The sequence below is a fragment of the Lissotriton helveticus genome, chromosome 7 (genome assembly GCF_964261635.1).
Source record: "Lissotriton helveticus chromosome 7, aLisHel1.1, whole genome shotgun sequence".
NCBI lineage: Eukaryota > Metazoa > Chordata > Amphibia > Caudata > Salamandridae > Lissotriton > Lissotriton helveticus.
This window is the reverse complement of record NC_136068.1, coordinates 1,897,783,746-1,897,855,834: the sequence shown is the minus strand read 5'-3', so window position 1 is coordinate 1,897,855,834 and position 72,089 is coordinate 1,897,783,746. Positions and strand designations below refer to the sequence as shown.

The 72,089-nt window shown below is 44.1% G+C and overlaps 1 pseudogene; it reads right to left on the bottom strand.

The window, feature by feature from the left end:
- Nucleotides 1-19,669: 19,669 nt before the first annotated feature.
- LOC144769887 (uncharacterized) lies at nt 19,670-53,120 on the bottom strand (annotated as a pseudogene).
- Between the last annotated feature and the right edge of the window lie 18,969 nt (nt 53,121-72,089).

The following is a 72,089-nucleotide window of genomic DNA, read 5'->3' as shown; positions in this document are numbered from 1 at the left end:
AAGAAAAAAAATCGCTTTCTGAGACTTGCTGATTGAGTGGAAATAGAGAGCCCGGGTTTTTTTTCCCCCGGGTCCTATGATTATGCCTTTTTGGATACTCCTTGGACTACTATATGCTCACAAGCCATCGATATGGTCCATCAGGTCTGTAAAGACCGAGTTGGAGTAAAACCTAACCTCACCCCTTGACATTCTCCCGACCTATAGTACCTTTGCTTGAGTCAACATAAGAATGCTAAAGACTCCTGAGCTCAATCAGTATGGTTACGAATGGGCGGTTGGATTTATCAAGAGGGTTAGAGGCGAATATATCTTAGTTTGACTCCTGTCTTAACATAAATTGAGAAGATCTGGTTCATCAAAAGGCGGCTATGCGTTGAAATGGGTGAATGCCTCAGTAAATGTACTTGAAGGAATTCAATTGCCTTTGTGTAGATATGCGGTGTACGGAGTTTTGAACACAGCGCTTCTGGAGCTTGATGAGCACAGGTTTCCCCTTAACAAGAGGAGCGCAAACAACAGTCTATATTTGGACGATTTTAGCGCTACTCACATTTGTGACAGCGCCAGAGATATATGATCACTGAGTTATACTCAAGGACTATAAGATTTGAAAGCATTTTTATTCACCCTGAAAATAGAGCGGGTTCTCTACACAAAGGCAATTAAATTGTCCAGGCCTCCCCTGCCAGAGTTTTGTCCAGCAGCAGGAGGTCAGACCTGTGTCTGTGGCATCCATTTTGTGATGCCAGGGCTGTTTTAAACTATTACTGTTTAGACCAGTGTGTACATGGCTTGCCCTCTAGAAGGGTGGAATTCTACCCCCGCCTCCAGGACTGGCGGGGGGTAGGATTCCAAAGTGTTTGACACCAAACACTACATGTTTCCATGCAGCCATTCCAAAGTCAGCATTTACCGCAAGGTTATAATGCACTTAAGAGTGTATGGTCTGGCTGCATCACAGAACAACCTCAGAGAATAGGCACCAGAAGCTGCAGCGGGTTCCTGCTCATGCATGGGCACCCTCTCACACAAAACCAATCACTCTGCCTTCAGGATTGATAATTTCAAAAAGGGGGTGGTGATGGACAGAGTATCTGAGTTAATCAGAACACTCCTACCCAGTCAACAGATCAGGGCTTGATCCATCACCGTGTAAGAATTGGCTTGGTAGTTTGGTTTGCCCTGTTCCCATCATGCACTGGGACAGGAACAGACTAATTTGCATATAGCCAGGTTCTGAACTGGGATGGTGCAGTGAGCTAAAAAATGGTGTTGGATCTAGCCCTGATCTCTTGACTGGGTGAGAGTATTCTGCTTAATTCAGAAACTCTGTCCATCACCACCCCTTGTTGTTAAATATTTTGTCCACCCTAAGCGTGGAAGGGTATACTCAGTTGTGAGTCCCTTGCTCATTGCACCATCAGGATTCAAGCAAGCCGGGCCGACGACGGCTGAAATGCCAGAAACCGGTCCCCGGAAGCTTGTTTCCTTCCCAGTGTAAGAATTGGCTTGGTAGTTTGGTTTGCCCTGTTCCCATCATGCACTGGGACAGGAACAGACTAATTTGCATATAGCCAGGTTCTGAACTGGGATGGTGCAGTGAGCTAAAAAACAGTGTTGGATCTAGCCCTGATCTCTTGACTGGGTGAGAGTATTCTGCTTAATTCAGAAACTCTGTCCATCACCACCCCTTGTTGTTAAATATTTTGTCCACCCTAAGCGTGGAAGGGTATACTCAGATGTGAGTCCCTTGCTCATTGCACCATCAGGATTCAAGCAAGCCGGGCCGACGACGGCTGAAATGCCAGAAACCGGTCCCCGGAAGCTTGTTTCCTTCCCAGTGTAAGAATTGGCTTGGTAGTTTGGTTTGCCCTGTTCCCATCATGCACTGGGACAGGAACAGACTAATTTGCATATAGCCAGGTTCTGAACTGGGATGGTGCAGTGAGCTAAAAAACGGTGTTGGATCTAGCCCTGATCTCTTGACTAGGTGAGAGTATTCTGCTTAATTCAGAAACTCTGTCCATCACCACCCCTTGTTGTTAAATATTTTGTCCACCCTAAGCGTGGAAGGGTATACTCAGATGTGAGTCCCTTGCTCATTGCACCATCAGGATTCAAGCAAGCTGGGCCGACGACGGCTGAAATGCCAGAAACCGGTCCCCGGAAGCTTGTTTCTTCCCAGTGTAAGAATTGGCTTGGTAGTTTGGTTTGCCCTGTTCCCATCATGCACTGGGACAGGAACAGACTAATTTGCATATAGCCAGGTTCTGAACTGGGATGGTGCAGTGAGCTAAAAAACGGTGTTGGATCTAGCCCTGATCTCTTGACTGGGTGAGAGTATTCTGCTTAATTCAGAAACTCTGTCCATCACCACCCCTTGTTGTTAAATATTTTGTCCACCCTAAGCGTGGAAGGGTATACTCAGATGTGAGTCCCTTGCTCATTGCACCATCAGGATTCAAGCAAGCCGGGCCGACGACGGCTGAAATGCCAGAAACCGGTCCTCGGAAGCTTGTTTCCTTCCCAGTGTAAGAATTGGCTTGGTAGTTTGGTTTGCCCTGTTCCCATCATGCACTGGGACAGGAACAGACTAATTTGCATATAGCCAGGTTCTGAACTGGGATGGTGCAGTGAGCTAAAAAACGGTGTTGGATCTAGCCCTGATCTCTTGACTGGGTGAGAGTATTCTGCTTAATTCAGAAACTCTGTCCATCACCACCCCTTGTTGTTAAATATTTTGTCCACCCTAAGCGTGGAAGGGTATACTCAGATGTGAGTCCCTTGCTCATTGCACCATCAGGATTCAAGCAAGCCGGGCCGACGACGGCTTAAATGCCAGAAACCAGTCCCCGGAACCTTGTTTCCTTCCCAGTGTAAGAATTGGCTTGGTAGTTTGGTTTGCCCTGTTCCCATCATGCACTGGGACAGGAACAGACTAATTTGCATATAGCCAGGTTCTGAACTGGGATGGTGGAGTGAGCTAAAAAACGGTGTTGGATCTAGCCCTGATCTCTTGACTGGGTGAGAGTATTCTGCTTAATTCAGAAACTCTGTCCATCACCACCCCTTGTTGTTAAATATTTTGTCCACCCTGAGCGTGGAAGGGTATACTCAGATGTGAGTCCCTTGCTCATTGCACCATCAGGATTCAAGCAAGCCGGGCCGACGACGGCTGAAATGCCAGAAACCGGTCCCCGGAAGCTTATTTCCTTCCCAGTGTAAGAATTGGCTTGGTAGTTTGGTTTGCCCTGTTCCCATCATGCACTGGGACAGGAACAGACTAATTTGCATATAGCCAGGTTCTGAACTGGGATGGTGCAGTGAGCTAAAAAACGGTGTTGGATCTAGCCCTGATCTCTTGACTGGGTGAGAGTATTCTGCCTAATTCAGAAACTCTGTCCATCACCACCCCTTGTTGTTAAATATTCAGGATTGATAAGGCCTGCCATAGGAGTGACTTATAGGTTTATATGTGTCAGTGATTAAAGGTAGATATAGGGAACCTACATCTTAGCCAGGCTGCAGTAGCAGACCTGTGGTGCCATTTTGGAAGGCTTCCCAGGGGTGGCATACTATATGCTTCAGCCCCTGGTAAGGCTCTGGGGTACCTATGCCCTTAGTACCTAAGGTACCATATACTAGGGGCTCACAAGGGTAACCCATTAACCAATCTGAGGTGTATCTAAAGCACATGCAATCAATTTAGAGAAGAAGCAGCTAGGCTGGGGCTGGGGTCATGGATAGCAGTGCCCCAAGTGGAAAAACAGTGAAACACCAGCAAAAAGTGGGGGTAACCATAGTAAGCAGATCCTACTCTCCTACAAGGGCCAGTCAAGTTCTCAGTAAAATAATCCTTGCTCAACTCTTGGTAGCTTGGCTGTAAGCAGACAGGCTTAACACAGGTGTGTAAAACATTTAAAAACACCAATACTATAAATAAGTAAGACACAACACACAATAAAAATCCAACACAAATTTATAAAAATGCGAAATATTTTTATCTTAAAAATTACCCCAAAATGACAAAAATCCAATGTAGGGAACTTGAGATTTTGTAAAGATTAAATGTAAAACTAGTGCTTAGAGGCACATTGCTCTCAAAGGACTGAAAAAAGGCAGAGCTGGACCGGCTCAAGAGTTCAGGCCACCTGTGATGTAACGCTTTTATTCTTACTTCCAAAAGTGTTTCTTGATACAGGAATGTTGTCCACAGCACCAGCTAAGGGTTCAGAAGATCTGGTTTGCCTCTTGAGGTCAGGGACTACCACTCCCACAATGCACCTGTCAATTCAATTAAAATGTAGGTATAACTTGTCAGCTGGAGTTGTCTTTGTTGATGTTGCTGGTAGCCCTTTCAGCACTTTTCTATCTGTTACTGATCAGGAAGTCCACTCCTTATCCTTTAAGACAGCAAGCTTCCTTTTTAGCCGCATAAATGCATCAGGTTGAGTCCTTATGAGTCCAGCAGGGCAGTCTTTCTATCGAAGATTTTTCTTTTGTGTCTTTGAGGGTCCACAACAGCAGCCAAGTATCCAGAAGCTCTGATTTGCCTCTTGGAGGTTTTGGACTACAATTGCCGCAATGCACCTGGTCAAATCCTTTATAGTCCAGAGGAAGCTGGTCAGCTATGTGTGTCTTGCTGGAGATGATGGATGCAGGTGACTTACTAAAGCTCGTTTGTACCTGCTGCTTTCAGGAAGTCCACTCCTTTATCCTTTTGAAGCCCGTCACAGTCCTCTTTTGTGAAGCCCAAAGTGTGCAACAGGTTCAGTCCTTATGAGTGCAACCCTCTTGTGGTGGAGACCGGCAGTTGAGCATGGCAATCCTTTTTTTCTTGATCTTTCCAGGCAGGGACATGAGCTGCTGGGAAGCTCTCCCATATATATCCACATTTCTAGGCTGGTGAGAAGGGGGGTACCCCTGACCAATGGGATGCAGGGTGCCACCCTTAATGATGACCACGTCCCTTGAAGTGAGGCATTTTCATGTTCCAGAATTCACTGTTCACAATAATCAAAAATGGAGAAACGCTCTCCTGGAGGTTCTGGTTTGGCAACGCCAACCCACAGATGAGGCTAACTTTCCCTAACATTCTCCTTCCAGCCTCTCTGCAAATTCAATTAGAGGAACTCCCCTCTGGTTCAGGATGCAGGAAGGGAGGCGGGCCTTCTTCCTGTCCTTACTGTTTTTCTTCCTTTGAAGACCAGTTTGGCTACCCGGCACATTTCCGGCCTTTTGCTCTGCAGCTGCAGCACTCCTCCCACCATATTTGTCTTTGTTTCCTTGCAGGTCACTTCACACCTCATTAAGACAGCCTGGCTCAACCTGTCAGAGGATGGCCAATCAGTAGAGGCTGTTCCAGAGTTGTATTGTATTGTATTGTAATTGCATTTATATAGCACTAACTACCCCTGACGAGGCGTCGATTGGTTTTTTTCAGTGAGTAGCACGCTACTCCGGGACCCATAGAGGATTAGTGTTGAATTAGTATAGTGAAACATGCAAGTACATTTTAAGTGGTGGATAGGTTAGTCAGTTATTTGGATTTGGAAAGATAGCAGAAGGATAGAGGAGGACAAAGGTTTGTATTTATATAGCGCTTGTTGACGCATGCTATTCAGGAAGCCTACAAAGGATTAGTGGTGAATTAATATGGTGAAATATGAAGTAATTTCAGTGGTGGATATTAGTCAGTTACTTGGAGTGAGTAGGATAGCGGAGGGATAAAAGGGGAAGAAAGATTTGCATTCATATAGCACTTGTTACCCCTGATGGGTGTTGAATCGCTTTTCTGGCGAGTAGCACGCCACTCCGGAACCCATAAATGATCACTGTTGAAAATGAGTATAGTAAACAAAATATATATATATATATGAAGTAATTTGAGTAGTGGATATGTTATTCAGTTTTTGGGTACTATATTAGTATAGTTTAATATGGAATTGGTGAAGTGAACATGTTAGTCTGTTAATTTCGAGTGAAAAGGATAGTGGAGGGATAAAAGAGTGAAATATATATATATATATATATATTTTTTTTAGGTCTTAGCAATAGGAGGAGGCTTTTGGATGAGTAAAAAGGAGTTTTGGAGGGGAGGACACAGAGGAAAGAGTTTGGAAAGGTTTGTTTTAGGGGATCGGTATAGTAAAAGAGGTGTCAGATGATGCAAGGAGGGGTAGAGTAGGAGAGTCTAGAAAGGGTTATTTTGGCAATCATAGTAGTGGTATGGGGTTTGGGATAAATGAGAGAGTGGATGTAGAGGATATATTGATAGATGTATAGGATGAGAGAAAGGGTAGTGCATTGGAAGGAGTAGTAGAAGAAGTTTGAGATGAGTCAAAAGGTTGGGCTAGAAGATATATTGAGCGAAGTATAGGCTGAGAAATAGGGCAGTGCATTGGAAATGCTAAATCCATGTTGCTGGGGGGGAAGCAGGGGGGCTGGTGTCACTGGCTTGTGAACACAAAATCCCACAATTCAACACACTAAATGCAGGCCATCATGGGCAGGGAAAACCACCAATTTGAAACACAACACAGGTGATAAAATAAGCAATAACAGGCAGGCTAAAACTACAATTTTTAACTGTAACAACCACAGGCATAGACAGTAAACACAGAAAGTGAACATCGTTTTTTAAACAACTTTTTGTCTTGGGAAGAGACAGCACTAGTCTGTCTCCTTACCACTTCCTGGACTCTGCTCACTGCATTCTGGGGCACAGGTAGGCTGCAACTCACAAGATGGAGGAGAATGATTTGGGGTGCACCCAGCAAGGCCTTAAGGGGCCTGGGCAGGTGTGAGAGGAGGGCTCAGACTTGCCTGGTAGCTGAATAGCCAATGGTCTGCTGACATGGAGGTGGGGGGTGGGCAGCTGCTTCTCCTGTTCAGATTCTCCCAGGAGACAGACAGGCTCAATCCACACTTTGGACTTCAGCAGGTAAGGGCCCCCCTAACTTGAAATCTAACAATACTGTTTGAATAATACTTTACTCCCCCTGCAGGCCAAAAAAACAAGTTCACAGGCCCTAGTAAAGCACAGTTTAAACATCTCACAGAAGCACTCTCTGATGTAGAAAATCCATGTTGCTGTGGGGGGAGGGCAGGGGGGCTGGTTTCACTGGCTTGTGAACACAAAATGGTGGCTGTAAGAGCACTGTTTTAACATACAGGTCTTAGCACAGAGCAAAGGAGAAATGTGGAGGGAAAACAGAATTGTCACCAAGGAATAAGAGGGACAAACTACAGAGGTTGGACTGCAAATCCCACAATTCAACACACTACATGGAGGCAATCATGGGCAGAGAAAAACACAAATTTAAAAGACAACACAGGTGATAAAATATGCATTTACAGGCAGGCTAAAACTACAATGTTTAACTGTAACAGCCACATGCATAGACAGTAAACACAGAAAGTTAAAATTGTTTTTTAAACAACTTTTTGTCTTGGGAAGAGACATCACTAGTCTGTCTCCTTACCACTTCCTGGACTTTGCTCACTGTAATATACTATCAATACAATATTGGCAAGTTGTTGGATTTTTTTTAACTATTATTGTGACACTTTGAATTATTATTTTAGCTCACTCCTGTCAATAGTCGGACTTTATTAATGTTAAATAAAGCCTTCCCATGTTAGCCTATGGAGATAATGCACTACAATGATGGAAAAACGAAATTGGCAGTTCTTTCCTCACAAGGGGATTTAAAACATCTTTTATAATGCCCCTTCTTATTTTAACATGACACCCTGCATTTGGAGCAACTAGGGTCAACCATAGTCGTGACTTATATGTAAAAATAAGGTCATTTAAGACTTTGGAGGTACCTATAATTCCAAAGTGAAATTTGGACATAGTTTTTTTTTTAAAGCAGCTTGCAAGGCAGGGCTGGCTTCTAAGATGACAGCAGGAACTGCAGTAGTGCACACTTAAGTTAATTAAATCAACTGGGCCCCTACAACCTATATGATCTGCCATATACTAAGGAGTTGCAGGTAGGTTGTTAGTACCAATTGTGGTTACACCTAATTACCATGTACATTTTAAATAGAGCACTGGCCCTGGGCCTACTTAACAGAGCTCAGAGCACATTTGGAGTCAGAAAACACCAATATCAGCCAAAAATGTGGCCAAACAGTGGGGGGACACTGCAAACAGCTCTGCTGCTTTCTCACAAGATGCATACACGTACCTGCCAGACATAAATAAAGTAAAGCCCACATTGCAGGGCCATGCACACACACCTAATAAGTGCCAGGATACATACGCAGGGGATAGTGCGCTTTACAAATGCACACAACATACACACTACCCAACATGCTCTATGCAAATGAATCCTGTTGGAGAAGTCAGTGTTTGGCTCCTTTGTTCACGAGCTATTATTTTGCCACCTAATCGATGGGGGCATGACTGCAAAGTCTGATTTTTATTAAAAAACAACATATCACTCAAGGACACCAGCAATTACTATTAGCAAACTATCTGGTCCAGTATATAAAGCTGATAATTAAACTTCTTAAATGAGAAAATCATGTACCTTGTAGTTTGAAACCAAAAACACATCTGCCAGTTATGTTACATTTGGGCACCTTGGAACAAATACCATATCTGAAGGGCCAGAAGGATTCCTTCCTAGAAGCTGGGAGCAATTAAATGAAAGTCTATATCAACATCGTTGTGTGCACAGTATGTTTGTGATTACCTCATTAGTGGATTCCTGTATGACTTGATTTCTTGTATTATTGATGTAAAATCGAATCATTATGTAACAATGCTCTTCATTTGCCTCTGACCCAGGTATATGTCATTGTGGGATTCATAGTTTGAAAGAGCAGCCTGGATTGTTCTACTGTCAAGAGCCCTCAATGACCTTCAACAGAGGACAATACATCATTAGCTGCTTAAATGCAACTCTTGCAATAAGTTGATGTATGTATAACAAAACTTCTACCGGTACTTTGGTGACCTTTACCAAGTTCCTCCCATCTCCTGTCCTAAGGCAAAGATGCCAAACCGTAGCATGTGTTTGCCTCCTTTAAGACCATACTCGACATTTCAGCTCTCATGGTTTCCTGGTTCTATAGTAGTGTTACAGTGTGGACATAGCTGACCCTCTGTTAAACTCTTGTTTTCTATTGCTATGGACTGTGGCCAGATGTTTATTGAGCTGTTTTTTGTGGATACTATGGTACATATTAGCAAGGGCAGTATCGCCACATTATCAGCACTTTTTCTGCTAAATCGGCGATATTTGCGACAGCTTCCAGGCAATAGCGACCGGTTTGGGCCCGCTGTGCCTGTCAGCGATATTTATCGCTAATGGCATGCACAGTGGGCGTACCCAAACTGGTAGCGACTGAAATCAATTGCTAACACAACTATCGCCTATTAGCAACGCAGGTGAAGCGATAAAAAAGTTGCGCTAAGCGCAATTATCGCTAGTAATTAACACCTGCTTGAAATCTGACTTACCTGTATTCCCCAATGGGAGGTGGATTATCAGGCTAAGTCCACCATGGCGTTAATGCATGGCTATCACTAGATTTCCAGCGATATTCAGGCATTTCGCCACCATCGCTGGATATTTTATCACAGTGGAAATAAACGTTGTTAATAGCATGCTTTCTCCACTAAAATATCCAGCGATAGGCAGCGATAAAAATAAGTGCGTTTTGCGATAAATATTGCAACGTCTTGCTAATATGCCCCGATGTTTTGAAACATATTTGACCTAAAAATGGAGTGATACTGCTGTATTGGAATGTTATGGGCATTAGGTCACAGTAGGTCAATGTAGATCTGGGTTTTCACGATATCCATAATCATATGTTTACTAACCACAGACCGAGATTGAACTTGTTTACTAGGTTATCATGAAAATCTGGCTTGGAGCAGCTAACCCAGAGAGTCTAAGGGACACCCCTGCTCTAGGTGATATCTTCCTAGATCTTAACAATGGCAGAAATCTGCTCAAATTAACTGTGAAAAATAGGAGCTTTACATGTATGCCTTCAATTAGATTGCCTATTTCCTCTGATTTACCACAAGTGGGCCTAATCCTTTTGTTGTTTGCCTTAGGATTTAGCCACAGCAGTGTGTTTGTGTTTCTGTCTGCTGAGAGTTCTTTTCGGGAATACAACTAGAAGTGTTGAGAGAATTCTGCTCCATCACAATGTATTTTGCTTTCTATGTTGAAGACACAATACTTTGCTTATTGGTTCACTTGGTTAACATCGTCTGTGAGAGAATATTGCACTCTCTACGTTTTTTTTGTTGTTTTTATTTTCAATGAATAGTATCAAACAGTGTGCACAAACATTGAAATTCATTATCACCCACACAATTCTTCTTTTTTTTATCCCACCTACCCGCCCGAGACCCACCCACCACCGGGGGAATTGGCCTTACTCTGTTGACCTTGGTATTTTCAATAAACTAATTTCCTCTTTATACATTATTCATTTCTCTCTATCCATCTAGCCAAAGGTGCCCAGATTTTTAAGCCTTTCATTCTTGAGCGTTCTCCCCTCCTTGCATAGATAGCTTTTTCCAGATTGTAATTTGACAAAAGACAGGAAAGCCACTGCTGAAACTCAGGGGGATTGGGAACCAACCATGCCTATGCAATACATAGGTGGAGGATAGCCATACCAACAGTGCCAGCTGGTGACATTTGAAAGTGGTGGGACGTAAAAGTACAAAGTGTCCTGTGGGGAGAGAGTGAAAAAACAGTGGGCAAATGGTGCATTTTCAAGCAAATTTGAGAGAGAAAGAAAATTAATAAAGCAATTGTGAACATGTAGATATAACATCAATAAAGACTTTTCATATGATAACGATGTAGGAAGCTCTAGGTACATGCAGTGTGCTGTCAAAGTTGTCAAAAAGAGTTGCATTGGGATATGGTTTGCATCAACACCTAAACATATAAAAATGGCATACAACATGTCACATAAACTGCCTTTACTCACAAAATATTCCCCATAATGATCCTTTTCAATGCCACATCATTTAGTCAACCATGCCACAGAAATTCCTCATATATTTCCAGTACCTTAGTTACAAAGATGGCGAGTAGTTCTTGGGTCACAGAAAGTTGACGTTGATATAACATTCTACAGATATAGGAAATACAACCTGAGAATACGTAAGCGCAGTGTCAGTGAGTTAATGCCTGCATTATTTGTTTGTCCAGGCAGTTTGGATGCAGGTCTTTGACAATTCATAGTTCACTGTGCTTGATTGTGAGTGTGACTTATGAACTACACAGTAACAAAAGGACCTCTGTAACAACAGCAGAACTCACTGAGCATTGCGAATAAAATACTTTTCTGTGATCTGCACAGTACACAGTCTTTGCAGCAGGCACATTAACCCTCTGCACTTCCTTAGATGAGCCAATGCTGTCACCAGACAACACTCTAATCTTTAGTCTCACCATCAGTTGCATTAATCACCAGATCTATCTTGCCACTTTTGTTGTTTCCTGAAAACTGTTGGATACAAGGAGCTCTGCTTTTACAACGCAGGTTTTACAACAAAAACCATTACAACGCATTGCGCTGGGGGGCGCTCTAGGATAGGGAATAGATTTAATTTACTATCCAACACCTTCCCTAGTGTCCACGGGGACTGGAGTTGGAATAGTAAATTAAACTATTCACTATCCAGCACCCCAAAGCGCTATGCGTTGTAAGGGTTTGCGTTGTAAAAACTGCGATGTAAAGGCATGCGTGGTAAAAGCATGCGTTGTAACGTCATACATCCCTGCGGTGCTTTTAAAACAGCGGTACTGCTACAAAACCCTTCCGGCCCTCCAGGAAACGCCTGATGCATACTACAGCCAGCCCACCCTTGATGCATGGGGTAATGCAGCGAGCATTATAATTAAAGTTATATTTTCAAAACATGCTCTATCTCTTAGGCTGGCCTGGTTCCAATCATGCAAAACAGAGTAAGGCATATCTGACAATCACAGATTTATTGACCATTCTGCGCTGCCCTGTCCTATTACTTTGACTGGATTCTACATGGCTTGTGCGGGTGATTCGGGGTTTTTAAGGTGTGCCACTGTTTTAGAGCATGGATAGGTTTTCATACAACGCATTTTTCCATAAACAAAATCTCACGTCGTCCTTGTGAACACTGGCAGGCCATGCTGTTCACTTTTAGTGCATTGTGTGGTTATATTAAATTCACATTCCTGGTTCAATACACTGGGGCAGATTTACAAGCCCCTTGCGCCACTTTTGCGTCACTTTTAACATGGGAAAAGTGACGCAAAAGTGGTGCTAGGGGCTTGTAACTCTGCCCCACTGTTTTTAAAGCCAGTAAGCCACCCTCTCACTTGGTAAATATCGCAGGGCACCTCACGTACCGAACGGCAACAGCACGGATACAACTTTGCATGCGTTACATTGGCACAATTATAATCAGACCGACAATTGTGGCAGAGTTGTGATGTCTAGTAGCAGTGGATTTTCGATTTTGTGTGTTGTTTACTCAGGCCCGAGGCCGCGATTTTTGTGCTCTCTATGCAACTGAAAACCCCCATTGCTTCTTAACAGGCTGCAAAAAAGGGCTTTCTGCACTTTATTTGCTTTTGTGAGACCGAGTTGTCCAGAAAGGAGTCCCCATGTATGCACACACAACCTCCTGTGAACCTAAAAAAAGACAGACTCAGTGGGTGAACGTACTTGGGGGCATATTAGCAAGGGCAGGCGATTTAATTATCGCCGCTTTAGCGTCCGTTTTTGGGCAAAAAGCAGCGATAATTATATCGCAATATCATCAAGGACACGCTAGCGCGTGTTTCCTTGATGTAGAGCCCGTTTTTGCACAGCCTCGCCTCGCATCGCTAATGAGATGCAAAGAAGGCGTGGCTGTGAAAACAACACATGTTAATATTGTGAAGGCAGCAATAAAATAAATCACGCTACCTCAGCCTTAACTCAGGAATTTAACATCTTTTAAATTCCTGACAAAGGCAAACTTTTAATAGGAGATGGATTATGCTGATACGACCACAGGGTCGTATCAGCAATGTTATTGCTGTTTTCAATGGAACATCGCTGGAAAACGAGCGATGTTCCATTGAAAACACCGCTATCGCTGAAATATTATCGCCATAGCAATATGCTTTGTAAATATAGCGTTATCATGGCGATAATATCCCACGATAGCCAGCGATAATATTTCTATTGCTATGTACGGCCAGCAATATTTATCGCTGGCCGTTGATAATATGCCCCTTGATATCTTATTCTTCTCACGCCTCAGGAGTTAAGTCGATTGGATTCAGAGTCTCAAGACGAGTGACGAGTTGAGAGTATACACGTGCTCCCTCCACTGTGACTGTGAGACTTAGTGGAGGAGGAAGGGCCGACGTGATTAGCCCAGCAACGGCAAAATGACCCAATCACTGCATGGCTTAACAATGAGCCATTACAGTGATTGGGCATCGCATTGCTAAGTTGCACGCTGGGCAGGCCCTGCCACCCCACGGTGCCAACTCGATGCCTTCTCTGCTTCTGCAGACTAGACTGGCAACCGCCACCACGCTGCAGCATTGCAGCCAATCCCGGTGTTGCTCTCTTACAGAAAGAGGCTCTCTCTGTAAGAGAGCTCTGCCAGGATTGGGGTGAGCAGGTAAACTTCCTGCTCATTTTCCAACCACTGGGGTCTGTGGTTTGCGTCAAACCCCCAGTCACCTTTTGCTTGATTTTCAAAGGCCACTGTGCTCATGTTGGGTTCCTGGCTGTGGAAAGGCAGCCGACCAAACCCAACATGTGCTGTGTGCTCACTGTGCCGTGTAGAGTGCGCAGTTGCGCCACTCATATTGAATTTGCAAGCAATTTGTAGTGTCAATCAGTATTGATGCATATGCACGTGATGGTGAAGTCACTGTGTGACGGAGAACGCTGCTTTAAATTAATAAAATGTCAACATTCGAAGTTGAAATTGTATTAATAATTTGCGGCGGTGGCGCAATAACCCCGCTATTGAAATGCTAAAATAATTGTTAATGTGGCAACGCCCGACCGCCCAAACGGACAAACCGCCACTGAATACCAATAAACACCAATTCTTCTCCGACGGTCTCCTGCATGTCCGGAGCTACCCCAAGCCCTATCAGAGATGGAGAGAGAAGACAGCCAATTCCTAGGGCCTCCGTAAAAAAACTACTGATCTCTTGCTTTAGCTTGCTAAGCGCATCACAAGAGGCAAATATATGAATCAAGTATGCCTGATCTGAGGCACACCAGGAGCATAATGTTACTCTCCCCGTCCACCATTCGGCAATTCTTTTCGGAGTATAATATAGTGAGAATGAGGTTTTATAGTATTGTGCTTGTGGCTGGGCAGGGATTAAGATACTCCGTGCCAATTTAATAGAGTGAGACAATAGGTCTTCCGAGACCCCGGCTTTCACTTTCCACCTCATTGCCCGATTATCAATATCATCTTTCATTAGCGAATTAAAAAGGTTCAAAACTACTAGTATTGATAATTCTCTATTATCTCTCAATTTGTTGATTATAATATATTGGCAAAATCCAATTGGACCACCACCTTTCTTATTTAGGAAATCCCTTATTTGAAGATATTTATAAAAATCCCTTCGATCTAACTCAAACCATTCTCTTAGATCTTCGAAAGAAACCAGACCAACTGGAGAGAAAAAAGCTCCAAACTTTGTCAGCCCTGCCTCGGACCACCTTTTAATTATCGGGCCTTTGAACATTTCTGGAAGATTAGGGTTATTGCAAAGTGGTGTGTTATATTTAAACTGACCCTCTCCTGTTAATCTTTGAACAGAGCTCCAGATTCTAAACTCCCTTGCAATGTTTTAAGCCAAACTTTTTTGTAATGGTTGTCATTTAGATATCGCCAGGGCCATTCCCAAGCTTCCTCCCCATTATGAGTTCCAGGGGGTCAGTACTACATTGATTGCTCTGTCTTGTGGCTTTTCTTGTATTAAAACTAAATGGTTTAATAATGTGGTGGCCCAGTGGTAAAGTCTTATATTTGGTAGGGCCAGTCGTCCCCTTTCCCTGGGTAGAGTGATAAGTTTATATGCCCTGCTTGGTTTAGCGTAAGCCCATATGAATCGAGAGAACAGATCTTCTATTTGCTTCAGGCAATTGGCTGTAAATTCAAGCTGGATTGCCCGCAGCAAATACAGACATAACATTTTGATAATGTATGTTGCATCTGCCAATGATAGACAGATGAAGATTATGCAGTCTTGCCAGGTTGTGTTTAGCTTTTCCTAATAATGGATCAATATTATCTTTAATGATATTATCTGTGTTTGCTGATGTGTCGATCCCTAAGTATGTTGCGTTTTTGACTACTCTAATATCATTGATCACTAAGTTCTCGTTGCCCACTAATTTGCGTTTTGCCACGATTGAGAGAATAACCCCCGAGAGTGCCCCATATCTTGCAGCTTCTCCTTCAATTTCACCTTTAGGAATATCAGGGTCGGAGGTCACTAGGGCAATGTCATCGGCATATGCCAGGACTTTGGTTTCCCAACAATACGTTTCAATGAGCCTGATAACCTTATTAGTTGTTGAAGAAAGGGGTCAATATAGATTGCAAATAGCAATGGTGGGCTTGGTCATCCCTATCGGGTGCCTCTTGTCATTTTGAAAGGATCTTTAAGTGCCCCGTTAACAAATACCCTTGCCGTAGGGTAGAAATAAAGCATTGTAATGGCATGTAGTAGCCCCTTTCCAAATCCCACCCTTGACAGGTCCTCCCACAGGAAAGGCCAGGAGACCCTGTCAAGTGGCTTTTCTGTGTCAAACAAAATTAGCGCCATTGGATCCCTGGAAATGCTCGTAGCATCTAACAGTGAAATAACCCTTCTTGTGTGGTCCATCATCACCCGCCCTGGGATAAATCCATGGTGCTGGGTGGGGACAACTTTATGATAATTGAAGCCAGATTTTTGAGTAAATCTTGCTATTGCTGTTAATCAGTGTTATAGGCAGATACGAACGAGGCTTGCACAGCGGTTTATTTATTTTTAAGGACAATCACAATTTTGGCTTGTGACTAGGAATCTGGTGGTCGTCCACCCTAGAATATATGTGTGAACAATTGCATCATAGAGTCTTTAAGTTGGGACGAGAACTCAACCAAACCCTCCTTCTCCTGTTTCAAAAGGGACTTGAAACTCCATCTCCTCAACAAATACTTTCCTGCCCAACGTCAACTAACCTAAACTTCAATATCCGAGTTGACTCCTCTCTCTCCTGACATTCAAGGATAGTTGGTGGCCGGAGTGTGTTAACCACCTTCGTTTGTTTTCTCTCCCTCCCCTGCACTGTTTACCTATTTTCATGTTGTATTTTGGTTTATCTCTGTTTTGCTTCCTTACTGCCTTCCTACTATGTAAAGCAATTTCCTTCTATTTTTTACAGTGTGCATGTAACGCGCTCTGATACCTAAGGGTAAAGCAAGCACTATATAAAACTTATAAAATAAAATATCTAAGCCAGCGGCCTTACCGCTAGGGAAATCATATCTCAATTCATTGCGGGAGCTCATCCAACATTAGCTGGTCTTCCTGAGAAAATTGCTGTGTTGGATTCAAGTTCAGATACGCCTTAACATCTCCTGTATCCCCAGATGAATCCTCTTGAAACGGCTTTTGATAGTATGTATAAAAACCATTTTCAATTCCATCTGAGTCTTTGACTTCCTATAATATGTTTCGTGATGCTTTTTGTCTAGCTATAATTGCCAGGTGGCGTCCTACCTGCTCGCTACACTTGTATGCTTTCTCTCGCCATACTGCAAAAAGAACAGTTGATGGACAGAATGCAGAACAATGTTATACATTCCCCCCAGTACAGAGATCTGGGCATAAATCCATTGTTTTTTTGCTCACCATGCCATACCAGTTTGGACCCAGCCATATGCAAATCAGCTGTGACCCAGCGCCCAATGGGAACAGTCCATCCCGAACTGCCAGGCCAGGTCTTCCCTGGACTGGAAACAAGCATCCTAGGACCGGTTTCGGGCTTTCAGCCCTCATCAGCCAGGATAGCTTGAACCAATTGGAACAGGGTATTCAAGAAGTTATCACTCTTCAATCAAATTCTTGGTTCAATTTGTGAAAGTTTTAATGTTCATTCAAGCCATATAACATGTGATTCAATCCATGGTCACACTTCAAATTCAATCCATGGCATATTCATAAACCCAATGCCTTTCGGGTTGGAACATGACCCTTCATCAGGAGTCACTGAATAGGTTCTATAAAATGAAAAGGAAACAGGAGACTGTTCATCATACAGTCCACAGTAATATGCTTCAAAGATTACCAAAAATCGGAAAAAAGTGACGGATGCATATGCTGGGTAACTGAACGGGACGTGATAGTGCATCATTAAGGTGTTAAAGTGCGGGTAAAACAATTGTCCATAGAGAGGTAGCTGCCGTGTCCATCGTGAATATCATTCATGTAACATAAATTAAAGATGATGGTAAATCATTGTGACGGGAGTTGTCAAGTGCGGCAAACTGCTGTGCAAATCTAAGGAGTGATAGCTGTGTCCGACGGGTGACACAAGTAAGTAAATTAACGTGACTCTATAGCATACAACAACAGAAATTCCGACCTTCTCCTAAGACTTTGAAAAAAGTTACCCAAACTCACCGAGTTGTGCTAGTTGTTCTACAGAGAAGGAGACATGCTGTATCTAAAACTAGAAAGGGTATATCAAGTTGGGAGCTTACCGAGATATTGCCAGTGTTCAAGCCGCAATGAGGGGTAGTGAATAATGACGCGCATCCGCGTTGGCGTTTTATCAGCGCTGTAGGTGCCACGCCTTAAAGAAACAGTATACAAAATGTGCGAAAAAAGGTGCTAATAAAGTTAAAGGATGGAAAAAGGCTAAGGCCCAGATGATTGTGAAAACCGCTGTTATTGAAAAAAAGAATAGTGTCCTTAATGCCTGAAACACTTTCGGTTCCCTACCACTATATATCATATATCCAGCTGGGTATATTTATATTAAAATCCCTACATAGAATTATAGGGAGTGGCCAGACTGCAAATTTATAATTTATATGAAACACAGCTGGGTCATCTGAGGTGCTGCCATAGATTGAAAATATATTTCTTGCTGCATTCGGGTATTACCCATCTCCCTAAATGGTCCACTGATGTTTGCTTAAATAGAAGGGTGGTGTTAGATGTCAAAATTGCCAACCCACGTGTCCGTGAATTTTGTGTCGCCTCCCCCCACTAACATATGTCCAAATGCACTGAATAAGTGCCATTGGGCCCTTTCGATGTGCGTTTCCTGCTTGCAGATAATATCTGCCTTCAATAATTGAAGCCCAGCTGCAGTGTGCTGTCTCATTTTGGGGTCATTAAGGCCACAGATGTTAATCATTGCTACACGTATCTTACCCATCTAGTGTGTATGCAAGAAGAAAGGAGGAAAGAAAAAGAAGAAAGAAAAAAAAAGAAAAAAAAGGAAAGAGATACCTATGAGTCTTTTCCACATTGTGCCAATCTCTCGCTGTCCTCCCAAAATCTCCTTACCATTCCCCCTCCCACCACCTATAGCTAAGGTAACCAGGCCCAGCCGAGCCAGGATGATGTCTTCTGAGTAATCATAACCCAGTGGCACCCCGAGTCTCCCCCTACCTCACACCACCCTCAAAAGTCTGTGAATCAGTTTGAGGCATTGTATTTATTTATTTATTTATAAAGTTTTATTTAGCGCGAGCTTGACCCAAGAGGTTATCAGAGCGCTTTACATTTAGCATTCTTGCGTTCGAAGTGACATCAGTTACAAGAGCATAGTAAGGTACAGTATACATAAACAATGTTGCAAGAATTCGTAGGAGGGAGGGGAGAAAGTAGTAAGAACGGGGAGACGAGGAGGAACTGTGCCAAATGTCCGGCAGGGAAGGTGACGGTCAAGGGGGAAACCTGGTCCAATCGTCTCATAAGCTGTCTAGCAGCTCCACCCGGCATCAGCCATGTCGGTCAGGTCTCAGTGTTCAGGAAAACCAGTTTTTAATGTATCTGATTTAAGAGGTTTATATAGCACTGGCTAGACCCGGAGGTATCAGAGTGCTTAACCAGAGGATCATTGTAATACAATGTACAATCTAACAAGGTTTATATAGCGCTGGCTGGACCCGGAGGTATCAGAGCGCTAAACCAGAGGGTAACATTGCCTTACAAGTTACATCAGCTACAATAGTGTATGAAGGTACAGTAAACAAACAACGAGGTTGAGAGAATTTGTGGGAAAGGAGGGGAGGAAGGAGCCATAGAAGGGAGACTAGGAAGAACTGTGTCCAATGTCCGGCTGAGGAGGTGATGGTCGAGGGGGAAACCAGGGCCAATCTCCTCATTAGCTGTCTAGCAGCTCCACCAGTCATCAGCCATGTTGCTCAGGTCTCAACATTAGGGAAAAAAACATTTTGAAAAGGCTACAGTAACAGTCAAGTAGTGGAAGAGCATGTCCCCACTAAAGGATAGAGGTAAAGAAGGAGGTGGAGGAGTGGGAGTACAAACACACCAGAGAAGGAGCTGGGGCTGCCAATTAGGCCGATGGGGGATGTGATCAAGGTCACAAGATTGTATCATCAAGATTGTATCCACTATTGTCTATCATTGTCTTAGATCAGTTCCTGTAAAGAGATTAAGTTGGGAGTTCCATAAATATAAGAAGAGGATGTCCACAGAAGCCTTTAAAGATGGATATGCTTTTTGTCTCTGTTGAATGCTAGTGATATCCTGTTGCTATGCTTGGGCCTGAAAATACAGCTGTGAATTATCCCCCTGAAACCAACCTGTAGCTGAGCTGGGTTCTGCAGGTATACTTCTGCCCCTAGCTCCTGAAAGGTGGCAAAGAGTCGTCTGAGGTTCCACCTGCGCTCCACATTGTCATGGGCAAAGTTTGGCCTCTTAAAGAAACTCACCCCGTCAAATTCGTTCTTAGCGGTCAGTCTTGCCAAGTCATAGAGAGACTAGCGGAACAAGAAGATTCTGAAGTATAGGAGCATTGCAGGATGTATTGATGGTGTCAGCGAGCATCTGTGGGCTCACTGGATTGTAGCGGGAATTACGTTCTCCTACAGAACTGTGCATAGAGATTTGGAACCACAGTGAATTAGGATGACCCAAAACTCACTTCATTACCCAAAATCCCCTTACCAAGCTAGCTACAGTGTCTCATTGGTCATAACAAACTCCCACTGTTTAGACAAACCAGAACATGAACTTAGAATACCTCAGGTGGAACACATGAGCACTCTTTCGTTATACAATCATTTCAAACCAGAACGTGGAGTAAGTGAGGACACGTGCACATTTGAAATATTTATTTACTAATGCCGTTTTCTCAAGCGCAGTATCTTAGATAATACAAGGAAACATATTATCAGAAGCAAAGTTATCAGCATAGTTACTAGTCCATAAAAGGCAAACAGTGACAACATACTAAAATGCTGAAACGAATAGGGTTAACAACACCTAATTCTCACCCTCCCTAACTAGCATATTATATTATTATCTAAGACGGTCTCTTTGGGTTTTATCAGGGCGGCCCCATACCTCAAGATCTCAGTGTCAGAGGATTACATCATCTTCCACCAGCTCTCTGCATGCAAACCGCATCAAGTGTCTGTAATGTGCTCTAACCAAAGCAATATAAAACGGCCTAAAGCCAGATTTTGGCAGCAGCTGCACTTATGTTATGTCCCGGAAGGTGCGAAGATCAGACCTCACAACAATACTGTGTCAAGTTATCCTTGAAGCTTCAGCACTCACTGTACAGACATAGTTTACCAAAGCAAAGCTGATATGAGAGCAATAACATATTGTTCTCATGTAAATCACAATGCTCTTCTAGGCTGAAAGCTAAAACAACAATTATGTGTCGTGTGCAGAAGCAGCAAAAGGTAAAATGGCGTTTAAACATTTAATAAGCTCATGATAACTTAACACGGTATATAGGTAATCAGTAACTATATGACATCCCCCCATGATCCGAGCATGGATAAGATAAGATAAGATAAGATAAGGCAAGGGGCACATCATGAAAGCAGAGTTCAAGAACGATAAGCCATGTCAAAATTTAAAAATGGTGGAAAAAAGTTCTCATAAGTCAATTAAAAAAATTCCAACTTGCCAATCCATTGTTCACTTCCCCTCAAGTCAATAGGTCTGGGTGGTGAAAAATGTATACACAATTTGCCTAAAAAAAACTATGTAAGTATAAAACGGGTGTCATCAAAAACCTGGAAAGCCTTTAGGACCAGACCGAATATGCAAAATATGCAGCAACAGCCTCCAACAGGAAGTCACTGTCATCATCCGAAAACAGTTCAGCCATCCAATTTAATAGTGGTTAAGAACATACGTGCATTTCCAGTACCGGAGCCTCTATCACCATCAGAGGACAACTCGGTGGGTTCTCAATAAAGCTCTGTGCCAAGAAATCTTGCGCTGCTGCGAGTATGTTCCAATGACCCATGAGTCCATGCATCGCTTCCAAGGCCATAATCCTTTCGCCAGAACAAACCAACTTGTGAGTAACTAAGGGACTCATTAGATGATTAAAATCGACGTCAGGAGACACCGTCTTGCAGAGACACAAATCAAGGGCCCAGTCGAAATCGCAGCTCAGGCAAAGAAACACAGGCTGGACGCATGTAAAATAGGAAAATCGAAACGATAATCCATATGCCTGCTTAATGTCGCAAGCGGCAGCGTGCCATAGTATTCAAGCATCCTGTTGCGAAACAGTGCCAGGTGGGGCTGTGCGGCGTGTAGCACAGGAGGGCATCCATTTTTAATAAAACAAAATATCACCAGAACGCCTGCAGCTAGTGCCAGCAAAACCGGGAATCCACCAAACAGACTCAAAAATATAGAATGGAAGAAAGCAGGAATGACCCCAAATATTATTTCAAAGGAAGTCACGAGACCACTGCTAACTATCTTAAAAAAGTGTGCTAGCCCAGAAGTGGAGGACGCGTTAAAGATTGAATGAATCAGCTTGCTGAAATGCAACGGCAAATCAAAATTTAAAAGAGCCTGCACTTCTGTGCGGGTGTTAGCTATGTGAAGCACAAATGTTTCACAAGCCGAACTCAAGGCCACTTCGCCGTCAAGGTTGGGATGCGCGGCCAGATGGAAGCATCCCCTTTCCCATGTGGGGGGGGGGGTATAGAACATTTTTGCAGCAGACCACACGTTCAGATACAGTCACCACATAAGCAACACCTCTAATTAACCTACAACAATCTACATTATTTAAAAGTAAATAACTACCGTTTGCCAGTAATGTGAAAGTGGGGACGATTGCGGGAACTGGAGCCCCTTTCAAAACACAGGCTAAATTTGGACGGCAATTGAATGTGACTACACATTAAGGAGTGATCTGGTGTCTCTGTATACTCCTCCCCATTCAGATACACTTCTTGTCCGTGTTTTAAACATGTGTAAGTAAATGGGAGTGACCAGACTTCATGGAGAAACGAATTACCTAATGGTTCATATTGACCTATAGCAATATATCGCATACAATTTGTAAATTTATACAAAGCAAATGGTAATGTGATTAATCCGTGGATAAGCCACGTTGCAGCAGTGGCCTCTGCCACAGAGAATGGTAAAGATTCCAACCTTTCAATATGTAACATGGAAAAAGATGCATCTCGCATTGAAAGCAAGCGCTGCTTGTCAGTTAAATTAAAAGGGGCAAAGAGGGAGGACACATTCATGTAGGTCCATGGCACCTTGCCAGAATTAAGCGTCTGCAGGGTCCATGCAAATTGCATAATTGACCGCAATTGATTTTGACCATGGTATAACACAGACACTTTATCCTGCACAATATCCACTACAGAGGACACAATATTATCCAACGTGTAACTGCGGGAGGAAAGCATGTTAATACTATTATCTACAACCGCAAGCACTTTTTCTAGATTGGCTTGATCAATAGCTCTAAGGCGTGTCGCTGCCTCAATCTGTGATATCTTCCAGATTTCATTGTAAATTGCATATATCCACTTTTTTGATCTGACACTAGCCGGGCCTTTAATGAAATCATTTAAATCTACATCATCATCCACCTTGGATAGATGCAGTTTAACCGCAGCCAAGGTAGAATGTTTCAGCCAATTTTGACCTAATTTGCCTACTGAATAAGTGGTGACAGAATGGTCAGTTTCAAAACGTGGATCAGGTCTGACTTGTGTAAAGCCATCAGATAAACCAAGAAAACAATGCTGGCATGAATCAGCACTCCTGTGCCACATCAGCCAACCTTTTGGATCCACACTGGATATGTTAAAGGATGAATTTTTCAATAGAGCTTGCAATTCCCTAATGGAAAACTGAGTAATATTACTCCAGCCAGAATATTCTTCTAACTCAGGGATGGAAGGTGTATTTCATTTTTTAGAAGTAGCCAATCCAAAGCATGTTGTTTGCGAAATAGATGAATTAAAAAACAACACATGATTTGGGATGAGACATGCACGGTGCAAAGCCTCAGTGCCTTGTACCTGCCAGCTTTTAGAACCCCAAACAGATTTAAGGTCAATAGTGTCCTTCCACAACTCGTAGCCGCCAACAGACATCTGATCAAGAAAGTACTTCGAGTACAATAATTTAGTATCGGTAAGTCTAACCTTGGACATGGACTTCTGTGTCATTTTAAAATAAAAAGACTCGGGATTGGACTGATTAAAGTCGGTAAAATAAGTGTACTTTTAAAAAAAATATATTCGAACGGCCTTGTAAAGGAGCTGGGCAATGCTCCCATTGCGTATAATTTACAGTATTCCTTCTGGAATTAGTTTTATGTAAGTAGTGATTGCCAAAATGTTGGAAGCAAAACAAATCACCATAATTAGCAGATTCTAAGTACAAATCCTCAGCATCAAAGGCAGCATAATATTTCAAATCAGAAAACAAAGCCTCTACGGCCTGAACATCCCAATCATCAGAACGTATGTTTTGTTTTACTACATCCCCCATGTTTACCCTAAGTACATTAGGTACATTAACAACCTCAGTAGGGCCATGGATTTGAAATTTAACGGCATCCCACACAATCCCATCAAGGACAGGCCAAGCAGTGATATTAACAAAAGTCAAGTCTCTTTTCAGTCTGTGTGCGGAATGCGATGAGGAAAGGGGGGCCAAAGTTCCATTTAGATGTCGATGCATGTTCTTTCCTCGACATAGTGTCCATTGATGATTCGAAAAAAATAAAACACAAAACCAATTGACATAAAAAGGTAAATTGAAAAAAGCACCAGCCAAATATATGTCCAAGGGGGAATCAAAAATGTTTTTTAAATAGACTGGCATAAACTGCAAAACGTGGGGGCTTTTTCGAGTTATTTGAAACAGAGTCAAATGAGAATCTGGATTCTATGGCCAAACGAGTTTGTAAATCAGGCATTGATAAGTCAGTCGGTTAAGTGTAATCAAGTTCATCAACGTTATCACCAGGCAAAGTACTTAATAAAGGACTGGAAATTGCAGGCATCTGGAGGGCCACCTCTGGCTCAGGACTAGAAGCATTGGCCAAAACAGAATTTCTCACTATCGAAGGACAGGCGACCGCCGGTGTCATGCTAGGAAGAATCGGCCACTCTGTGTATCTTGACATTGTCAATTGAAATGAACCTGTTTTCCTTACGACCTGGAAGGGGTGTAAAATGACTGTTCTTGTGCCCTTCACGCCAAGGACAGGAACCGGAGCTCGATAGGTAGGACCAAATTCTTTCTTGTTATCGATCTTCTCTCGAACCAGTTCTCCAACTTGGGGTAGCCAGCCAACTACCGGGATCTGCAATGCATCATCCGATGTGGAGGGCAAATGTTCCTTTGCAAGACTGTCTCTGGTCTTTTGTAGATCCTGTAAAACATTGCAATGTCCATATACGTCAAAGGTTGTGGCGTGGGCCACGCAGTGTAGACCGTCAAGGTCAAGGACATACATCTTGATACCAAGGAGCATTTCGTATGGGGTCCGCCCACCCAGAGACCTTCTAGGGAGATTATTAAGAGCACGCTGCAGGCCATTGAGGTGGGCCAGCCAGTTTCTGCCAGTGCCTATAACTCGTGCTGTCAAAGATTGCTTTAAGTCACGGTTCATTCGTTCCACTACACTATTACCCTCAGGTCTGTATGGAGACGAAAACTTGACTTGGACCCCCATCGAAATCATGGCATCCTTATACGCCTTAGAGGCGAAAGCCGGACCCTGATCTGAATGGAAGGTATCACAGGCAAAAATCCCTAAAAAGACATGCAAATCTCTTATGACAGTCCGTGAATCAGCGCTGCAATGGGGCCATACCCACACAAAGCGTGTGCATGAATCAACTGCTACTAAGATATACTTATACGCAGTATCAGAAGAAAAAGGACCGCAGTGATCTAAATAAACGCAACCTAGTGGTTTATTAGAAATGTACAACTGAGTCTGTGGCAGACGCGCAGCAGTCGAAGGCTTAATCTGCTGGCAAATGTCACATTGAAGGACATAATCGCGCGTCTGTTTGTACAGTCCCCGCCACCAGAAACGTTGTTGTAATTGAGTTACAGTGGCCGAGACGCCCGCATGCGCAGACGCCACACCTTCATGCGCAGCTGTTATCAATGTAGGCCTGCGATCCAAGTTGGGAATCAACCGTTCCCCAACGTCAGGTATTTTCACATAAGGAACCTTATCGGGACTTAAGTGGTATGTGTACTTCGAAGGGAACCCCGTAGGATGTTTACATCCCTTCTCAGTTGTAGCAACAGCCGCCAAGATATCATCATCAATCTTACTTTTGGACCGTGTAACTGCTGCAACTAAATATGTAGATACCGCTGATTTCGCTGCCTCATCAGCAAGCGAGTTACCCACAGCGTGGACTCCAACACGCTGGTGGCCGAGAGTATGAATCACAAACACAAGTGGCAACTGCTCTTTAAGCTCAGCCACTCGAACCCAGATCATTTTATGTTTTATCATGCTAGCCTTGGAATCACGAAAGTCATTCTGAATCCAAAAGAACAAGTTTTCATTGTAAGACTGGACACAGTAATAGGAATCACTCACAATAAGAGTCGTCACACTAGGATCTGCGTACTCCAATGCAAGCAATAGAGCCCGAAGCTCTGTCAATTGTGCGGTGCAGTCCCCTAGAGTCTGCGTGTGCATGAGTCTGGACTTGAACTCATCGTTCACCATGGCACCTACCACAATGGCGCATGCGGAAATGTAGGCATGTTTAGAGCCATGCGCAACCTGCACCGAACCATCAGTGTAAATGATGCAATGGAAGTCCTCCAAAGGCCGCATAGCTAGAGGAGCAGGATGAACAAATTCATACTGCAAGTACTCCTGCGACCGTAATCAGGCGTAAAAAATAAACGTGACATCCGTGGACGTCAAGGAAGCAGCCCATTGAATCCACCGAGGGTGCAAAGCCTTAGAATTTGAAACACTGGCTTGTGTAACTGCCTCCAAATGAGGACAGGGGATAACAACCAACATGTGTTTTCCTTGTGACAGAGCACGTTCCTTAAGAATCGCCATCTGTACAGCCGTTAAAACTTTCTCCACAGTGGAAAACCGCATTTCAGCCGAAGTGTACAAGTGTGACTTGCAAGCAATAGGTACTGTGTCTCCTTCATTAAAAGTCAGGTATGTGAAACCCACCATCCCTGGAATGATCCTTATCACCAGGTTGGTGTGGTTGTCACGAGTCACTAAAAATTTAGAAGCGAGCAGATCAGCCTGCAAGGATTGCAGAATGGCTGAGTGCTCAGGCAGCCAGCATGATTTGGAAAAAGTTGGTTGTATCAAAGCATACAAAGGCTTGATACGCTGGGCATATTCCGGAATGTAAGTTCTTCCGAAATTTAAGAAACCCAGTAAAGACTGTAATTTTTTCAGTGTCGTCGGAGCGCGCAGCTGTGTGCATTTCTCCAGGTAGTGAGGAGCCAATCCTCTACCTTCGTTGTTGAGCTCATAGCCCAGGAACAACACTGTATACTCTGCAGTGTGCGATTTTGCAAAGTTAAATTTTAACCCATGTCCGCAAAGTTACAAATGATGCTGTTTACACGACACAGATGCTCTCAAAGTTCGTCATCTGTGAGATATATGTCATCCACATACGAGCATGCATCTTGGTCAATTCTCTCCGAAAGAGAGACTATGCGGGCAGTAAAAATCCCAGGACTATTCTTGTAGCCCATAGGCAAATGCAGAAATTGTTTTTGCACACCGCCGCAAGTAAAGGAGGTCCATTGGGAACTAAGGGCCAGATGTAGGTAATTCTATTTTACCGACTCATAAATACCGAATTTTACCGATTCGGTATTTATGAATCGGTAAAATAGAAGTACCGAGATGTAGGTAAATCCAGATGTGGATTTACCGAATCTTTAAAAGTCGGTATTTACCGATTCGGTAAATACCGACCGGTAATGCCCCATTCATTCCTATGGGCTCGGGGGTTGAAATAAGTTAATCAAGAATAAGCGAGGTGGGCACTCGCTCGCTTACATTAATAAAAAAAAGCAGATCAAGTTCTCCCATGTGCTGGGGCAAGAATAAAGCGCTCGCTGGGGCAAAATAAAGCGCTCTCAGTGCTAGGGGCCAGATCAGCAGTCCCAGGCGCTAGTGCCCCCCCCCCCCAAAGTCCAGGATCATCAAAAGATGGAGCAAGCAGCTCCCAAGAACCAGGAAAAGTCCTCCAGCCTCCCAGTCCAGCAGGCATCCAGGCAGCCAGGGCCATCAGGTATCCAGGGGCTGGGCAGGACCCAGGGAGGCAAGCCTTTCCCTGGGCCCAAGCAGCAGCACGCCCCTGGCAGGATTCAAGTCAGAAACAAGAAAATGTTGTAAGGGGACACAGCCCCTTTTTATACAGCAAAAACCTTTGTCTAAAGGTGCAAGGCAGTGTGAGAACCAGCTACAGCTGGTTATAGGGAACTCCTTTCAGTGTGAGGGGCAGAGGTGACAGCTGCCCAGCAGGAGGTGGAGCCAGCATTGTGGCATGCAGGCACAGCCCTATTCACTCCCAGGTGCTATCTCCTCCCACCACTCTATTTGCAGATGCAGTCATTCAACCAAGGGCTGACTCAGACAACCTCCTGGGGGCTCCCCAGCCCCACTCACCCTCAAACCAGACAGTCAATCCACAAGCAGGCCCAGGCACTCCTGGAGCCAGGCTCCAGCCAATCACGTGCCAGCAGACTCACTACACACGCACACCCATGTCTAGAAGTGGCACTTCCGCACTAGACACATTCATGCCGCATACATCATTACGCGGTACAAAAGGGGGTGGTGATGGAAGGAGCATCTGAATCAATCAAACACTCACACCCAGTCAAAAGATCTGGGTTTAATCCATCACCGTTCTTTAGCCCACTCTGCCACCCCAGTTCTGACATGGCTATATGCAAATCAGTCTGACCCTGTGCCTCATGGGAACAGTCCAGCCCGAACTGCCAAGCCATGTCTTCCCTGGACGGGAAACAAGCTTCCGAGGACCGGTTTCTGGCATTCCAGCCGTCTTCAGCCCGGCTTGCTTGAATCCAGTGGCAAAGTGAGCAAGGGACTCATGTCTGAGCATACTCTGCCACACTTATGGCGGCCAAAAGCGGTACAAAAGGTGGTGGTGATGGACGGAGCATCTGAATCAATCAAACACTCACACCCAGTCAAAAGATCTGGGTTGAATCCATCACTGTTCTTTAGCCCACTCTTCCACCCCAGTTCTAACATGGCTATATGCAAATCAGTCTGACCCTGTGCCTCATGGGAACCGTCCAGCCCGAACTGCCAAGCCATGTCTTCCCTGGACCGGAAACAAGCTTCCGAGGACCGGTTTCTGGCATTCCAGCCGTCTTCAGCCCGGCTTGCTTGAATCCAGTGGCAAAGTGAGCAAGGGGCTCACGTCTGAGCATATCCTGCCACACTTATGGCGGCCAAAAGCGGTACAAAAAGGGGTGGTGATGGACGGAGCATCTGAATCAATCAAACACTCACACCCAGTCAAAAGATCTGGGTTTAATCCATCGCCGTTCTTTAGCCCACTCTGCCACCCCAGTTCTGACATGGCTATATGCAAATCAGTCTGACCCTGTGCCTCTTGGGAACAGTCCAGCCCGAACTGCCAAGCCATGTCTTCCCTGGACCGGAAACAAGCTTCCGAGGGCCGGTTTCTGGCATTCCAGCCGTCTTCAGCCCGGCTTGCTTGAATCCAGTGGCAAAGTGAGCAAGGGACTCACGTCTGAGCATACCCTGCCACACTGATGGCGGCCAAAAGCGGTACAAAAGGGGGTGGTGATGGACGGAGCTTCTGAATCAATCAAACACTCACACCCAGTCAAAAGATCTGGGGTTAATGCATCACCGTTCTTTAGCCCACTTTGCCACCCCAGTTCTGACATGGCTATATGACAATCAGTCTGACCCTGTGCCTCATGGGAACAGACCAGCCCGAACTGCCAAGCCATGTCTTCCCTGAACCGGAAACAAGCTTCTGAGGACCGGTTTCTGGCATTCCAGCCGTCTTCAGCCCGGCTTGCTTGAATCCAGTGGCAAAGTGAGCAAGGGACTCACGTCTGAGCATACCCTGCCACACTTATGGCGGCCAAAAGCGATACAAAAGGGGGTGGTGATGGACGGAGCATCAGAATCAATCAAACACTCACACCCAGTCAAAAGATCTGGGTTTAATCCATCACCGTTCTTTAGCCCACTCTGCCACCCCAGTTCTGACATGGCTATATGCAAATCAGTCTGACCCTGTGCCTCATGGGAACAGTCCAGCCCGAACTGCCAAGCCATGTCTTCCCTGGACCGGAAACAAGCTTCCCAGGACTGGTTTCTGGCATTCCAGCCGTCTTCAGCCCGGCTTGCTTGAATCCAGTGGCAAAGTGAGCAAGGGACTCACGTCTGAGCATACCCTGCCACACTTATGGCGGCCAAAAGCGATACAAAAGGGGGTGGTGATGGACGGATCATCAGAAGCAATCAAACACTCACACCCAGTCAAAAGATCTGGGTTTAATCCATCACCGTTCTTTAGCCCACTCTGCCACACCAGTTCTGGAATGGGTATATGCAAATCAATCTGACCCTGTGCCTCATGGGAACAGTCCAGCCCGAACTGCTAAGCCATGTCTTCCCTGGACCGGAAATAAGCTTCCGAGGACTGGTTTCTGGCATTCCAGCCGTCTTCAGCCCGGCTTGCTTGAATCCAGTGGCAAAGTGAGCAAGGGACTCACGTCTGAGCATACCCTGCCACACTTATGGTGGCCAAAAGCATACCCGTCCCCGAGTGAGACGGGTATGCTCAGACATGAGTCCTGTGCTCTCCATGCCACTGTAATCAAGCTATCCAGACTGATGAGGGCTGAAAGCCCGAAACCAGTACTTGGATGCTTGTTTCCAGTCCAGGGAGGACCTGGCTTGGCAGTTCGGGCTGGACTGTTCCCATGGGGCACAGGGTCAAGACTGATTTGCATATGGCTGGGTTCAAACTGGAAAGGCATGGCGAGCAAAAAAACGATAGATTTAGGCCCAGATCTCTGTACTGGGGTGAATGTATGACATTGTTCTGCATTCTGTCCATCACCTGTTGTTTTTGCTTTTGTCACCTGTTGTTTTTGCATACATCATTACGCAGCATTCAATCTCACGAGTTCGTACATACCAAACTCGACCCTGCACTCCCCACACATCAGGAACTACCATAGTCACACAGATTCCCCATGCATTCCTATGGGAGGGCAGGTCACTCACCACACATACACAGAGAGCTCACGCACTTTACACTGTACCACAGTGAAAAAGTGCGCCAAGGCCTAAAATCACCAACACCAGGTTCCAGAAACAGGCTAGGAAAAAGCAAAAAGTTTCGGGGTGAACCTGCCAAAAAGGGCCAGGTGCAACACAACCCCCTTCCAGCCAAAACGCAGGGTAGACCAATCACTCCACTGATGGGCTTCCCTGCTTTGGGAGACAAAACACGGACACGGGCCCGCACGGCAGGGACACCCTCTGGATTTTCGCCACTCTGAACCCACATGGTGATCTCTCAACAAGTACTCACTGTCCCTACTAGGATACCCCACTGGCACTCCCTAGTCGCCCACGGCCAGGACCAGGCCCTAGGCCATCCAAATGTCACAGGTCCTGACCACTTCACAGAGTGGGGGGCAGTAACCCCTGGCACACAATAGCCACTCTCCCTCTCAGTGTAGCTACAACTACCACTGATCCTTCAACCTAGGGATCACACCCTCAGGCTGACCAGAGGTCACGGGCAAGAATGCCCCACCCTACCTCTACTTCTGGGGTTCCGTACCCTCCCAGGGAAACACCCACCAGAACAGAACTCTCCCACCAGATCTGGACCTCTCTCCATCACTGGTCTACCACCTGGGATCTGGAAACTATTTCACTTCAGAGGTACAAAGCACACAGCACAGTCCCTCTTCAAGCAGGTGGGGGGACACAGCACACAGCAAAGTCCCCTTTCCTCTACCTTAGTGGAAACAACAAACTGCAGGTGGGCCCCAGAACACACAGCAAGGGCAGCCTACTCAGTCTCTTCAGCTGATCTACCTTGGCAGAGATTCCTTCTTGACCTGGAAGTTTCCTAATCTCCCAACCTAGGGTCTAAAACCCTCAGGTTGCAGCGGGGTCAGAGACAAGGACACCGTCCCTCTGCACCCCCTTCCAGAGTTCTGCACCCTCCCACCTTGGAGCAGTACCCCTGGAAGCCAAAACCGGTCAGGACACTGATTACAGATGCCCTTCCCTCCAGGTCAGGCTGAACCTGAACCTGGCCTCCCCCCTCCTCGGCCAACAACCTCAAGAGGCCCCACAAATGGTCAAGCACTCTAGACGGTCAAATGCCCAGCGAACCAGGACTTCTGCACCCTCCACTCAGGAGCGGTACTGCCAAACACTAGGACCACCGGAGTTCTGGTTACAGACACTCCCCGTCCTCTAAACACAGGAAGATCCTCTTCAAATGACCTATAAGTACAGCCTAGGCCCCTGACCTGGCGCTCTCTTAGGGAACCCTCCAGGCCCTGAGACATGGTTTCGGGCCAACGTGGGACACACCGTCCCACACTCATTCCGCCTCCACTGAGACAGGACGTGAGCCCCTACACCCCTACCATCCTACTGGGACCTAGCTGGGCTACACATGAACCTCTTCCCCTACACAGGATCATCAGATACACAAGCCACTACTTTTAGAATCACTCCCCAATGCCTCTGCAAGACATCTAACACATCGCTAGACATCCACCTTCTTGTCCAGTGCCTCTGCAGGCCCTCCTGCACACCACCAGAGGTACACCTCCCGTGCAAGCTCCTTTAAAAAACTCACACCAACTCCTCCAGTTGAACACACCACTCATCCACACACTCCCCCTCCAGACTGGTGAGACAGTTCCTCACTGCCCCTGACTCTCAATCTGTACCCCTCTTACTGAGCACCAGGCACCATAATCTGGGAACTGGGAATGGGACTTCACGCACTGGACACATTTTAGCTGCCACCACTGGATCCTACCATACTGGGGAATCCAGACACACACACACACACTACACTCAGGGGATAACCACCCTCCTGAGCAAGCCATTTCTCCTCCACACTCCCTCTCTTCCATCTACCCACACAGGGACAGGAACAGGGATTGGGCACTGGATCCAGCAAGGGATTCCTTATCTATGGGAACCTCCCCCTCTACTGGGGTCCCGCACTGTCATTTTCTCTCTTCTGCCACTAAACATAATGTGATGTATTCCTATAGGTTCTGTATCGATCCCCCTATTCCTGACCCTATTCTGGTTAACAAGTTAACTAGCAGCCATCCCATGAGGCAGAAAACCCCCATGATGCAGGAACCGTTATCTGATAAAGCCACACTACGGCACAGGAACGTGTTATCTGATTAGGTCATAACGCTTGCCATCTAATTAGACAAGCGATATTCCTCCAGTCCCTGATAAGGCATACGGAGTTCTCAAAACAAATCAAACCTATGTCAACCTGGGAAAAACCCTGTGGCCATTATTTTGATTTCTTCGAGAACTTCAGCAAAAGAATGTGCTAACGACCAAGTCGTATGACATCCTTATTGACGTATCTATGTCCATCCTTACGTCAATCTCGGCACCTTAAAGGTATAAATATTACCGATATTGCCCTATGCAAACACACGCGGTGGTGACGAGATCGGAGCAAACAGACTTGCCGAAGCCCAGAGCAGAGCAGACCCCGCTGGCGCAGCCCCGCCTTCTTGACGCGCTGAGAACGAGACGCTGCTTTCTCCTGCCGAGAAATCCAGCCCCGGCGCTTCCGGGTAGCCCTCGCAGGCAGCCTGGAATATCGAGACCAGAGACGAGAGATACCATCCCTCATCCATCCTAAATTCCAGGTACAGAACTGAATAACCCCTCACAGAGAATTCTTTAGTCAGTCACTTGGCAAAAACAAACTTAACTTAAACTGTAACTTTCTATCCCCGCCCACGTATTAGGCTTAGGTCAGGTCCACGGGGTAGGCGTAGTTAGAAACACCAGTTGAGTACGATTAGTCAAATGTATATATGTATGTATATATTTTATTCATTTTAAACCTTCATATGGCTTAGAAACCATATCAATGTTTTTACAGTATTATTTTATACTTCTGCTTTTAATGTATGCACTTTACTTAACCATAAGTATTGCAATAATATCGATCCATTTCTCTTGTATGAGAAAAGAGACTGATCAATAAATAACATCTTTTATTGAACACGCCCGTCTCTTCCTTTTCTCTACAATCTGATGAGACTAAGAATGCACGTACTGACTGAGTAAAATAAATTGCTTTTTGTTCACACGACTCTAGAGATACACTCTTGATTAGGGGAAAGCAAAGTTGTCATGTTCTATGGTTGTCAGAAACTAAATCCCTTCTTGTCTACCCAGGGAGGTTCAACTCCTCCTTGCCTATTCGAGAAAGTTTCTAGTGAACTCTGAGCTAGCTGGCAAACCCAAAACTTTAAGTCTAAAATCGACAGTAGTAGACCTAGTTAACGTCTGGTCTAGGCCTATACTATTGAAGGTATTATTCCAATGCGCAGAGCCTATTGGGATAATAGGAACTACACTACAATAAAAGCGCAGGAACACCATTTGAAAATGACCCTCTTGAGGAAAAACAAAAATCACAAACAATAATCCCAAACATGTGACTATCTAAAAAATGCAGAGTTTTGTTATGTAGCCAGCTGTCACTGTGGCACTGCGCAAACACAAGTCCTTATCCGCACCGCTGACCAACAATGTTAGAACTGGCTATTTCTAGTAGGCTAAGGCTGACGCCTAAGCCAGGCAGAAACCACCATTCTAGTCAGGGCAAGGGAGTCACACGCCAAGATAACCCCTGCTCACCCACTTGGTAGCTTGGCACGAGCAGACAGGCTTATCCCGGAGGCAATGTGTAAAGCATGTGCGCAAGCACACAACAGCAACAACATCCTAGGCACACCACAAAAGGAACTCCACACAAGGTTATATAAAAATAACTTTTGTATTGTCAAAACACATCAGATAGAAATCACACATGTACATTGTGCCAACTGGCAAGGGCAATATTCACAAGGGATTATTTACAGAACAGGGCCACATGGGCCACTGTCAGAATCAACACTTTTAGAACTAGAATACTGTTAGAAATAGCACTTTGTAAATCATAGAATAATAATCACTTTAGCACACAACCAGTAACTACTGGTACCAGGTAAGTACCACCTACGCAACCCTAACCACCGTAGGAGAATATTACGCAGGGAACCTGGGCTTCACAAGCACCACCTGTACTAGGAGAAAAACAACCACCTAAGTGTCAGAATACCTGTAGGGGTATAAGCATGAACAAAACACATGATGTATAAACAACACATTCAGAGATATAAGGAAAGAAAACACATGATGCATAAAAATACATTCAGCGGTGTAAGAACAAGGAAAAACACATGATGCATAAAACATTCAGAGGTGAAATAAAACCACACAATTGCGCAAAACTTACATAAGCCACCACCTGTCGCAGTCCCTAGGCCAACTGGCCTTGTTGGGGCTAGGACGACCTGTGCCCCAATGTCAGGGCAGGCTGCAGGTAGCCAAGAACACCTAAAGGTGGCAGCTGCCCACAAAGTGCTGGGCAGCTGTAGATGATGGGGCCAACGTGGGAGCCTCTCAGGGCTCTAAACAACAGAATGGCACTCTTAGCCTCTCTCAGGGCTCTAAAACAAATGTGGCGCTTCTGAGTCTCTCAGGGCTCTGGAAACAAATAGGACGCCTTGAGCCTCTTCTTGGCTCTCAAAACAACAATGTGGGCAGGGAGCCTCTCAGGGCTCTAAAGCAACCATGTGGGCAGGGAGCCTCCCAGGGCTCAACAAATATGCCCCCACGAGCCTCTCTGGGATCGCACACGAAATGCTGCCTTTTGGAGCCTCTCAGGCTCGTAAACCAACCATGCCCCCGAGCCTCTTCTGGGCTTCAACCCTCTGTGGCAGGGCAACAGGGGAGCAGCCCCTTTGGGCTCAGTGAGGAATGATTGCCCCCCTCGTTGGAGTCCCTCGTGGACTCGAAAATCTTCAACTGCCCATGAGTCTCTCAGGGCTCTAAATCAAATATGCCCCCTCGAGCCTCTGTGAGCTCGTCAAAAATATGCCCGGGTGAGCCTCGGGCTCGTGAATAAATGTGGGCGGGGTTGGTGGAGTCCCTCTCGGGGGACTCGGCATCGAGTGAAGCCCCACGGGCCTCTCAGCACCCAAGCACCCACACAGGGGGAGGGGCGGGCATCGGCAATGTGCCCCGACGCGCCTCCTCTCCTTCTCTCCACTCACCGGGTCTCTGGACGCGCCAGTCAACTCTCGCTCTCCAAGGCTCTCCTCTTCTCCGGTCTCCCTCTCAATCACGGGAGACCGGTAACATCGGCCATTGCTTCCTTTGGGCACCAGCAGGGCTCTCCCCAGAACACGGGAGCCCTGCTCACACCAGCGCCGCCATGCTCCTTCTCCACTCTGTGGGCGGAACTTCAATCTCCTCGGGCCGGCAGCCAATCACGGCGCGGCCCGGGGAAAAACATCACAAAGGAACGCCGGGCCGGCAGCCAATCCCAGCGCGGCCCGGGGAGGACATCACGAGGGGTCCCTGGCCAGCGGCGGTGATCTCGGGGGTTGAAATAAGTTAATCAGGAATAAGCAAGGTGGGCACTTGTTCGCTTAAATTAATAAAAAAAAGCAGATCAAGTGCTCCCAGGCGCTGGGGCGAGAATAAAGCGCTCGCTGGGGCAAAATAAAGCGCTCTCAGCGCTAGGGGCCAGATCAGTGCTCCCAGGCGCTTGTGCCCCCCCAAAGTCCAGGATCATCAAAAGATGGAGCAAGCAGCTTCCAAGAACCAGGAAAAGTCCTCCAGCCTCCCAGTCCAGCAGGCATCCAGGGAGCCAGGGCCATCAGGTATCCAGGGGCTGGGCAGGACCCAGGGAGACAAGCCTTCCCTTGGGCCCAAGCAGCAGCACGCCCCTGGCAGGATTCAATTCAGAAACAAGAACATTTTGTAAGGGGACACAGCCCCTTTTTATACAGCAAAAACCTTTGTCTAAACGTGCAAGGCAGTGTGAGAACCAGCTACAACTGGTTATAGGGAACTCCTTTCAGTGTGAGGGGCAGAGTCGACAGCCGCCCAGCAGGAGTTGGAGCCAGCATTGTGGCCGGCAGGCACAGCCCTATTCACTCCCATGTGCTATCTCCTCCCACCACTCTAGTTGCAGATGCAGTCTTTCAACCAAGGGCTGACTCAGACAACCTCCTGGGGGCTCCCCAGCCCCTGTCACCCTCAAACCAGACAGTCAATCCACAAGCAGGTCCAGGCACTCCTGGAGCAAGGCTCCAGCCAATCACGTGCCAGCAGACTCACTACACACACACACCCATGTCTAGAAGTGGCACTTCCGCACTAGACACATTCATGCCGCATACATCATTACGCAGCATTCAATCTTACGAGTTCGTACATACCAAACTCGACCCTGCACTCCCCACACATCAGGAACTACCATGGTCACATAGATTCCCCATGCATTCCTATGGGAGGGCAGCTCACTCACCACACATACACATAGAGCTCACACACTTTATATTGTACCACGGTGAAAAAGTGTGCCAAGGCCTAAAATCACCAACACCAGGTTCCAGAAACAGGCTAGGAAAAAGCAAAAAGTTTCGGGGTGAACCTGCCAAAAAGGGCTAGGTCCAACACCCGTCCTGTCAACTTTACTTGATTTGTGTAGAGTACTTGCTTAACATTATGTTTCATCTGTGAGCCGCTCTGCCTCAGTAGCCAGAAAGCAAGAAACACACTCCCGGGACAGCCGTGTTGCAAAAACTATGACAAAGGATTTTGCTTCTGAGCCAACAAGACCCCGGGGTTCGCCAAGAGTATTCCCACCAGCTGCTCACCAAGATTGCACCACAGGCCAGAAGATGTCAGTTATGCTGGATCAGGCAGCGTAGGTGCAGGAGGCGGTGGCGGTGCGAGTAGCTTGCATTCCTTGTGTATAACGCATTGATCGTATCGACTCCCAGTAAAGATCACAATATCAAGGTATTTCATCTGCCATTTGCTATGTGTCTCCGATGAGCTGTGCAGGGGCATTCTGTAGTTGTCTTGGTTATTTTGGGGGATCAGACTGGTAGAGTACCGTGGGTGAGTTGCTAACTAAGACGCCACCTTGCCCCTCATGGGCTTAGCTCTCTATGTTTGTTGATGAGATTAGGTATATTAAGTAGTTATTACTTAATATGGTTGCTACTTCTTCATAGGATCCTCCAATCCCTAGAACTAAATGATCTCCTAACTTTGTGTACTGTTTGTTGCCACTGATATTAATAATTTCCCTTTCTATGATATTTGTAGCTGTTTCATTCATTCCACACAGACAATCCATCACGTTTATGTTGGCACTGTATGCAAAGAGTGAAAGTTGGAGTTTGTCAGTTTTTAATTTGTTTCTGCACAACACACACTGGTGCAAGACACTCATGCACAAAGAGTCTATTTGTGTGTTTGCAAAGCCTGATTTCGATTTAGAATATTGTGTTACTTAGTATATATAGGCAAGTGTAGGGTATTATACTTCACAATATATATATATATATATCATCAAAGCAAATGCATACATATTTATTTAGGTATGTTGCTTCATCTTTTTTTGGTAGTTGCTAATTTTGTTACATTATTTTTGGGGCAATATTTTTGTCCATGATATTCTAACACACATCCTTTCTTGAAACATCACAGGCAAACTCCTGTAGGAATATTGTCACCCTGTAAGGTAAGGTGTAAGGTGAAGAGAAGTTGTGTATGCATGCCCATCCTGCGTGTGAATCACAAGCTGAGGTATCAATGCTTTGAGGACAGCTGGTTGGCAAAATCTAAGGAATGGTTTCTCTTGATCTAAACTGGACAGGCAGTGGTCATTCCCAAAGTGAAAGTTGTCTGTTGATGACTTCTTAACTTTAGAAATAATAGCTGAGAAGAAAAAATTGGAAAAGGGAAAGAACAGGAACAGTACAAAATAGGCTAAGCAGAACACTAATTTTAAAGATCTTGTACTTGTTAAATTCAATATGTGAATAAGTTGATAAATCCTGTCATGTTTGCCAGAAGGTTTAAATAGTGTAAATATATAGGGGTTCCCCTGCTAACACATTGGGGGCCTCATTTATGAGGTGTTGCCATAGGGAAGTGCAGCAGGCCTTCCTGCTGCACTACCATATGGCAAAAGAAAAGGGCAGGAATCTACCATATCTATAAGATACAGCGCATTCCTGTCCTTTTCCTATGCGCCGGTGCACAATGGGCAGCAGTGTGCCAACGCAGGCACCTTTGCACGATGGAGCAAGGGTGCCTGCATTGCGGGGATGATTATTTTGGTACAGGAAGGGAGACCTTTCTGTACAAAAATAATAACAAGACGTTTTTTCCTCTTTATGTGTGTGCTGCAGAATGAGAGGATATGAGAGTCTGTATGGCAGCAATAATAATGAAATGTAATGCTGATCTAGACTAAAATCACCTTCAAAATTCTCACCCGCGCACACAAAGCCCTCCACAACACTGGACCAGCATACCTGAACAGCCGACTCAAATTCCATGTATCCGAAAGGACCCTACAATCAGCCCAGCTCTCCTACGCTGTGGTCCCCTGCGCCAGAAAGACCAGATCAGGATGCCGCTCCTTCTCCTTCATCGCGGCCAAAACCTGGAATGCCTTACCACTCCACCTCAGACAGACAACATCACTGTCCATCTTCACGAGAAACTTCAAAACTTGGCTCTTCAACAGACACCCCCCTCCTTGATGGACTGGACCCTGCACCTCCCCTCCTCCCAAGTGCATTGAGACCCTTACAGCTGACTAGTCGCGCTTAACAAACACATGATTGATTGATTTATTGATAATGTTTTTTAGATGACATCTGAGCTATTTTTATACTGTAAATGGAATGGTATATAGATATTGATTTTGAATAATAAATGTATTTAATTTTATAATTACTGTTTCCTTGGTCATTGCAATTGATGCCCTAGTTTTACTAAGATGGATAGTACATCCTAGGAATATAGAGTTGCCTTAGATTTGTTTACTGCATGATTCAGGCTTGTGTGAAAATAGTAGAAAGATTTTCACATTATATTTGCACCCTTTTCAAGAATATCCCATCAGGGGATAAGTGCATATGTTAGTTCCTCTGGATCTTGAATAAGCACTTAGCATCCGGTTATACCTGTCCACAAAACCCTGTACAAAACACAGCACAGGGGATAATGTTACAAGCAAATGGGGCACAAATGTCATTTCCATGCTTGGAGTGAACTTTTCCTACTGGAGCAGGGTCAAGACTGATTTGCATATGACTTTGTCCAAATTGAGGTGGAATGGTGGGCAAAATAACAACGGGATAGAATGCTACCCCAAGCAATTGCTAGTGGTTGGACTCCTTGCAAGCATTCCTCCCATCACCTTTTATGTGTTTGATGTATTGTGGTGTAGGTATGCACAGATGTGGGTCCCTTGGTTGCTGTGCCACTGAATCCAAACATCATTTGGCTGACAAGCCCCAATCAGTGTGTAAACAGCTTGGGATTTATTGTGTTACATTTCAGATAGCACCTTCCTTGGTAGTTCAGTCTGGACTATTCCTATTGGATCATGGTCAAGAATAATGTGAATGATTTGCATATGACTGGATCCAAACTGAGGGACATAGTGGGCAAAAGAACAATGGGTTGTAATGCTACCCCAAGCAATTGTCAATGGTTAGACCTATAGCACGCATTACTCCCATAGCAATTTTTTTTGTGTTTGAGGTAAATAAATTGCCACCAGGCAAGCAGAGATCTCTAAATATTGCAGGCAGTAGTCTACTAGGGCAATGGAGTAAATACCTCCTCATTGCACATTGCCCTGGTGGAACTGAGAACAGCCAAATGGAGTCTGATTAACCCCAAAAGTCTAACATCCTCATACTTGGTTGTCAACTGATTGACCACAATCAGGATGCAAACAGGTTCTGACGTAATGCTTAGTTGTCTATCAGTTCAGTTTCAGTTCAAAAACCTTTATTTCGGTCACTAGGATCTCAAAAGAATACACATATAAAAGAACTGACATTAAGTATAAAACATACCACAAAACAAAGACATCCATTCCAGAGGGGTTGAATTGCCACAAAAGTGGACATAATAGTTCCATCAAACAGTACAATGACAAGGGGAGGATCATATACACAGTTCGTGAGCAGTAGTGCCAGATGACAAACCAATTTGTTTGCTGTAACTAAGCACATGCACATTAGTTAGCAGCAATATTTCACTAATAAATAATTAAAACTAGAAAATTCTATCTATGTACAGTATAGAACCTTAAAACATTAAAATAGCTGCATCCCGTTTGTCCAAAATAAAATAAGCATATGCTGGGCATTTATATTAAGACTGTAAACTGAGTTTTGTTTGTTTTTCCTTTTTTAAAAAGGCCCACCTCCTCCGCAACATTGTGTTTAGGAATCGAGAAACAGCACAGACAATGGGCTTGGAGGTGTCGTACTTTAAAACTCTAAAAGCCTCCCTACATTGCACAAGCCCCAAATTTTTACAAAGTTGTATAAGACATCACCGCCTCGCTGCCTGATATCCAGGGCAGAAAAATAAAAAACATGTAGTTCGGACACCTCCTGGTTATTACACGCCAGGCAACCATGATCGGGGGGCCCATCCCATTTCGCAGTGAAAACCCGCAGGGGTAAGGTGCTGTATCTGAACTGCAGATATAACTTCCTAGCTTCATGGGGTAGGATATAATCCAGAAGGGGTTCTAATTTGTAGCCCTCCCTGATAGTAAGAAACTCCATCGTTAGGGCACCTAATTTCGAGCTTGTTTATGTTGCCTCAAGTGTTACAGTTCAATAAATTCTCAGAAGTGCAGCACGCAAAACCAGAGTACTGGTTTCGATTGAATTACTCCAGAGAGTTGGTTTGCCTATCCTTATGCATTGCTGTTTAACATGCGCAAACCAAGGAACTTTGTTCAATACCCCTGGGTTAGATAATGACTCTTTAGTTTCTGCTTGGTACGCAGCCAAAAAATTAGGGGTCTCATCTTTGATCGGGCCTATGCCTAAATCTAACCGCAAAGGGATTAGCAGGGTACTAGATGGAAGACCCAAAATTTGTTTAAGGAAGCTGTTCTCCACTATTGTTAAAGAAGCAGAAGAACAGTGACCCCAGAGTTCCGCCCCATATAGCGTAGCTCCCCTCGCTTGCGCCCTATAGAACTCAATGGCTGGACCAATGGGTTTAGTTGTTGACTCCCTTACCATTTTAGCTATGCCCCCAGTGGTCTGAACTAGCCTAAGCTTAGCTTTGGCTATTTGGGACTTCCACTCCATATCTTCTGTTAGGGTGACACCCAGATAATCGAACACAGAGACCCTTTCCAGTGTGATTCCATTTAAATGGGAGTTAGTGCGTGTTTTATTAGGCGGGTTGTCTATCATAAACTTGGTTTTGTTGGTATTAATCACCAGGCCCCTGCTGTTGCAGAATGATTCGAAACTATCCAATATCCTTTGTATACCCATCGGCGATTTAGACAACAAAAGGGTATTGTCAGCAAACATCAGAGCTGGTACCTTTGAGTTCGCTAAATTAGGGGCATCATTGTCCTCAAACTCCGTAAGATGTGCAATAGGTGTGTTGACAAAGAGGCAAAACAGGGTCAGTGCAAGCACACAAACCAGTCTCACCCCTCTGTCAACTGGGAGCCTGTTGGTGAGCTCTCACCCTTACCATATCTTAGTTGGGCATTGGTGGCAACATGCAACTTAATAAGCAGGTTGAGTAAGTATATAGGAATCCCCAGTTCCCTTAGGACCCCCAAAGTTTAGTTCTGGACACCAAATCAAAGGCCGTCTTCAGGTCCACAAAGATCAAATAGAGGCTGCCACCCTCTATTGATACCATTTTCCAACTAATAAGCTGGAATGTATATATTTGGCCCACGGTGGAGATGTTTTTCATGAACCCGGCTTGATATTGGCTGATGATGTCGTTCTCTTCCAGCTAGCCCTGGATCCGATCTAATAATACCCGTGCAAAGAGTTTTTGTGTGACATCGATCAAACTGATCGGTCTATAGTTTGCAGGGAGAAGGTTGTCTATCAAACCAAGTTTAACATGGTAAGCAATATTTGGCCAATCAAACAGTATTGGACCATGTAAGAGGAATCATCCCCCAAATTATTGGAGATCTCAGTTGAAGTTGAAGAAGCAGCATCTCAGTTGAGGAAGCAGCCTAAAAGTCAAATGACTGTAAATAAAGTAAATACATTAGAAACAATATTGGAGGTAAAGGGTACTCCAGTAAATATACTTTTACAAAGAAGAATTGTCAATCCTGGCAATTATTTGGTGTGGTGCTTCAGCTTCTCCCATGCCTGACTCTAGTTTGAAATGCAATTATGAGCTAACATAGTGCAGACTGTCAATTGCAAGCTTAGGTAGTGGTATTCAAGCCAAGTTTATATGTACCACTTTTGGGGTTGATTGAATTCCACATCATTTGGACTTTGCGTATCAGCAAAATGAGAGCCCAATATGTTTCTTTCAAATCTTAGGGAAACTGAGGGGCACATGTATATAGCATTTACGCAGTGCAGTGCTGTAAGCCACCTTGCTGCACTGCGTGAATGGGAAAGGGCAGGAATGCTCTGTATTTACCATAATATAATGCATTCCTGTCCTCTCCTTGCACTGGTGCTCTATTGGCTGCCTAGCACAAATACAGGCACCCTTGCACTTTAGTGCAAGGATGCCTGCATTGTATGCTGGATTTATTGTCGTGCAGGAAGTGACACCTTCCTAAATAAAAACAGTCGCCTGTGGCAGTTTCCTCATTCTATGCGCATTGCAGAATGCAACACAAATAGAAAGAGGTAAAATTCACCGAAATCTATGAGTGGACACGTGGGAACATCCACGAACCACCCATGGAACGCCCCAATCCCCCGGGCAGAGTAATGTAACACACCTATTTGCTCTGTGTAGCGTTACTCTGGATATATGAAGCAACACAAGGCCATGCTAGGTGGCTTTGTGTGGTTTTATAAATCAAACGTAGAAGTTGTGTCACTCTTGTGCTCCTTTGCGTGCCACAAGTGCAACACAACGGCTGCATGAATATTTAGTACAGGTGGCCTATGCACACGTAATCTTGGTCTGCAGCACAAATACTGTATGTATAAAGTTCAAACATACATATACACAACATTATAACAGTGATCCAATGTTGAGTTATCTCTTGTTTAATGCAGATCAGATGCCCAGTCAACACATGTTTTGTCAAGGTAGAGACCCACAACTTCTTCAGGGCTACTGGACAGATGGACTGTGTGGAGACCAATCTCTCCGCCGGTTGTACTTCTGCCCCAGCTGAAATGGGGGAGTGTCTCCAGTAGATGAACGCCAACATGAAGTGTGGATAGTGCCACAAGGAGTCAACTTGGTACAAGTGTGACCAGCGAGCAGCTGTTACTGTCCAATCAAAGTTAGGAGTTTTATGATATTGAAACACGTTTGGGAGGTACATGAGTATTGTATGGTATAATTGAGGAAGTTCTTAGTTGGTTAGTTAGCAAGAGACCGTGATGCTGCCCGAATGAGATGTCGATGCTGAATGCTGCAGAGCTTGGGATGCTGTTGGAGTGACGAGAGAAGCTGAAGAAAAGTCGATTGCAGAACCACTTTATCTAAAATAATTTACTTAGAGGAGGATTGCGGAAGAATCTCGAGGAGGAACAGAGTATCAGAGAGGGGTGCCATGCAAGCATCGGTGGTAGAGAGGTCATCTATCCTGTCCTGATTCCTTGGCCAGGGGGCTGGTTTTCACACCATCCTTTGTAATTATATGTTCGTGTATGTGCAGATGTGCTTATCTCTCTATCCTCTCCTTTCTGAGCAATGTCATTGCAGAGAATGATATACATTTGTTTGAACTAATTGATTAATTGAATCTTCCTTCCTATAAGTGATGGTGACTGTACTTCGTAAGTGGTTCACATGAAAATAATTTAGATAAAGATTGAAAATATTTCCTGAGTCCGTGGTTATTTCCATCAAATGCAAGTAAATTAGATTTATGTCATTTCACCATCAACTAGTTCAACTAATTTGGTCCATTGACCAGAGTAAATAACTTTTTGATCAGTGAAAGATTAGTTCAGAATGAGAATAGACTAATCTAGAATGATAAAAAGTACAAACAATTGACCCCACAGATTATTACCAGGTAGTGTGAATGTGTGTTTATGGGCCCAGGTGAGTATATGGTATTAGAGTACCTGTTACTGGTAATCCACTGGATCAGTAGTCAACACTAATAAATAGCTTTGTCTACAACCACAAATTAAAAAGCCTTTACCTCATATCAAGAAAAATGAATATCACAGTTAGAAAAGAGTTTTTTGTAGTCCTTGATGATTTTATGTGATGTAAGTGAAGCTAGCACACTAGTTCATCTTTCTGCAAGAATTAGAGGATAGGAATAACAGCCTATGGCTGAAATACCGTCTTTTGGACTCCAGTGAATTATCAAGAGTGTCATTGGCCTTAAGCTGTAAAATAACATATACCTACACCTAGGGGCCCATTAGGATGGCGGGCGGATCGCCCCCACCAGGTCGGCGGTAGCCCCCGCCGGCCTGGAGGGGGTGATCCGGCCACCATCTGTGCTAGAAATGACTCCCAGCCATATTAGCATGGCTGGGGGGTCCGCGGCGGACGGAACAACTGTCCGCCGCTTTTCCACCCCGGTCGCCTTGCGACACAGTCGGCCCGTCATTCTAATGAGCTCCTTAGTTGGGAATTGTAATACAAACTTATGGGAGAAGATGTGGTCTAACAGCCAGGTGTGCTGTTCTTGGAACTTGGGAACAGGGTTTGAGGCCTGGCGTTTGCTCACATTCCACTGATCTTGGGCAAATAATGTAATGTCCCAAGCCTATATAAGGCACGTGTAATACGTGAGGTCATAAGCAGTGCATTGTGGGGACATAACTTAAAAGGTAGCTCAGGTAGCTGTAACTGACGAATTTCACTGGTTTTCTATTAGTAAAATCTGAGCCTAAATGTACCCTTCCTGCAACCTTTGTTTTTTTTGTGAATTTTTCAAGATCTATTTTCTAACTAAAACATCCCCGTAACCATTGTTTTTTTAAGTGATTTTCCATTTTTCTTCTTTTTACTTGTAGTCGTGTTTGCAGTGTGGTGAAGAAAGGTGACAGGAGCTCCAGCCAGCCCACAGAAATTCTGCAGTGTCGGACTTACTGGAGGTAGCATAAGTGCTTCTGGGTCCCCTAGAACCCTCATGATCCAAGAGGACTTCATCTCCCAACCACAGTTTGCAGAGTGCTGTAGAATCCGAAGACCTCCCAGCTATTCCACTCTGTAGGACCTACTGGAGGCAACAGGAGGTTGTGTTGGCACCCAAGGGCTCTCAGCATCCAAGGGGATTTTATCCCCTAACCAGCAGAGTGCTAGTAGGTATGTAGTGTTGGAGAAAGAATGCATTGCCTCTGATGTTCTCTTAGCAATCCCGCTGTGTGGGACATACTAGAGGTAATAAGAGGGGTAGTTGCCCCCCAAGGACCCTCTGGACCCGAGAGGACTTCATCCCCCAACCAGCTCTGTGACGCATTTACAGAGTGGTGGAGAAATGGGGCGAGACTCCAGCAACTTACCGTGCCAACCCTTTAAAAAATATATATATATTATGGAAGGGGGGGTGTAGGTAAAGGACCCAAAATAGCAGTAAATGAACTGCAGCTCAGAGATGAAGTGAGTCCAGTGCCACACATATCCCTTGGCTGTTAGTACAACATCCTCTGTTAGAAAATTATTGAAGGCGGGGAATTAAAATAAAACCCGTAGGAAAAAATGCTGCATTAAATTAAATCAAATTAAATTATATAACATCGGTAAAAATATAAATAATTTCTATATAATATTAACAAATTATCTAAATAATAACTGTTCTTGAATTTTAACATTCTTTCATAACCATTAACATTTAATAATGAATGTAAAATTTTTTGTTGAAATATAGGTAAATCACGTTTAATGAATTCTACATATCACTTTTACTATTAATTGATGCATCATAAATATATAATTTTGTTACTGTAGGTGGACTTTTTGTTTTTCATTTAAACTGAGGAAAAATCAATGTAGAATAGTTACATTTTGAATTTAGACTAAGCTGTTAATGTTGATAATTTTTTTATTTTATCCTAGGTTTAAATTAATTATAGTATTAATTTCCAGTCATATTCAACATCAAAATACTTTTCATATTTTTATCAAATGCAGGGATCTCCCTATAGTATAGTATTGGGAAAATCCAAAAAGTGTGTTAACCTAATTAAAAGAGAATTACTAAACAAAATGTTGTGTTGTAAATTGATTTTTATTATTTTTACAGTTAAAACCTAATACAAAAATGCTACAGCACTATTTGAATTAAATATTTAATCAACTAATAAATATAAATATACTAAATTAAATTAAAAATAGTTTGTGTATATTTATCAACAAAATCCCACCAAAGGTAAACTACTTATTTTATTTATAATGTATTAAACATTAAAAATGCTTTCTATAGAATATATTTCAATTAACAATTTTTTTTACAAATTAAAGTTAGATGAATTTTTTAATTAAAAGGAATTACATTTTTTCATCATTTTATTCATATAGAGATCTATTTAAACTCAGTGCCTCCATTATTTTCTTTAAGAAGGTGTTGCAGTATCAGTGGTTTGCCATGTGTGGGGCTGGACCCAATTTTGCAAATTTTTGGCAGTAGTAAATCATAAATTTGTTTTCCCCCTATTTCAGGGAGTGAAGACGTAAGTCTACACTTTTAAGTTCCTTTGAACTACGGTTTTGCAAGTAGCCTTAGTAGTAAGGTTACTCAAAAGTGTAGGAGTAACCTTACTTGTAAATAGACCCCACAGTACTGAAATATGTGCAGTTCTAGACTAATGCAGTATTGAAAAATGTCAAGCTCATGGCATGGTCACGGGAAAGCTACCTTTTTAATATCTAATGCGGTTGAGGCCTGCCTCCCTGATTCAGCCGCGTCTGCATTTGAGTGTATTGTTCTCATCTAAGTGTCCTGAGAAGTTGGGAACCTGCAAACCCATGAATTCCAAACCCTCAATAATTTCACTTACTAGCTTTATCAATTTCTGGCTTCGTAAATGTTTGAAAAATATATCCCAAATGGCTTTAACAACTTTGAAATTCTGCTCAATCAATAACTTATTCTAGATCATGCAATTTATTTCCTACCTATGTGTTTTTTCAGAGCTTTATTCATATCTTTGTTCCTAAGGCTGTAAATGAGAGGATTAAAAATTGGGATGAAAGCAGTGTACACAATGGCAAGCAGCTTATCTTTATCTGGTGAATAGGAAGATGCAGGACGCACATACATGCAGATCAAATACACATACAGAGCAGTGACAACAGTGAGGTGAGAGGTGCAGGTAGAGAAAGCCTTATGCCTCCCCTCCGACGAGCGAATTTTTAGAATTACATGAATTATATAGATATAAGAGATAATAGTAATTGAAAAAGGAATGAGACCCGCAAAGATAGCTTCAATAAGAATCAGAAATTCAATGTTATGTAGATCACTGCAGGAAATCTTCATCAGAGCAATGAGATCACAGAAGAAGTGGTTGATGAGTCTGGAGCCACAGAAGGTCAATTGTGATCCCACAACAGCAAGGGGAAAAATGTTCAGAAAACCGAGCACCCAGGAAAAGGCTACCAGCAGAAGGCAGGATTGCTTTTTCATGATGTCAGTGTATCGTAAAGGGTGGTGGATGGCCACATAGCGATCATAAGCCATGGCAGCAAGAAGGTAGACTTCCGCGCTATTGAAATACAGAAAGAAGAACATCTGGGTTATGCAGCCAGGGAAGGATATAGTCCTGCTTTTGTCTATGAAAATTGCCAGCAGTTTTGGAAAGATGACATTTGTACAAAAAATATCTAAAAAGGAGAGGTTCTGGAGAAAGAAATACATTGGAGTTTTCAGGCAAGGATCCACCATTGCAATCACTATGATCAGAAGGTTTGCACACATGATTAAAAGGTATATAAATAGGGACACTATACAAATCAGTGGCTTTAGCTCTGGTCTAACAAAGAAACCCACAATTATGAATTCTTTCAGGGTTGTTTGATTTTCCATGTTCTCTTCAGGTTTTATTTCCTGGAAAAAAATGTAAAATGAAAATAAGAATTAAATTATTGACTGCATCATATGAAAAAAAGGTACACTTTCATTCAAGTGTTAAACAACTGAAGGTGCAGCTAGAAATGATCTACAGGGGCCTGATTTATCAACTGCACTTTGCAGCACAATAAAACATATACAAAATGACAATTCACACAGTACATGTAGAGCGTTATGCATCCACAGGACCTATACGCATTTGTCCAGAGTTCTCCACCCTGACTGCAGAGTCTCTGCAAATGCAAGTATAAGTAAGTCAGTTAAAACATATGTTTATTTAGACCCTGGTCTTTTAAACAGACGTTCTTGAAAACACAGTGAACAGATAAAATCCAAAAATAAGTGACCCTCAATATAAAAACAGGGGTTAAACATTCCTACTCATGATTCTTTGAAAAATTTATCAATTTTACAGCATGACAGATAATAAAATCACCTCATAGCACACGTCCCATCCATTAATCTAATTTCTACCAAAGTTTAGTCTCCTGCTCCTTATCCTTAATAATGTATTAATTTAAAACAGGTTTTAATAGTAACTTACAATTATCTAAAAACCACGGCAGTCCTGAAGGGTGTGAAGTCGGTCACCCTCCATGTTAAGGCCACATTTACAAGTATCATTTAACAATATTCAATGAGCTTCGGATATCAGAACTTGATTTATGCTGCATCAAAATCTCAGGAATCTTTGGTGCGTCTTTATATTGAGGAGTTTCTTCAAATAGGGGAATGCCTCATATCCCATCCATGATTTTATCAGGTTGGAAACAGATTTCTTCTTCTTTAGAAATATAGGATGCTCCTCTCTGGAGGCCTCTTTTGCTAATTTCTTCAACTCTACCTTGCTCATGCCTATGTGATCAACACCATCTGCTGTTATAAGGTTTACTTACTACACTAATTAAGGATCCTCCCTCTAACTTCTTGTGGCCAGGTTACCTTACTTTTCAATATATCCCTTTTACACAGATGAGACATTTTGTGAATGTCTTCACAATCTATGCATACCCATATTTTATCAACTCTGCGTGTGATAAGTAAGTCTGCCCCGTCAGGCCCATTTCTACTCTGACTGCCTTGACCATTGGACAAGAATGGAGAGAAAGTATTATTTTTAGGCACCTTCCTTCTTCAAGGTCCCAGATTTTTTTTACTCCTATGCCGACCCCCTTGGCTGAAATTGCGACCTTATCGTAAGCTGATAGATTTCCAGCACAGGCCGAAGGAAAGGGCCTCTGTATCGATTATCAAATGTCTTCCATTCCCCCTACTGATGAAAGTACCTTAGCTTGTATTGAGGTTTGATAATCCCTCCAGCATAAGTCATGGGAAAACCACATACCTAAGTAGTTATATTTTTTGATTCTTTCATATTTTGACTTTCTTTATTGCCCAACCCAAACTGATCCTCATCTTCCCTATCAGGAGCACTTTGGTATTTTCCACGTTTATTTTTCATTTTTCAACTTGCAATCATCTGAGAATACATCTAATTTTCTCTGGATACCAATTCCTGTCTAGTAAAAAATTATTAATTTGTCAGCATATAAAAGAAAGCTAATATGTGTGCCTTTCATTTTTGGGCTAAAACTATTCAATTTGCTAAGTACTTTTGGGAGATTGGCCAACAACAGGGAAAATAGGGTTGGTGCCAAAACATGCCCTTGTCTCAGACCATTTCTTACATTTCTCATCTTACAGAAGGATCCGTCCAGGTCCAAAGCTACCGGGGCTCAATTATCCCTACGGAGTTCTTGTAAGATTACACGTAGATCATTGGGAATTCCATAGTTCTTTAATGCTTCCCCTAGCAAGGTCTGATCAACAGAATCAAAAGCAGAGCTAAAATCTAGAAAACAGCAATACAGTGCTCTTTGCTACTCTATACATTTGTTTAGCAATAGCCATAAACTAAAACAAGTACCAATCATCGAGTGACCCCCCCATCACCTTGAAACCTCCTTGCTCTTGTGGGATGATTGAATTTGCTTCTGGCCATTCCATTAACATAACCAAAAGTATTTTTGAGAACATATATTAGCACTGACATTGAACAGATGTTTTTGCCAATAGTTTCCTAGAAGGGAGTACTCACTACTTTTGCATATAGGCTTGCTATTCACTCCCTTCAAACTATCCGGAGATCCTTGTCTGATGAATTTCGTGAAAAAGGATATGGAACACGCTGAACCAACAGGCAATATTTGATTTTATTATTACTGCCGGTAAATTGTCAGGTCCAGTCGCCCTTGTAACTGTTATTATTTCAATAGTATTATTCATTTAATTTACAGAGAATCTCTCCTTTGTTTCTTCATTCATGAGGAAGTTACAGGGTGCTAAATAAATGTAGCATGTCTATTATAATCCTCCTCCAAAAATTCTACCAAAGCCAGTCAATTTTCCATAAAGATTTCCAAATCCCACCTTGAACCAACCTCCAAGTTTTCGTTACATTTTTGGTCTCTATTGTCTTGATCATTTCTTCCCAACATTTTGCTTTGTATTCCTGGTTCTTGCTAGCCATCAAGTTTTTGAAATATTTCTTTAAACTAAAAAGGCGTAGCATGCCAATCTTGTTCTAGAGAACCTTGTATACCTTTCAAGTTTCCTTATTTCATGTTTTAAAAGTCAGCATTCTTTATCAAACCAGCTATTCTTGGTCGGCTTCACAGCCTTAATTTTATTTTGAGTATTATTAAAAACCATCAATTCAATTTTTAAGCATGCAATAAAAAAATTGTGATTTCCTCATAGCACAGTAGAAGGTCAGTGGGTACCTTCCCCAATCTAAATTCCCCATATTTGACCTAAAGGCCTTCAATATGCTTAAATGCTTCTCATAAATTATTGTTCTTTGGAGTTTTAAGCTTCCCACCTTTATAGGGAGAACCTTTGTCTGCCTACTTCCAATATCCTTGTGGAGGATTGTTCTTAAAGGATAATGGTAACTCCCCTCCAGTTTTAGGACCTCAAATTATCTGATTAAGTCAATAGCCTCGACTAGCACAAACAAATAATCTATTGGGCAATTATGATTACCATACTGGAATGTTTTCCTCGGTGGGATGCTCGCTGACACTCTTCCTTTAGGCTCAAAATCCATTTGAAGACGCAAGTCTAACAGGGCTACAACCCTTCTCGTGGCCTTGTTAGCCGACCAATGTGCAGGTTGTATATTAAAAGCGGCTAAACAATCCTCTTACCTTTCATCCACTATCTCGGAAACATTTCTTTGATTAGAATGCCCCATTAGAATGAGCAAGTATTGGGGATACAGCACACCTATGTTAACCATATCTTCTTTAAACAATTCCAAGTCTCCCTTATAGCTGGGAGGATTTCTTGCATGCACATAAAAGTTCAAAATAAGGATACATTCTTTTCCCTTACTTGCATTTACCAATTTTTTCCACACTTAAGGATCCATTTACAGCCTGTCTTAACTTCCCATCCCCTGGAGGCAGTTTTTGTACATATCATTGTTAATATACACCCTAAAGGCCATCCTGAAGCATTATCTACAGCCTTCAGGTGGACTTCTGAGAGCCCATCTATCTGGGTTGGTTCTCTGCAGAGCCATGTCTCCTGAAAGCACAACACTGAATACTGTTCTATGATTTCTCTGAATAGCGGTTGCTTCATTATATTGTTTAAAGCATGAGAGTTCAATGAGAACAAACTGTTGCTGTGCAGAGATACCAATACAAAGTCTACTTTTATTAAGTTAGCCCATTCCTATGCATCCTAATCCCAACTCGGACAATCGTACCGGTTTTGATCCAAGCAAATACCCTTTAAACTTTCCCCTTGGGGCAACATAGCTTGAAGTATGCCTACTGTACTTTTCATTATGTACCTATACCTAGCGTAGGAGAATAGTTTGAGAAGCCGAGACCTATTTAAAGGATTTTGCTTCTTTAGTCTTTTCCACCAGCCTGTTTCCTGGGGTTGGCTCAACATGTACTCATAGAGAGTTATCCTCCCTCCCCTGGCCCTCTCTAGATCTAAGGGGGAAGGTGACACCCACCTTTAAGATATTACCAGAGCCTTTTCCCCACTCTGAGATGAATATAACTTCAGGAGTGTGCACCTTCATATATTTTCTTACTTCTCTAGGTTCCTCCATTATTTTACTCTCCATATTGGATACCACATTTTGACCCCAGAGGGGTTCTTCATTCATTAGATACCCCTCCTGTTCCTTACCGGCAGTTTCAGCTAGCTGAACTGGGGGAACACTTTCCATTGCTTAAAGGTATTTTTACTGATTTTACTTGGCCTAACCGGGGCGAAGTGGGTGGACTGCCTTTAATCTGAGTACTGCTTGTACCTCCTCCCTTTATCATCTCTGAGCTTTTCACTATGGGTTGAGACTGTTGTTTGCAACAGAGGGTTTTCATTTTCCTGCCCCTAGTTATCAACCCCTGCCCTCCTTTTATTAGTCATTTGTTCTGCCTGAAGTGCCCCAGAGCAGAGGGATAGCCTTCATAGTAGTCACCTCTTTTCTTTATTAACATCGGATGCTTGGAAATATAGACCGAAGAGAGCTCCTCTGTGGTTGGGGCTGAATCCAGCACCATAGCAGGTAAACACTTGCTGGGCAGATCCCCTGTGTCCCTACACTGACCTGAAGATACATCCCTCCATCAACCAGTCTTACTAGCTTAGGCAGTCAACCATTTATCTGTTTCTGAGGTAATAGTCTGCATATGATCCTTCTGCAATGTCAGCATGTAAACGTTTTAGCAATAGATTTGGACGGGACTTAAAGGAGTGGCTTAAAGAAGTGGCAGATTTTCTACAAAAGGAAATGGTATTAAAAAGTAGTAATAGGGGTTTAGGGAGGCTCAGGGACGGGTTTAGGGTGGGACTCCATCCACTCAAACAAGAGTAGGCCAAATGCCATACTTAAGAGGTGGAGGTGTGGAACATACTCATTCACAGTAAGTTTACACTCTAAGGGGCCGATTATGATGGAGGATTTTCCGCCTCCTCCGGGCCGGCGGAAGCCACCTCCGGCCCGGAGGAGGCGGAAAATCCTCTGCGGAGTCACCAAAGACCCACCGCCGCATTACGATGGCTGGTGGGTCTTGGTTTCTGTCCGCTGCTTTTCCGCCGCGGTCGGATTACAACCGCGGCGGAAAAGCTCTCATTTGGCTGGCAGTGTCTATCAGACACCGCCAGCCAAATTAGGAAGCATTTGTAAACATGCTTTTCCGCTGCGGTTTTTCCGCCGTGGAAAAGCATGTGTACTTTTGAATTTGGGGGCCCGTTGCGGGCCCCCAGGGTGTTGGCGGGTGGGGGGTGCACATGGGGGGTACCTATGGTACCCCCCAGTATTTACATGCACTTTTAACATTGCGGCGGGTGCTGCTTGAAGCAGCATCTGCCGTTATGTTAAATATCAAGGATGTGACCGCCAGGGTGGCGGTCACATCCTAATCGCACTTGAGGGAACGCCGCAGCCCATGCGGACGTTCCCTCATACTCTGGGGTCGCGGACGGACGCAAGTCCGTCCGCGATCCTAATCAGCCCCCAAGTTTGTGAATATCAAAAGTAGTAAACTTACTCCAAAAAGGAAACCTACTCAAAAGTGTAAGTAGCCTTTGTGAATCAGACCCTCTGACTTTGAAAGGATTGTGAGATACATTGAAGGACGATGAGTCACTGCAATACATTTCTCATGATCACAAGTGATGAAATCAACATTGTAAGGATTTGTAATGGAAATTAGGAGATCACCTTATTTAACTCATTTGACTTTGAACCAGCAAATCAATATTGTTGTATTGGTTCCTCCTCAATTGCTTTTTGTGCTATGCATAACATAACAAAACTTTAAATCAGTGATAAGGTGAAGGCAGAGTAGGTTAGCGGGTGAGCAATAAGGTTAAAAATTGTAAGAATAGAGAGAAAATATGATTTGCCATCACCTATCATTCCTAATGAGACAACTGGAATGTTTTGTAACTGTGACCAAATATGTTAATGAGCTCCAGGATGTTATCTATGGCAATTTGGCAATTTGGCTTTTTGGGCATTACTACCAGATGTGTGCCACTGTATGTAGTTGATCACATTTTCTTCACCACACATTTTCACAAATGAAATTATACATGCAATGTAGGGTGATCCCTATTTATAAATTCAATTCAATTCATGAAGCTTTATTCGGTGCATGTAAAATGACCATAAAAGCACATATTAAAATACAAAATACATGAATCAACAGTTTATAAAAAGAATATCATGGAGTTCAGACCAAATACATTAAAATATCATGCCTTTTCGCACACTAATAGATTTGTTTAAAAACACAGCAGTATAAAAACAAATATCAGTCGATTTCATGTTAAAAATAAGACTCATTGCCTCATCAACTGTACGTTCCCCATATTTAACAAACATAGGTTTTAAATACATAATACGAAAGTTGTGGAGAGGTGTGGCTCACTGGTTAGAGTGGAGAGGTGTGGCTCACTGGTTAGAGGTGGCAGACCCGTAAGCAGAAAACGGCCCAGGACCAGGGTTCAATTCCCGACGCGGCAGGGTTGTGGACCAGGGTCAAAATGGACTTGATAATTCTCGCCTCGGTGCCTACTCTAACCAGGGAACACACTCGGCAACTCTGGGCATTAAGCTTGCCTCATCTCTACAACGGCCCCCCACAGACGCCAGGGATGCCTGGTTTCACCTTGGAGATACCCAGAAAGGGACCATCTCACAGGGAAAACCAGGACGGGTTCCCCAGCGGTCTTCAGCGCCAGGATACTCCATGGAGTCGCAGTGCGCTTTACAAGTACACCCACATTTACATTTACAAGTACAGTTTGCATATTAGTATAAAAAGTGCAAGGTGCTCTGTTTAGATATGCCGTCACACAAACAAGGACCTTTAGGATGTTGCTTAAGGTTAGGCAAAGCCACCCGGTGATGTATGATTCCAAACCTTAGTCTGGTTAGGACAAACTTGTGCGATTGCCTAGTCACCAAGGCTAGATAAGGTGGAAAACCTTCAGTGAGGGAATATCTGCTAAAAAATGTGATAGTTAGAATGGATCCACTGGCAAAAGCTCTATTCCTTGCCAGATTATCCAGAAATTTTATTTTCAACTCGGCTTTTGGTATCGTCAGAGCAGCCTTAGGGTCAGTCAGAACATTAAGATTAAATATTTGCAAAAAACAATCAGCGACATATTTTATCCATGGGATTGTCCTGTATACGTCCAATGAAAGACAATCCTCAATTATAGATCTATTGAGGGACTTTTCGTCCTGGAGCCATATAGAGCGCCATAACATAAGTGGTCTTAAAGATAATAGATCATTCAAAAAATTGATATCTAATTCCCGATGGATCAGTACAGTGGTGGCAGAGGTAGGTAAACACAATAGCTTTTTCAGGAAAGAATTTTCCTCCAGCTGTAATTTATGGTCACAGCTGTAACCACAGATAGCCGCCCCGTACAATGCAATAGTGGCGCATCTAGCTTGATAAATTTGCAACATGCCCCTAGTTCGCCTATCCCCATTTTTTGCTGCAAATCTGAAAATACAATGGGCGCTTTTTGCCATTTTATTGCTAATATTATTAAATTCGTTGGTCCATTTTCTGTCATGAGAAAAAGTGATTCCGAGATAGCAAAATGAATCGACTGGTTGCACCTTGTTGCCATCAATAAAAAAGGCAATAGATTTATTATTATTGACCCCATACGTCATAGTATGCGTTTTTTCCTTATTGATGAGTAGTTTCCTGTCCTTAATGAACAGAGAAAATCTATCCATCAAGCGCTGTAGACCCAAATGGGTTCTGGAGAGGAGCAGGGCGTCATCAGCGTATAATAACACCGGCAAGGATACGCCTTTTAACCTAGAGGCATCGCCTTGGACACTCTTTAAAATTCCATCAATTTCCTTTATAAATAAAATAAACAATAACGGGGCTAAAACACAGCCTTGTCTAATGCCGCGTCGAACGCTAAATTTGGGGGTACATTCTCCCTCGGTTCCATAGCGCACACAAGTTTGCAGCTTTTGGTACAGCCTGGCAATGAAGTAAATTATACCCTCAGGGGCTCCCATCCGTAACAAGATCGGCCGTAAAATTGCGTGATCGACCATGTCGAAGGCGCTGCTTAGTTCAGCAAAACATAGATATAATGCACCGCCTTTTGCTTCGACGTATTTACCAATTATGAGGTCATGATTTAAACATTGGTCTAGTGTGCCCCTTCCCTTCCTAAATCCATACTGGCTATCGGCCAAAATGCCCTTTTCATCAACCCACTCCTCGAGCCGGACTAACATGACTCGGCTCATGATCTTTATAGAGGAGTCAAGGAGGGAAATGGGGCGGTAGTTTTTTACATCAGACCTGCAACCCTTCTTGAAAATCGGGATAATAATGGATTCCCACCAAGTTTTTGGAGCATCCAAACATGCAGCTGCATTAAAAACCTTGGCAAGGAGGGGACTCCAGATCTCCGGGACAGCTTTATAGACATCAATAGGGACCCCATTGGGTCCCTGGGCTTTCCCCCCCTTGCTGGCACGGATTCCAGACTCGACCTCTGCCACAGTGAAATTCAAAGGTAATATGGGCCAACTGCATGGGGTAGTAACTGGGCCACGGTCAGAACCAAAAATGTTTGAAAAATGTGTAACCCAGCAATCACTAGGGACTTTAGAGCTTAATACCGCAATGTTATCCTCTCTGAGAAAGGGGGAATTAACCGTAGCCCAGAATAAAGAATTATTATGTAACTCTGCAGCTTGGTTAAGAGAGTCCCATGCTTCCTGCTGTAAGTCTCCCCTCCTCTTTTTCAAGGCATACTTATATTCTGCTCTTAGTTTAATTATTAAGGTAGTGTCCCTAGGTTTTTTAGCAAGTGCATATTTCAGCTTGTTAGTAACTTGGTACACGTATGGTCAAACCAACCTAGTTCGTGGCTGCACTTGTCTCTTGTAGGTCTGGTGAACCTGGCATCGATAGATACATTTATGTTTTTAAAAGCTGTTAGGACACATTCACAGTCAGTATTATTTTCAAGGATAAGGGTAATATGTAACAAACATTCAGAAACAATAGAGCCTATTAATTCATTTGCTCTTTCCCCAATCCATCTGACTCTAACACCGTTCAGTCTGTAAGGTTCCACATTAGTGACAGTATGACCCACGGCTACGGGACTCTCACTCCACAGAGAACATTCTAGGATGATATAATTGTGATCGCTCAGGGATGTAACTTCAATCCTAGGGGTTACACAATAAGAACTGATGCTAGAGGAGACAATTACATGATCGATTACTGAGCTAGTCCTCCAGTTTTTAAAAGTAGGAATGGTCTGCCCATTTACATCTTTAGCAAAATCCAAGATTTCCAGCTCATAGTTGCTAATAAATTTATACAGCGTTTCTCCATAGCTATTATGCCTAAAATGGAGATCTTCCAGCATTATTCACAACCCCACAGTCTTTCTGGGATGACAATTCACATAATGAAATATTAAAATCACCCATCCAGATATAGTCAAAGAAAACATTAGATTGGTCAGTTAAGTTATCAATAGTGCTAGCTAGGTTTTTGACTACAGACGTCCTACTATTATCAAAAATGTTATTGTAGTAATTAATTAGAAGAACATTTCGGCCTTGGTCATTACGGAGCAATAGAATATGTACGTGTGACCCCACAGTCAGGTATTTTATAACCTTGATCCGCCTATTGTTAGAGACCAAAATCAAAAGGCCCCCTTTAGCTCTCCCCGATGCAGATCTTAATGCCAGCAAATTATAAGGGAAAAAAACCCTCAAAATGTAACTCCACCCTACACCAGGTTTCCTGGAAACAGAGTATGTCGTGGGTATTGATAAAAATCCTTCCAGCTCAGGGCATCCCCCTTAGATTTAAGTCCGGCGATGTTCCAGCTGACTATCGATATACCCTGATGTGCCTTGACACTTAAAATATTCGGGGAATGGTACCAACTGCCTCTTCCCCTTCATCAGAATTCCCAGCTGTTATGGAACTAGTGCCACTGATCAGGGGTTGGCCCTCCACCCTGGTCTTATCAGAGTTAGAAACCATTTCACTATGATTAAACACCTGGGCATTTGCGGGCACGCATGGAGCAGGTTCACCTACCTGGGCAAGTCAGTCATTAGAGTCCAAAGATCTTAAGGCTTGGAATCTATTTTGCGTGGAAACCCCGAACGCCAGGTAATGGGTGAGTGGGGAATTTCTGTTTCCATTGTTAAGCGAGGGCATTTTAGCTAAATGGCTATAAAAATAGCCAAGTGGGCGAACGCATATTCTATCTTCGCTGGGGATTAAAGAAGCTGCCCTTAACAAAACTGTAACCACATGCTGGGGGTGTTTAAAGTTGACGATTACACAATCCCCCCTGCACGTCTTACTAGAATTACCTATCCAGTCTGTCCTTCTGGTGGTTAAAATTTGATCGGAATAGGCAGTGATTATGCAACTATGAAACGGTTTTATTTTTTAACGAATCATGAGATTCCTGCTGAGGCCGAATAGGGTCTTTCTCAAAAGGTGGAACATTGGTTAAAACAACCACATATGGTGCATAGTCTGGGGCAGATTAATAGGGCGTTTTCTCCTAGTTTCGGTAGCTACAGCTGGGTTCGATGAAACCACTGCTGTGGCAGCTTGCTTATTCTGAGAGATAGTGGGCGGTGGGTCAGAAAGTGGGGGGACCGATGTAACAGCATCTTTAACTATTCTTCCCCCTGTTAGCTGTTTTGGAGCTACTTTGGTGGATATTAGACCCTTATCGACAGGCCTATACTTTTCAACCAGAGCGATATGGGAATCAAGAAGACCGCCTAATCTAATTACCTCAGTTGAAATCTGGTCTAATTTTGCCACAAGGGGTTTGATAATCTTATCGACCTTGGCATCTATAATGCTAATTAAAAGATCAAATTGTTCCGTATTCATAATAGTTGTAACATTCTTGGCTGTTAACTCCACGTCCCCTACAGTACATTTAGGTAGAGTTTCACCTCTTCTTTTATTACGGGTACGACCCCCCCCCCCGATTAGTTGGTGCTTTTGTACATGCTCTGAGCGGTCTAGGTGCCGGTGAGCACTGGACAGGGGACACAGTTAGTGCATCAGAAATATCCTGGGTATCTACAGATTGGACATTAATTTCCGTCGAGATATCAGGGTTATCGATATCTGGATAGTCGGCTATTTGTAAGACAGCATGTGAATCGGGCAGAATAGGGCATTTAGGTGGGGAACTCTCCTTACCTAATGACATCCTTTGCTCCTTATTGATTTTATTGACCACTTTCACCAAATAATTGTCCATAGTGGCCAACACTGTTTTTTTTTAGTAGCCTTCTGTTTAGACATTATATAACTTAATACAAATGAATAGCCCAAAAAACGTTTAAGATGAATTTGAGTTAAAAACGAAAAGCTTTCATGAATTTGAAATACTGGTAAGATTAGGCCAGCAGGTAAATCAACTTCAATTAGTTAAAGACAGACAAGGGTTCACAATAATCAAAAGTCTCACTTTAGACCGTAAGTCGTCTCTTCTGCAACAGCCAAGGGAGGGGGCCCAGCCCAGCCTCGTTCAGCTCCGGACTGCCACAGACTGCCCGCCCTTTGCCCGGGTTTAGCCCGGCGCAGTCCCGCGCGCGTCCCGCGGCGTGGGAGATGCTCTGCACTGTTATTGCGCCTGCGTGCGCAGCAGGAGCATCACAGGAGCGCCGGGGTGCCGGAGCTGCTGGAGGTTGTAGTCCCTCCGACGCGGCTGGTCCCGCTGTAGCCGTTCCCCTCATGGCAAAGTTGTACTCGTTGCTGGCCATTCCCCTCATGGCTGGAATGTCGCAAGAAGTCGGCCGTTTCCCACACGGCAAGGTAAGGCTGCCAGATAATGTTATCAAGTTTTCACTCAACACAATGCAGTAAGTCACCGTGCATAAAAGGGAAAAGACAGAAACTATTATACTGGGAACTCTTGTCCTTTAGGATGGGGCACTTGTGGCTGCCTAATGCCAAACCAGGCACCCATGAGTCATGGTGCAAGGGTACTTGCGTTGTAGTATGGATTATTTTGTGTTATGAAATGACACCTTCGTGCTAAAGAATGAGAGGCATTTTCCTCTTTCTATGTGAGCTGCAGAATGGCCACAGCTTTCATAAGAGCTGTCACAAAGAGGACAATCTATTTTGCATCTCTCATCTAATTAAAACCACATTATCAGCTAAGGGAAGGGCCATGTATGTGAGATTCATCCACTTCCAGACTGCGTTTGAAACTCTGGGCGAAGGTATGCAACTGGGGCATCTTTCAAAACTTATTGAAAGCCATTATCACCCTCTACTTCGATACCTGGCTAAAAATAAGAGTGAGTATTGGATGGCGCACCACATAAAAATTCAGACAAATAAAGGCGTGGAGCAAGGCTGCATATTGCTGTCGCTGGTATTTAATCTATATTTAGCAAATCTACCTGGCCATCTAGCGACAGTAAGGGCATTACCGCCTAAATTGGCTGGAGCTAAAATTCAATTGCTTCAGTATCTATATGATATAGTCCTCATAGACCAAACATTAATTGGCCTCCAGAGACTTTTTCGGATTTTAACAATTGACTGCATGGCCAGGCACCTAAAAGTGAATACAACAGAACAAAGGTGATTGTAATATTATGGCAGCAAGTAAAAAAGGGGACATGGTTTGTCAAGGAAAAAGGCTACAGTGGTGGTGACCAACTATACATATCTGGAGGTTTGGCCAGAGCACAGGAGCCATTTAACAAAGCATATTATGGCCAAAAAGGGTGTTGAATATACATTTGAAGGGGCATTCTGTAAAGTGAAAGTGAAAAGAATCAACAAACACTCCAGACCTAACCGCCTTCCCAAAGGATGCACATGAGTGTAGCGTTGCTATGTGCAATTGCTGAACCAGTTGAACCCGTTGAAACATTTTAAATCTTTTAAAAATATTCTGAAATTTAACTTTTTAATTAACAATACTTCGTGCTGGTGCATATTTCTTAACTGACTCACTGTGGTTGCGGGTGCCTTGGCAAACAGAGCAGACTCTTAAGTCAGTCTCCACGCATTAGTTTGTAGCCCTCCCCTGTCCATTGCGGGACTATCCCGATTGATTGGAGGGAGATTTAGGCTACTTCAGGTTGCGGGAGGTTGGTGGTCTAGTCGACCAGCCTCCACTACAAAACCGGATGCAGAGCAGAAAGCGCAGCGGCAGCATCGGCGGCACAAATAAGGCGCGCCAAACGCAATCCTGTCTGCGTCCATCTGCGCCCTTCCGTCACCAGGAGCCAGGAACCCTTCTCTTTCGACCCCAGAGCAAGAAGTAGGTTCCAAAAGTGTATATACCAGCAGCGACCTACTGCAGCTAAGAGGTCAGTCACACGCTGTTTGCAATCTACTCAAGCGAACAGAGACCATCAACAACCTAGGGCCCTTTCATAGGCAGAGCCGGCAAATTTCAGAGAAACATAACGGACCACGTGTCAATCAAGCTGGATAGTTGCCCTGATTTTGGACAAGCCGAAACAGCTATAGTTTTACAATAAATAGGTTGGTAGAAACATTTATTTATTTTATTTATTTATTTATTTATTGCATTTGTAAAGCGCATCTAGCACCTAAAAGGCATCCTGGCGCTTGCAGACTCAAGACAGCATAAGAAAGGAGGGCGGTAGCGGACTAGAGTTTAGGGAAGAGAAATGTTTTCAATCTCCTCCTAAACAGGAGGAGATCGGAAATGTGTCTAAGCTCAGCCGGGAGAGCATTCCACAGTTTCGCCGCGGCTACACCAAACGATCTTCCTCCTGCTTTGATTTTCTTAAAACGAGGTATTGTCACCAACCTAGCGGAGGAGGAGCGTGGGCTGCGGGCTGGAACATACCATCTAAATTTCCTTTGTAGGCCAACAGGACCTAAATCATGCAGGGCCTTAAAGGTCAGACAGAGGGACTTGAATTGTACCCTCTGTCTCACCGGGAGCCAGTGTAACTGGGCCAAGGCCGTAGAGGAGGAGGCTCTCGTCGGCCACCCCGGAGCTAGTTTAGCTGCCACAGACTGGACTCTCTGAAGTCTATCCATAAGAAAGCTTGGAGAGTCCAGCAGCAAGGAGTTACAATAATCTAGCCTGCTGAGCACAGTGCAGCGTACCACCTCAACCCGGGCAGAGGGCGGAAGTAGGGGAAGAATTTTTCTCAAAAGTGTGATGACAGCTAGACAGCCGGCTACTAGTTTTGATACCTGCGCCTCCAGAGAAAGCTCCGTATTGAACATAACACCTAAGTTACGCACTACCTTCACTGGCTGTACCACTGAGGAGAAGTCCCCAGGCCAGAAGTTACACGGTAAAAGAGTTTGCACCCTAGGCCTAGGGCAGTATAGCACCTCCGTTTTCTCCGCATTAAATTGCAGTGAGTTGGCTTTCAACCACCCCGCCGCATTTCGCAGACAATTATGAAGTTCTTCCAAGGAGGTCGAGTTATCTCCCTCCAGGGAAAGAATCAGCTGCGTATCATCTGCGTAGTTGACGATTTCGATGTTATGTTTTATGATGATTGCAACTAAGGGCCTCATATAAATATTAAACAGCACCGGGCTGACTGCTGAGCCTTGGGGAACGCCGTGCAAGATGGTAGAAAAGGTGGATTGGAAGGGAAGGAGGGCCACCGCTTGTTCCCTGTTCTTGAGGAAGGACTCAAACCACTCCAGGGCCCTGCCAGCAACCCCCCTCTCTCTCAGCCTGTCCAACAGGATGGCATGGTTCACCGTATCGAAGGCGGCAGACAGGTCAAGCAGTATCAACACACCTGCCTGACCCCTGTCTGCTCGCCAACGAAGCTCATCCAGCACGGTCACCAAGGCCGTCTCGGTACCATGGGCTGGCCGGAAGCCAAACTGCACTTCCTCCAAGAGCTTGTATTGCTCAAGATGTCTGGAGAGAGTGCCTGCCAACACCCGCTCTACGATTTTTGCTGGAAAAGGTAGAAGCGAGATGGGTCTAAAGTTCTTCAAGCACTAAGGATCAAGGGTGGGCTTTTTCAGTAACGGGGTCACCACCGCCCTCTTCCATTGCAAAGGAACCACTCCAGTGGAGAGCGACTGATTACAAACAAGCCGAAGCATGGGAAAAAGCTCATCTTCAAACTCCTTCCAGATTTTCAATGGGAGCGGATCAAGTGGAGACCCAGATGTAATAACAGAGGCCACTCCCCTAAACTCATCTGCAGTCAGCTGCGGAAATTCCACTAGGGACTGAACTCCTCCCTGTTCGCAGGCCGCTCCAAGATTGTAATGATGGGAGGGGGGGTGACTAGGCCCTGCTTCACAGGTCTATCACACTCAGCCAATACCGAGGGGTCTAAGCTATTGACTCTGGATTGTTGCTGATCCACTCCCAAGTCTTCAATGATCTTATTGATTTTATCCTGGAAGAATCCAGCTAGATTCTCACACAGTTCTTGGGAGGGGGGAGCTCATTCTTGACACAGTCAGGGCTGATAATGCAAATAAAAATATTGAAAATACTGCGGGAGCTATTCGGGGCATCGGTAATCTTGTTGGAATAATACGATCCTAAAGGGAAAGACCGTACTTCAAAAAGAGGAAAGAGGCAGTGTAGCACATTTACAAGTACATGAGGGAGTAGTAATCCAAAAGTAGGTATGTCGGGGTGCTAAGGTAAGACTGAGCACCTACTACCTAATTGTGCTATTGGCAAGTTACTAAGAAAATGCACCTGAACATTTTTTTTTTTTGCAGAGTTTTATATAGCGCGATTAGAACCGAACCGAATCAGTTATCAGAGCGCTTTACATAGCACCAGTACGTTACATGAGGACACACTTTCATTTTAGGCACGCGGAGATTAAGTGATTTGCCCAGAATCACAGGGTGTTTTAATTAATCATTAATCATTAATGAAGGAGCTGTTAACACACACCCTTACTAGTCACAATAAATCCAAAAACCATATATTGGATATTAGAGTGTCGTAACCCAAACTAGTCAGATCCTAAAGTCCAAAGGCGAGTACAGTATATTCCACTCCTATATAGGTTTTCAGAGGTACTCCATGAACATCATCCATAGAAAAATTATTTTTATTGAGGTAAACAAAGATCCCCGCAGTTATTGAAGCCAACACGTGTTTCGTCTGTACACATCCATATTCAGACTTTCTCAAGGTAAGTTAGCTATGCTGTCAGCCAAAGGTCCAAGACGCAAAGTGTCATCGGTACGTGTAATCTATGGTATGCACTGTAAGTTCCCAACGCCAAGTCACAACTCATCCAGAGATACTGGTGAGTCAAAAAACTGTAGTGCATCTTCAAGCGTCAACGGCCACCCATTAGAACAATAGTCCCCAAGTATCGGCCAATAGTTAAATGAGGACTGGTGTACATCAATCGTGGTGACATCCGGAACTGATACCTCTCAGGAAATTTTGACTCCATCCAATTTGGTGCATCTTGAATATTCTGACTTGCTGGGTGGCTTTAGAGGTGTGCTTAGAGGGTAATCTGCACATCTGGCTGCTCATTTCATTACGTTCATGTAGGCTGTAATAGTTCTGGCGTCTGATCAGCAATTGTAACAGAATGAGTTTGGAGCAGAACGCCTTTTAGCTCACTACGGCCAATCAATCATGGAAGAGCAACCTTAAGCACTGCCTCCCATTCTTTCTAGCACACTGACTAAATAAGAGGGAAAACACATTATGCCCCCTAAGGACTTTGATTGAAATATTTTATCCTAATATATCATGGGATTCACTTTTTTATTGTATTTATTGAAGTATTAACAATGTGCATCAAAACATTTCATTGTCAAGACTTTTTTATTATGGATTTTTGTAATGCTTTTAATTAATTGTGCAATAAATACATTTTAAAAGCCCCAAATAAGCAGCAATCTAATCTGCCATATTACAAATGCATTATTGCTTATTGCACTTGTCATATGGTCAACATGATAACTGCCACATTTGAGAAGGGGTTTCCTCTCCACAAGACTTTTGCTCTAAATATGGTTATCATTAATAGGTTTTACAGTTATTTCTTTGTTCCTGTAACTTGCATTAATCCACCTTCCCCTTCTCTGTGGGTAAAGCTGATTTAGCTCAAAATATCATCAGCAATCCCTTAGGCCCAAATTTATGGGAATATGGCCCAGGGCAGCAAGTCACCTTGCTTTGCTTGCCTGCATAAAGGTGAAAGGACAGGAACTCAATGTATCTATGCCATAAGGCACATTCCTGTCCTTTCCCTCTGCGCTGGCACAATTTCAGCAGCCTAGCGCCAATGCAGGCATCCTTGCACCATGAGGTCTGCATTGTAAGCAACATTTGTTTTTGTGCAGGAAGTGGCAGAATGCAGCACACTTACAAAAAGATGAAAAAGCGAGGGAAAATAAAGAAATTTATCCTCGTTGCGCCTCGCCTATAGAGGTGCAATGTTTCGGCGCATCCCCACCTAAATATGGGGATGCGTCAAAATACATTGGTGTTGCATGGAGAAATCAAATGCAACACCCATGGATCACCTTCCTGGCGCAGAGTAAGGCCCCAGGCTGCTTGCCTTACTCCATGCTTATGAGGCCATTCAAAGCCATGCAAAGTGGCTTTCAATGGCCTCATTGATACCTTTGAGAGGTTTGCGCCGCTGTTGCATCAAGTGATGTAAGGATGTGCAACACTATCATAAAGATGCTCCTCAGTTTTTCCCACATTAGAGGAGACAAATTGCTGCAGGAAATCATTTGGAAAAGGAACAATATTCCATAAGAAAAAAAAATGGGAATAATATTCCCAAAAATAGTTCCACTGACTATGAGGAACAATTGATTATTTTTTTTCCAAAGTTAATATTGTAGTGCACTCACCACATTTCTGGGTGTACTTATGCATGGGTGTTTTAAGCATAAATTGCATTGTGAGTTATACTTGGGAAATGTATATCACATTGTCGATGCTGGGATATTCCAGTTTTTAGTTCATTTGCATGACGTTTATAATGACCACTCATCTAGCAACCCTCAGAACTTCGATTAGTCTAAACTAAGTAACATAACAATTTATTTAATTATATTCTTATTTTTCTGGAGTCCTAGCAGTAGGTCTCTAGGATAGAAATTGTTAGAAGACTACAACTCGACCATGACCCATTAAGAGTAGACCTTTAGCTCTCTCTTGGATATATTCATGGTGACGAAGCACTTTCACTCATGGAGTCTACCAATCTGACACTAAATCCAAATAGAAAAAACATTATTTGGAATATACTCCCTCTCATAAGCAAAATATCCAAGCAGCATGTATCCAATGGGCCCAAGAATTCAAACATCTACAATATTTAAAGGATAGCATCGAACAGATACCACTGGCAAGCTGTAATCTCTTTTAAAACTAACATGTAGTTCTGGTGCACATATTATCATGGCCGCTCTTGGTCTAATGGATGGTCATAAATAAATAGAGTTGAATGTTTTGAAATTGAACTCTAAAATGTAAAGAGAGTCCTAGTGGCAAGAAGCAGGTGCACCAGACCTGAGGGGAAAGAGTAACCAAACAGAATTAGAAAAGAATAGCAACATCTACTTATGATTAAGAATTATTACCTGGATAAAAAAGCAGGGAATATCCTCTAAAAGTGATTAAAATATATAAATACAAAGATATTTTGGGAATTGGTCAGGCTGGGATGTGAAGGTCCCACAGAAAAGTTGAAAAAGTTATTTCTGTTTCTGCTAGGGTGAAACACCGCTCTAGGATGTATCATACACATGCCTGATCAGTTTATTAAAAATGTAATACAAATTTGTCAAGAAGTACAGCACACCAGGATGGTGACTACAGTAGACAACCCTGAAGAGGTAACAGAATCCTGTTTGGAGTTTTTTGAAGTTGAAATGCACCAGGTCATTCTTAGCCACACCTAATGTAGCAACTTGTCAATTTGGGTACCTGCCTTCTCAAAGGCTTATAAAGAAATTCGGGATCAGAAGGAGGTCCAGGAGTCCTGGTTGCACGCAGTCATTATCCCCGTCCATAAAAAAGGTCCCTGAATGATGCTGTGAACTATGGGCAAATTCCTTACGTGACGGTGCTGGAAAAATGCATGGCAAACGACTTTTTGCTCATCTGGAAGTCTGAAATGATAACAATAGGATCTTGAAACACAGAAAAAGCAATAACAGAAATGTTTGCAGTTTGTCTAATCACTGGCAATTGTTCACAGTAGCATACAGCACAATTATTTTGCTCACCAAGGCACCTCAGTTTGGACCCAGACATATGCAAAACAGCCTTAACCATGCTCTTCATGGAAGCAGTTGAGCCCCAACTGCCAAGACAGTCCCTCAATGAATCAGAACGAAATCAACCCAGGTACAACTTGGTTCCAGTGGTCCAGTGAGCAAGAGACCCACATATGTGGATACCCATACAACTTAGTGTGGTACATAAAAACACAAAAGGTGACAGGAGGAATGCTTGCAACTTGCTAACCACTGGCAATCTCCCAACCCACCATTCTTTTTGCTCACCATGAAGCCCCAGTTTGGACCCATCTATATGCAAATCAGTCTTGACCCAGGTCTTCATTGGAACAGTCCAGCCCAAACGAAAGTACGGGCTGGACTGGTCCCATGGGGAGAAGAGTCAAGACTGATTTGCATATGGCTGAGTCCAAACTGGAATGATGTGAGCAAAAACAACTGTGTGTTTAGACCCATATCTGGGACTGAGGGTAAATGTTTGACAATGTTCAGCATTCCATCCATCATCTGTTCTTTTTGCATTTGTCTCCTTAAGTGTGAAGGGTATGTCCAGACATGGGTGCCATGCTCACTATGCTATCAGATTTAAACTAGCCTGGCTGAAGAGAGGTAATACACTGAAACTGGTCCCAGGATCTTTGTTTTCCAGGGCACGAAGGGACTGGCCTGGCAGTTCACACTGGACTGCTTCCAGTGGGATCAGAGTCAAGACTGGAATGGCGTTACATGCAAAACAATGATGGATTTAGACTTAGATCTCTGACTGGAGGTGAATGTTTGATAGTGTTTAGTATTCTGTCCATGATCTGTTTTTTTTTCCATTTGTTGCTGTAAGTGGGATGCATATGCCCAGATGTGAGTTCTGTCCTAGCTGTGCCACTAGACTCAAGCCCTGAAACCAGCCCCAGGATGCTTATTTCCAGTCCGTAGAGGTCCTAGCCTGACAGTTCTGACTGGACGGTTCCCTTGGAGAATAGGGTCAAGACTGATTTGCATATGGCTGGGTCTTAACTGGAATTGTGTGGTGAGCGAAAAAAAACAATGGATTTTGGCCATTATCTGGGACTGTGGGATGAATGTTTGAAAATGTTCGGCATTCCATCCACATCTGTACTGTTTGCATTTGTTGCCCTAAGTGGAAAGGGTATGCCCAGACATGGGTCCCGGGCCTGCTACACAACCGGAATCAAGCTAGCATGGCTGATGAGGAGTGATACCCCCTCATTTACTTATGGCTGGGTACAAACTCGAATGGCATGGCTAGTTCAAGTTCAAGTTCAAGTTCGGATATTTGTATGGCGCACTACTCACCCAGAGGGTCTCAAAGCGCTAGAGGGAGGGGGGGTGCTTTACTTGTCGAATAACCAAGTTTTAAGTTGCTGTCTGAAGGCGAGGTGGTTCTGTGTGAGGCGGAGTTAGGTGGGGAGAGAATTCCAGGTTTTGGCTGCTAAGTAGGAGAAGGATCTACCCCCCATGGTGGATTTATGGATGCGCGGGATGGCGGCGAGGGCTTGATTGGACAATCTAAGTTGGCGGGAGGGGGAGTAGAAGGACAGTCGGGTGTTGAGGCAGTCGGGTCCTTGGTCGTAGAGGGCTTTGTGTGCGTGGGGGAGGAGGCGGAACGTTATTCTCTTGTTGACTGGGAGCCAATGGAGGTCTTTCAGATGGTCAGAAATGTGAGCTTGCCGAGGGATGTCCAATATGAGTCTGGCTGAGGCGTTTTGGATTCATTGTAGTTTTTTCTGTAGTTTGGCTGTGGTTCCGGCGTAGAGGGTGTTTCCGTAGTCCAGTCGGCTGGTGACCAGTGCGTGGGTGACCGTCTTTCTTGTTTCGGTGGGGATCCAACAGAAGATTTTTTTGAGCATGCGGAGTATGTTGAAGCAAGATGATGAGACGGCGTTGGCTTGTCTGGTCATCGAGAGGGAGGAGTCCAGGATGAAGCCCAAGTTGCGTGCGTGGTCCGTTGGTATGGGTGCTGTTCCCAGGGCCGGTGGCCACCATGAGTTGTCCCAAGCAGAGGGGGATGATCCCAAGATTAGGACTTCCGTTTTGTCTGAGTTCAGTTTTAGGCGGCTGTTCTTCATCCACTCGGCAACGTCTTTCATCCCTTCGTGTAGGTTAGTTTTGGCGGTGTTTGGGTCTTTGGTGAGGGATAGGATCAGCTGAGGGTCGTCTGCGTAGGAGATGATGTTGAGGTTGTATAGGCGTGCGATGGATGCGAGGGGACTCATGTATACGTTGAAGAGGGTGGGACTGAGTGAAGAACCTTGTGGTACGCCGCAGATGACTTTGGTGGCCTCTGATCTAAAAGGGGGAGGCGGACTCTCTGGGTTCTTCCGGCGAGGAACGAGGTGATCCAGTACAATGCTTTCCCTTGTATTCCGATGTTGCTGAGGCGTTGTATGAGGGTGCTGTGATAGACTGTGACGAAGGCTGCGGAGAGGTTGAGTAGGATGAGGGCAACTGTTTCTCCATTGTCCAGTAGAGTTCGAATGTCGTCTGTTGCTGCGATGAGGGCGGTTTCGGTGCTGTGTTTGGCTCGGAAGCCGGACTGTGAAGAGTCGAGGGATTTGTTGGATTCGAGGAAGGCGGCGAGTTGACTGTTGACTGCTTTCTCAATGACTTTGGCAGGGAATGGGAGGAGCGAGATGGGGCGGTAGTTCTTAAGTTCGGTGGGATCTGCTGTGGGTTTCTTCAGAAGGGCGCTTAGTTCGGCATGTTTCTAGCTTTCCGGGAAGGTAGCGGAGTTGAAGGAGCAGTTGATGACATCGCGGAGGGACAGACTAATTTGCATACAGCCAGGTTCTGAAACTGGGATGGTGCAATGAGCTAAAAAACGGTGTTGGATCTAGCCCTGATCTCTTGACTGGGTGAGAGTACTCTGCTTAATTCAGAGACTCTGTCCATCACCACCCCTTGTTGTAAATAATTTTGTCCACCCTAAGCGTGGAAGGGTATACTCAGATGTGAGTCCCTTGCTCATTGCACCATCAGGATTCAAGCAAGCCGGGCCGAAGACGGCTGTAATGCCAGAAACCGGTCCCCGGAAGCTTGTTTCCTTCCCAGTGTAAGAATTGGCTTTTGTAGTCTGGTCTGCCCTGTTCCCATGATGCACTGGGCCAGGGACAGACTAATTTGCATACAGCCAGGTTCTGAAACTGGGATGGTGCAATGAGCTAAAAAACGGTGTTGGATCTAGCCCTGATCTCTTGACTGGGTGAGAGTACTCTGCTTAATTCAGAGACTCTGTCCATCACCACCCCTTGTTGTAAATAATTTTGTCCACCCTAAGCGTGGAAGGGTATACTCAGATGTGAGTCCCTTGCTCATTGCACCATCAGGATTCAAGCAAGCCGGGCCGAAGACGGCTGTAATGCCAGAAACCGGTCCCCGGAAGCTTGTTTCCTTCCCAGTGTAAGAATTGGCTTTTGTAGTCTGGTCTGCCCTGTTCCCATGATGCACTGGGCCAGGGACAGACTAATTTGCATACAGCCAGGTTCTGAAACTGGGATGGTGCAATGAGCTAAAAAACGGTGTTGGATCTAGCCCTGATCTCTTGACTGGGTGAGAGTACTCTGCTTAATTCAGAGACTCTGTCCATCACCACCCCTTGTTGTAAATAATTTTGTCCACCCTAAGCGTGGAAGGGTATACTCAGATGTGAGTCCCTTGCTCATTGCACCATCAGGATTCAAGCAAGCCGGGCCGAAGATGGCTGTAATGCCAGAAACCGGTCCCCGGAAGCTTGTTTCCTTCCCAGTGTAAGAATTGGCTTTTGTAGTCTGGTC